Source organism: Rhinolophus sinicus, linkage group LG09 (assembly GCF_036562045.2).
Source record: "Rhinolophus sinicus isolate RSC01 linkage group LG09, ASM3656204v1, whole genome shotgun sequence".
Lineage (NCBI taxonomy): Eukaryota > Metazoa > Chordata > Mammalia > Chiroptera > Rhinolophidae > Rhinolophus > Rhinolophus sinicus.
In genome coordinates this window covers 16,016,070-16,088,158 of record NC_133758.1, presented here as the reverse complement: position 1 = coordinate 16,088,158, position 72,089 = coordinate 16,016,070, and the positions used below count along the sequence as shown (strand labels likewise).

Here is a 72,089-nt window from a genome sequence, read left to right as displayed (position 1 = left end):
AAGATTTCATGGACCAGATCAGCAATGTGTAAACAAAAGCAGCATTCATCAGTCCTGCAGGGATTTGCAAACCATTTCCTCAGACTTGAAGGGACGTTGTAGGAAATACTAAACCGGATGGGTTTAAGGAAAGGGAGGTATATTCCACTCCAAAGAATCTTCTTGGCTTTTTGGCTTCCTCCTGTCTCTCCTGCCGGATTGGGAAGGAATCCTACCTCTACAGCTTTGTCTGTGTACCCTTAACCAAGTTATTCTCTCTGAGCTTCTGTGGCCTCTTCTCTGAAATGAGAGAGCCTTAGTTTAGATCAGCTTCATTTGTCACATACTGTCAGAGAATTACATTTCTTCCTATTAGTGCTCAAGGCCCAGGGGTGATTATTTGCTCAGTGTCAATCTCCCTGTGAGCTCTATGAGAAGAGGGGCCACCTCTCTTTTTATTTTCACTGTGTTGCTGTAGTGGACACTCAATCATGTTTTGTTGAATGGAAGAATGAGGGGTTTTTGTGAAGATGACACGAGATAATTTACATGTAGGGTTCTTGGAACCTCTTTTTCTTTCTATCTCCCCAAGTCAAACTGACCCAGATAGTTAACATTTCAATTTTGCATCAATATTTATACAAAAATGTTTATTTAATATTAGATATTTTGTAAATATGTAGAGACACTGAAAATCCAAAGATGGTATATCTGCCTGTTCATCCAATTCACATATTTGGCCGAACTGCCAATTCCTATTCTATTTGGGGGTAATATACATACAAAGTTAGGTTCTGGCCAAGGAATTGTGACCATGGAGAACTGGTGGTTTATTTCGTTCTGATTAGCGGTTCCTACTCCTATGGTGAGGTTTGGTTATTACCAAACATTTAGATGGAGTCCACAGAGATTCAAAATATTTGTTTATGTCAATTTTGAGCCCAGTTATTACATCCTAGACAAGAATAGTGTCTGAGCAGGCAGTGAAAATCGAGGACTGACAGGAGGTTTATTTCATTTTATCCGGTCAGCTCAATATTTCAGCTGTATGTGATTTTCTGTCCAAATTATGTGGTTGATTGCTTCCCTTTTTTTTTTTTTTTTTTTTTTACTTCTTTCTGCTTGTCTAGACACATCATTAGAACTGACAAAGAAGATGAGAGAATTTAAGTGGTATGCCCATCTCCATAGCACAGGACCTTATGAGAAGGATAATCCTAGAAACTTACTCCTTTCTAAAACAATTCATATAAAACAAGCCAGATCAATAAGGTAATATGGGACAGATACGACATGAAGTTATATCCTGTTTTTATAGTGGACTTAAGGAAAATTCCAGTATCCTTCAAGGAGTCCTTTAATTTAGTGTGTGTTTTTTAAAGAGTTACCTAGACATAATACTTCAAATATTTTAATGGTTGTTCTATGACATGATGCCTCAAAATCCACATGATGGTGTACCCTCACTATTGCTCTCTGGAATAGTCTTGCTGTTGCCATTTTCTTGCCTAACCAAATATTCTGCTCTTCTGAATATATTACTCTTGGCTATATTTTCTTAATTGTTGGAAGTAAGGATGAAATTAAAAACATTCAAACCAAACAAATAAAAAACTTTGTGAATAACTTTATGCATAAACCTAATAAGAATGTGAACTATAGGTTGTTGTTGACACAAAATACTTGTGGTTTGCTACAAATGCCATTTTAGTTTTTAATGGTTAATGCTGTAAGGAAGGGAAGATCTCTTCTTAGAACCATCCATCTTCGGTTCTCCAGCTGGGCCATGTAAATTAGCCTGGCCAAAGGCAGATTAACAAAAGAGAAACAAACAGAAGTGTATTACCATGTGCACCATGCATGTGCCACATGGGACTACCAGAGATGAGTAACTCAAAGGTTTGGTTAGCCTTTTAGGAAAGGAACAATGCATTTTTAGAGAAATGACAAGACAAAGGAAAGGACCCTGAGTCTCTAAGGACAGCAAATTGTGGAAAGGTAACTATATAAGAAACTAATGGAAGGTAAGGGATAATTAGTAAAGTTTGTGTATAGATTCCCCTGGTGCCATCTCTAGGCTGATAAGGGTCTAAAGTCTCTGGTGATTAGCTGTTGTCCTTCCGGTAGAGAAGAGAGGAGGGACACATTTGTAAATGTATATCCTATTTTAGACAAATAGCAGGAGGACAGTGAGCTTTTCTTTGTTGCTTTCAGCTCAAACTACTCCTATGCCAAAGTGACATATTTTGGGATGATGTATTTTGCTACCCTACAATGCCATTGGCCTATTCTTATGCTGCGTGTGTGTGTGTGTGTGTGTGTGTTCTTTTATTTTTAAACTATAAAGTGAAACTGACAATTATGGGAATGTATGGTAGTAATCTCTACATACCCTGTTTCCCTGAATATAAGACCTAGCCGGACCATCAGCTCTAATACATCTTTTGGACCGAAAATTAATATAAGACCCGGTCTTATTTTACTATAATATAAGACCATGTCTAATATAATATAATATAATACAATACAATACAATACAATACAATACAATATAATATAATATAATATAATATAATATAATATAATATAATACCTGGTCTTATATTAATTTTTGCTCCAAAAGACACATTAGAGCTGATGATCTGGCTAGGTCTTATTTTTGGGGAAACACAGTAGCATTCATTGGCATATTTAGGGTTCAAATGAGATACATTTACTTTGTAGAGATCAATTATATGGCATGATGTGAAAACTAACTCGAAGTGACTTTTTAAAATAGAAAAGCACACTAAGATCACCTCTTTTACTCATTGTGTGAATTCATTCTCACAGTTTAGGACTAATTTAAAAATACTGTTTGGCAAATAAAATTTCTAGAATAAACAAAGATAAGAGAAATTAAGACCAAAATTAATGTCAAGCTATACCATTTTAATGGATAGGAAGATTCTTTACAATGTAAATTCACATAAGATAGAATCTCAATCAAAATCCCTTTAGGACATTTTCAGTTTAGTGGATACTGTACCTATTAGATGCCTATTAGAATGCATAAAATAAATATAAAATTGAAAACACCTTCCATACAAACTGTTGACAAAGTTGTGGAGTTATTGGAACTTTGACAGACTGCTGGTGGGAGTATAACTCTACAATGACTTTGGACAACAGTTTGGCAGTTTTTGATAGTTTAACACATTCTTACTATATGACTTAGTCATTCTCCTCATAGATATTAACTCAAGTTAAATGAAAGCATAGGTATATATCAAAAGACTTGTACACAAATATTTATAGCAACTTTATTAATAGTAGCCCAAAATTGGAAACAACCCACAATTTTCATCAACAGATGAGTGTATAAATTATTATAGTATATCTTTACAATTTAATCTACTCAGCAATAAAAAGGAATTAACTTTTGATACATGCAATGATATGAATCTTAAAATAATTATACTCAGTGAAAAAATATAGATAAACATGTAGAAACTGTGTGATTCAACGTATACAATATTCTAGAAAATGCAAACTAGTCTATAGTAATAGTAATCAGATCAGTGAGTGGTTGCTTAGGAGTAGCTCAGTGTGGGAAGGAACAGGAGGGATGGGTTAAAAAGCTTCCCAAGGAAATTTTTTGGGTGATGGATATGTTCGCTGTCTTGACATTGATGATGGTTTCACTGACATATACAGACTGTATACTTTAAATATTTGCAGTCGTTGTATGTCAATTACATGTCCATAAAGCTGTTACACATGATTGTTTTGACACATGGGTAAAAAGTCCCTCACATTTCAGAGAGGGCTGTTCTAGGTGCTATGGAATACAGGGGTGAATGAGGCAATCAGGTCACTCTGTGTTCTTGTTTTGTATGGAGGTATCTTTATGTAATACCAGTGGAAATGGAAGCAGATGTCCCCTCTTCACAAACAATGTTCTTCATTCTCTTATCTTCAAACTTAACTGATATAAAGGTGACCACCTGGCAGGTTTTCATTCTGTGTACATCCTTCTATTCCTACCCTACAAAATAGTAAGGTGATATTTTATGCTGGCTCATGTTTCAACATTTTTTTCCTTCCAATTTCTAAGTTTGAATGTTTACATTTTGTATCAAGGGAAGCCATGCAAACCAGCCTGCTACTCCTGTCAGTGTCACGCGGTGGGTGTAGTTTACGGGACTTGGGGAGCATTTTGGGTGTGAGTCACCTACAATTACTCGTAAGAGGATGTAGCCAAAAGACAAGGACAAAACCAAATCTGAAGAAGACATCCAGGATCAGAACTGCATATGCTAAACTGATCATCAGTGAGGGGCGTGATGGTGGTGGGGGCAAATGTGGGGATTATCCAGAGTTTCGTAGTTAAAAGTGGAAGCCTAAAGCGGAAATGAGATGAGAGAGGTCAAGACAGTGGTCATAAATAGGGATGGGTAGCCTGAAACTTTCATTAGGTGTTGACCACATGATGTATGTATGTGTCACTTGGGTCAGAAGGCACAGGGTTTAAGGGCTTGAATAATGGATTTAAAGCATGTGATCAGTGTTATACCTTCTGAGTAATTAAAGTTATTCATCTAAGCTAGAGAGGAAGTCATTGCCTTCTGTTTCTTGCTTTTGAAACTTTGCCAGACAGGACATGATTTCTTCTTCTTTTTTTTTTGAAAAAAGAGGGAAGGAATCCTCTCTTAAATATTTAATTCCATTTATTGTAATAGAAGGAACAGATTAGAAATGGGAAAGAGAACAAGGAGAAAGGGGGCATATAAATTACAAATATTTAAAATATGCGCATCAAGAAATGTATCATAGAAATGTAAAAAATATTTGAAGAACATCACCCAGATAACTAAAGTGATTAAAGCGTGTTACATTTATAGTGTTTCTAGGACCAACAGTAAAGGAATTATGTACTTACTTCTTTAATCAAGGGAAGAACTTGAAGAAATGCAGGGCCTTTCAACATCTGTAAAATTTTGAAATTTGAAAGTCGTAAAGATTTAAAAGAAAAAACAAGTTTCTTCCCAATTAGTTTTGACTTCAGTTCAACAGACATGAAAGGGATCCTTACAGTTTCACGTGACACATGATCCTGGATTTTGTTTTCTGCCTGGTGCAAAAGAATGAAGATGAAGTTGTAGAAAAACTTCAGCTCCTGAACCAGGCAGTCATATTGTTGATCCAGAGACTTGTCAACCTGAAAGAAGTCTACTGGTTATTTTTGAGCAATGTGTTAATACAGTCTTCCTCAGAATTGAGTAATACACGGAGACTCTTTAATGGAAAAAGAAATCTCACATCCTTTGAAATGTTGAAAAATATTTTTATTATAATGTTATTTGAAATGTGTAAATATAGCACTACTTATGTACTCTTTATACTCTTAGCTATGAAACAATGTGTAAGACCAAAATTAATTTACAAATTAAGTATAAACCATACTTTAAAACCAAAAAGATTCAAATGAACATGATTCATTTGATGTGATGAATGATGCTGTGCTACTGAAACTAAATTGCCTCTTGAAAGGAGAACTTTCAGCCCCCAGGTGCACAGATCTCAGCTGAGAATTGCCCTACAATGGTGCTATGACCCACTTTATGTCATCCTGAGGAGGGATGTGGTCTGGTAGATACCATCTGGGATTTAGGGGTGAGCAAACGTCAGTTTGAATACCTTCTCTAAATTTTTTGGGTAAGCAATGTGACCTTCTTATGCCTCATTTTTCTCATCTGCGAAATGGAAGGGGTGGGTGGATAATACCCATCTCCCAAGTGTTGTTTTGAGGATGTAGTGAGATCATTGAGGATGCCCGGCTCATAGAAGTTATTCTGTAACTATTAGTTTCTTTTCTTTCCTTAATTAATCTAGGTTGTTTCTTTTGAAAGTTCCTCACAAGTTTGGATTTCCAAAAAGACTTACAAGCTACCAGACTGTATTAAAAAACCAAAGAGCTAAGAATTAATTTTTGGAATCATGGAATAATCAAAAGTCACCCTCCCCGCCTCCTTTTTTCTGTGGTTGCTTCTGCTTTCTTCCTCCATTCCTAATGTCCTTCCAGACATTACCACATGTCCAAATCCCACTCAGACTTTAAGGTCCAGATCAAGTGTACTTTAGTCCAGACAGCTTTTCTAAATCCTGGGCTCGCGTGATCACTCCCTTCTTTTGTCCCCCCAAGCACTTTATCTGTACTGCTCATGTGTTACTCAAACTTGAGGAAAACAGCTGGATACAACTTACACAGTGGCAGAGCCTTTAGTATGGGCTTCGAGAACAGCTTTTCCCTAACAGTGCAGCCAGGCAAGGCTAGGAAACAACTGCAGGCAGACCCGCCCTCTGGGAGCAGCCACAGCTAGGCTCCTGAGCCCTGGGTGAGCAGGCAGCATCAGAGCCGTGAAAGGGGCTTTTGTTCTGAGGATTACTGGCCTCCCGTCAGCGTCTTTTAGCAAGTTATGCATGCTTCCACTAGAGCAGTCTAGTCAGCAGCCTCATTTTGCACAAGAAAGGAAGTGATGGGTCAGTGTGTGGTGAGATGGGGCACAGCCTCATTGGTCCTGGGTTGTAAGAAGCTGCGTTTCTGGATGCTTCTCTCCTGACAAAGTACTGTTCAGTGGTTGAACTGCTGCTGATTTGGACAGGAAGCTGAGTCAACTTGTGGGTCAGCCTCTGAGGTGGGGATTGTGAGGGAGATTCATACACTAGGGTCCAGTCAGAGATGGAAGAGACTAGAAAATGAGGCCACTGCATAAAGAGGACTCAACCACAGGGGAGGTGGGATCAGCTAAGGAAGGGGAGTTGTCAGGCCCAAGCTGTGGGTTTTGCTGCCAATGATGAGGACTAGGGTTTCTGGGCGGGAATTCCTGCCCGTTCTCGTGAATTTTTTTCACTTTCCCGTTCCCGAATGCTGAGAAAAGTTGGTCAGGAAACTGAAAAAATTGGCTCCTTGAACCCAGTAATACCCACAATGGGAAATAAATGTACTACTCACAATGTATCTCTTAGACATTTTTCCTATTTATCGCTAGGGTTTCTGGGCAGGAATTCCCGCCCGTTCTCAGGAATTTTCTTTGCTTTTCTGTTCCCGAATCCCGAGAAAAGTTGGTTGGGAAATCGGGAAAATCGGCTCCTTGAAACCAGGTGGTTGCCAGTATTGGCCATCACTTCGTGGAAATGATTCATCGTGGAGAACAGAAAACAGTTTATATCTCGGGATTCGGGAACAGAAAAGCGAAACTAATTCCTGAGAACGGGCGGGAATTCCCGCCTGGAAACCCCAGTGAGGACAACCCAACAGAGACAACAAATGTACATGTTTGAACAGTGTGGGTTCACTCACACGTGGATGTTTTCAGTAAATACACAGTCGGCCCTCTGTATCCCCAGATTCGCATCCACAGATTCACCACCTGCGGATGGAAAGCAGTATTGTGAGTCAGTCTGTGGTTGGGAATCTACAGATGTGGAGGGCCGCCTGCGTGCATCATTCTGCACTACTTTACATGGGGGACTTGAGCATCCAAGGATTTTGGTGTCCAAGGGGTTCCTGGAACCAACCCCACAGATTGCGGGATGACCAGGGAGTCAAAAGTCACACGAGGACTTCTGACTTGGGGTGGGTGAGACACCCCTAATCCCTGTGTGGTACCTACCGAAAAAGGCCCAAGTGTACCCCGTTGGGAGTGGAACAAGCCAGACCTCAGGCAAAAGCTCTGCCCTTGTCTTAGTTCATCTTGATATTTAAAAACCCAGTAGTGACTGAGAATCAATATTTCTCCATATTTTCATAAATATTTCTCTCAGTAAGGGACATATGTGATTGTGTTAGCATTTCTCAAAGTGATGCAATCATAAACATCCCCTGGTGAACTTTTAAAATTTCAATGCTCCATCTCAGACCTGCTGAATGAAAACCATCAGGGAAAAGGCTGGTCTGGAATTCAGAATATTTTTCCAAGCTCCCCAGGTGACTCTTATAACCAGGCCAGTTTGAGATGCCCTATTGTGGATAGAAGGGCTCAGAACTGGGAATCAGAAGGTCTGAATTTGAATTTGAGCTTTAATGCTCACTCACTGAGAGGTCTTGGACGGGCAAAATAACTTTTCAGAATCGCAGCTTCCTCAAACAAAAAAGGAGCATCTCTTTCCTCCCTACCTCACTGCTTGTGAAGCTCAAATGCCTTCATGTATGTGAAAGTACATGGTAAATTCAACCTGTTTTCCCCAGACTGTCAATAAATTACTTATATACCAACAAAACTTTCCATTGATTTGCAGCGTGTTTTGGAAGAAGTATTCGCTTAGGTAAAATCAGTTACAGGATGACAGAGGGGGCTTTGTCCTTTCCATCTTAGCTTGCTCATTTCCCCCCATTCAGCATGCACTGGGCATAGAAATTACGTTTCTTTGGGGGCTGCGTGGGTTATCATCGCTGTTTTCATTGCCCTTTGGGGGGCTGTGAGACACGACAGGTCAGCCTCAGGTCCCAAGAATAGTCGTCATCTGTCCCCTGCTGAGGGTGGGATGAGAGCAGACTATGGGATGCAGCATGAAGTGGGACCACATGGTGGTCAGCTGTGTTTCTTCCAGAACCAAAAAGGGAAGGTATTGGTCAGGAAATTCCAGTGTGTGTATGTGAACACTTATTCTGAATGTTTTTCTTACTATGGTCACTATTTTAACAAATCAGTGTACAAGAAAACACACAGAGGAAAACAGATGATATGTAATCCTATTACCCATAGTTAACAGTTGTTCATATTTGGTATGTTTATATATCTATATCTATCTATCTATCTATCTATCTATCTATCTATCTATACATATATACACACACAAACACATATACATAAACATACATATAAAATATACATAGAAATATACACATATATTAAAAGCATATATGTATATTTACATATATGCATATATAAAGTAAATTTCAAATTTTTTTAAATTTGTTTTTCAGATAATATAGCCTTGAGAGCTTTCCACATCAAATACAGTTTCATACCATTATTTTTAATGGCTGACTACTCACAATTTAATGGCTTTGTCTCAGTTTCCTTAATCCATATAGTGGGCACCTGGAATGTTTTCACTTGATCTTAGCCAAAAGGCCGAGAAGCGATTGGAATGTTTTCTAAATGTTTGTTAACATAATTGCTACCTTGTACATACATTTTTGTTTACTTGACCAGATGTTTCTTTAGGAAAAAATCCTGGAAATGGAATTGCTGGGTCAAAGATTACACACATTTTAAAAAACCAAAAAATTTTGATACGTTATTTCAAGTGGTTTTCCAGAAAACTTATACCAACTTATATTCACACTGATACCTTCTATGCGCCAGTCCCTACCCTCAAGGAAACCACAGTCTAACTCTTTATACCTTAGGATAGTAGTCTTTTGTCTACCTTATATATTTAGAAATATTTTCCAAGTGTTTTAACCTCTTGCTCTCTGATTCGATTGGATAAATGCTTGATGTTTACTTAAATTTCATGGTTTACCTCATGGTTTGAAAAGAGATTAAAAAACAAAACAAAAAACTTGTCCTCTCACTTTGATCAAACGTAAGTAGGAGTCTATGGCTATTGTTGGAACTTACAAATATGGTTACATAATTTCAGATACTCAAGTTCAATCTGGGTTGATTGGTTGGACCATTTATTCATTCACTTTATCAAACATTTATTGAGTGTCTTAAGGGTTTCTGGATGTTAGATATGTACCCTTAAGTCAAACATGACTCTTAACTCTGAGGAAACTGTTAATCTAGTAGAGAAGACAGACAAATAAATCCATAATTCTAGTGTAATATACAGTGTGATAAGTGTTATGATATCAGAATGTACAAAAAGCTCTGAGAACACAGAATAAGGAAATCTAAAGTGAGATAGGATACTCAAAGAAAGCACTTGGGCCATTTTGGACGTTTAGTAGATATTTAGTGGAGATAGGCATGGAACTGCATTTTGTTACAAAGGAACAGTATGAGTAAAGGTGCAGAGACATGATACACATTGGAACTTTTAGGAAATATGCAGTTTTTGTTTGCCTGGATCACAGAGTATTGAAGAATGGCATGAGGAAAGCTAGGGATGAAATTGGTGCCAGGATAAAGTGGGCTTTTTGTAGGCTAAGTTAAGAATATTGAATTTTATCTTGAAAGCTTTGGGGCGGAAAGAGGGAGAGGAATGGAACTGCAAAGGGAAAATTGGCAACTTGTAGTGTTTTGATTTTCTTTAGAGATAATTTTAGATTTAGAGTAGAGTTGCAAAATTGAGTTCCCACATGCCCTCTAACCAGCTCTTGTTTATGTTAACACCCTACCTATCCATAAAACATTTATCTAAACAAAGAAGTTAACCTTGGTACAATACTACTGATTAAAGAACAGAACTTGATACAATTTATCCAGTTTTTCTACTAATGTTCCTTGACTGCTCCAAAATCCGACCTGGGATCCCCCATTATCTTCAGTTGTATTACCTTAGTCTGTGATAATTCCTCAGTCTGTCCTCATCTCTCATGACCTTGACACTTTGGAAGAATACTTGTCAATTATTTTTAAAGTGTTCCTCAGCTTGAATTTGTGTGTTTTCTCAAGGTTAGATTTAGTGTACGCATGATTGGGAAGGCTAACTCAAAAATGATGTGCTTTCTTAGTGTATCATATCAGGGTGTACACTGATTTTTTTTACTAATATCTAATGAGTTAACTCTGATCACTTGACTAAGGTAGTGCCTGCTAGGATTGTCCACCATAAACTTAATATTTTTGCCCCTGTAATTACTAATTATTTTGGGAGTGTCAACTGAGAATCTGGAAGAATAGCTTTCTGGAGATTTGGACATACTGTAAGAAATGATATTATTATATTATTATTACTGTTGTTGTTGATGATGATATACACTGCTTTCTGAGCTTAAATTAAATCTCCAAGCATTCTTAACAAATGAATCAGTAATAATTAAGACATTATTGCTCAGTGAAGACTAACCTAACCTCACCTTGTGGTAGATATTGTGACATAGCCCACATACGCATTTTCTACTGAGACAAGTTGCTAAACTTTAACCCACCTCTCTCTCTCTCTCTCTCTCTCTCTCTCTCTCTCTCCTCTTTCCATTCAGTATATATATTTTCCCAAGTCTCTTTCACATTAACAAAAAAATTATAAACAAAAGCTTTCTTTGTCCCTATGACTGTCTCCCTAACCACCACCCTTTCCGTAATACTTCCTTCACAGTTGAGCTTCCAGAATTTGTAATTTGCATTCTATGTTCACTTTCTGTAATTAGCCCAGCCCATGGCATTCTGGCTTTGTTCCATCAAACAATTAACATTAGTCTTACTAGAGTCTTCACAATCTGCCTTTGACACTTTTCAGTAATTATGTTTACTTCCTGCAGTATTTGACATTGTTGACCATGCCCTCATCCCTGAAATCCTTTTGTCTTTCATGACTACATCGCCAGTTCTCTTTCTGGGTTTTCTTTCTTTCTCTCCGGTTGCTCCTCCTCCCCCCGCCTTTTATATGTAGCATATTTTCAATCTGCCTGCTTCTGAATAATGTAAGAGTCACACCTCCAAAGACTAGAGGGAAAAACGGTAATTTTCCAGTGAAGAACCTGCCCAATAGTACCTTCGCCTTAAGGATAATATCTCTAGTGATGTCATGGAATATCAGAGAACCCCGGTATGGAGATTGTGTCCAAATTTCCACGGGACTGTGATGAGAAGGATGCTTTCTCTCTGTGATATTCTTTCAAAAAAACCATAAGCCAAGTAAAGAGAAGTTGAACAAGATGGTGACATAGAAGGCTCCTGATCTTGCTTCCTCCCCCAGACACACCTATATACAGCTACATATGGAGCAGGTCCCTCTAAAAGAGATCCAGAATGACTCCTACACATCAGACAAATGGGAAAATATCCACATCAGACAGGTGGGAAAGGCTGAGACACACCATAAACCCCACCCCTCACACACATAGCACCATGCAATTGGGAGGGAACCCCCAACGCCTAGCTTTTCCTTGAGAAGCACACCTACCACACTAACATTTAAGAGTCTCACCAGAGGCACAGGCTCCCCAAACACCCAGCTCTGAAAAGTTCGGGCTTGTGTTCACAAGACCCAGAAGACTATAGTAAACCAGAAGTAATTCTTAACCAGTGAGTGCACTGTCGCCAAGTCTGTCCCCCAGGGCTCAGTGCAGAAGGAGCAAACAGAATTGCCCTGCTCCCAGTCTGCCCCTGAAAGAGGTTTCTCTGCAGACTTTAAAAGCTGCTGCCTAAAGGCCAGCCTTCTAATTCAATAGGCACGAGGGGTAGCAGCCATCCTCCCTAGAGACCGGGGAAGCTGTAGGACACCTTTCCCACCTGTTCCTTCCAACCAGCTCCGAGTCACCAGTTTCTGCATGGAAGGCGCTTGTGCACATGTTTCTGCCCCAGCTTTTATGGCTGTTGTGAAAAGGGCAGGCTGGATTACCTTCCTCTGATAGCAATTCACAGGTTGGAAATAAATGACGAGATGGAATCTTTTACAAGCCTGTATGACCTTGATAAGCCCCTGAACTCAAAGGGAATCACAAGGTTCTCCTTCATAACTGGGCTTACCTCAAGAGATTACTCAGGCCCAGCCAAGATAATATGTGTGAAAAACCAATATAAATATGAAGGATAATTATGGTTATTATTAGAAACAATTACAGCCATTAGGTTAAAATGAGGGTACTGGGAAAAGAGCAGTTTGGGGACCCACAAAATAATTTTTAGCTTATATAGATTCTAATAGAACTAGAAGAAGCAAATAAAGAAGCATGAAATGCAAAGCATAATACATGATATTAAAATCTAATGCTTCATAGGGTTATAAATAATGTTTTTAAACCGCCTTCACTTTAACCAATGGATGACAGAAAGCCTTTAGGAAGAAACTGCTTCACTTCACGGCTGCAGTTTTGATTAAAGGTATAACCTAAGGCTTTATTCTTTGTAGGAGTCAAAGTGAAAAAATGGAAAATCAACGCTCCTTGTTAACTCTGGTGGCCTTTTGATAAATTTTGGTCATTGCTCTTTATCCAGCCATATAAACGTAATAACGTCCTTGGCTAATACACTGGATTACAGAGGGGTAGATGTAAATGACTAGTCCAGGGAAATGGAAAGGGCATAGTCTCCTTGTAGATTTCCATAGTCAAATATGGTGGCCCCAACCTACATGTGGCTATAGACACATGATATGTGGCTGGTCTGAAATGTGATGTGTAATAAGTGAAAAATGCACACCAGACTTTGAAGATTTAGTATGAAAAAAATACAAAATACTTCATTAGTAATTTTTTATATTGTCTGCATGTCAAAATAACATTTTTGGTTGTATTGAGTTAAATAAGTACTATTAAAATTAATTACACTTTTATTTCTACTTTTTTGAATGTGGCTTCTGGAAAATTTTAAATTACATACTTGCCTCACATTTGTGGCTCACATCATATTCCTATTGGATAGCACTCCCCACACACCGTCCTAGTACATTTTAAAAGGTTGAGTCCTTGTGTGGATGGATTTTGGAATTTGTTTCCTGTCTTTATAGCCATTCTTCCAATTCCTTCTAGAAGGCACTAAAATGCTAAAGCAGGGATCTATGTCAATAATCTGCAAAATAAGAACCCAAACATATTTGCATCCTGTCCTTGTAGGGTTTCTTTACTTTTTCTTTTCCCCCACTGCTGGCTGGAGAGGAGACAAACTTTGGTGGGAAATGGCTTGGGCAGAGTTCCTGTAAAAATTCCTTTAGTTAACAAATACTTGGAAACCATAAGGTGATTTGTCTTTGCCAGTTAATGGCTTTCAGTTTAGTTTGAGGTGATCTGTCTCTGCTCATATGTGCAATATGCATAATTTATTAGTACTTTTCAGGGACTAATTGTCTCTTCCACTTACGTACCTTGTCTGACCACGAATGAGCCCCAAGAAGGCAGTCCCATGACAGAAACAGATGCAAACACCCTTTTCTTCTCCTCTGTGTTCTCCCTGCTGCTTTACTAGGAAGAAGCAATAAAAGTCAAAGAGGAGCAGAGATTTATGGGATCATGTTTAAAAAGCTACGGAAGGAAGAAAAATATTCAAGATTATTTAGAATTCCTGAAAGTGAAAATTTCAATTTACAGGGTTTTGTGCACAGAATGTGCCAAGAATGGTGGTAGCCACTGATAAAACAGACAAAAATTCCTTCCCTCATTGAGCTTTCTGTTCTAATATGAGGAGACAGGCAATACATAAAATGTTAAAGTATCACTTTCAAGAGGTACAGTTAATGACTGTCTTGCAACTATAAAATGGACACATGTCAAAGACCTTATTTAACTCATTAATTAGCAAGGGAACAAGTAAGATGTTAAAAAAAACCTTTAAAGATCTTTTGAGAAGTTAGGTATTTATAGCCAATGTTAGGACAAGGCTGCTGGATTATATACAAAACTGGTTAATGGCCAATGGGGACATAAACTATAAACTTTGGTTTTATCTGTTCCACTAGACTGGAAATTATTTGCATCTTTACTAGACAAAAATCTTCAAGTTACGCTCTGCTTCTACAAAATTTGAAAATAGCCTATACAATAGAGAAGTAAATTCTGGGACAGTATTAAAAGAATACCCGGAAATCTTTTGTCTATTTCCAAGTTTTGGATAAATTTTCTGATGCAAGTAGCTAAGTAAAATTGTATTTTGGATGATTGTAATTGCTTTAACAAAAATAAAACAGATAAGCAGATGAGGAGGCATGTTTGTATATGTGTTTGCGTGCTCAATTTTAACTCATGTCAGAGAAGACCTCTCTGAGACATTGACCTTTGAATAAAGATCTCATGGAAGTGAGAAAGTAATAACTACATCTGGTGGAAAGGGTACCTCAGTAGAGGGAAGGGTGAGTGTGGTGTCCCTGAGCTGGGAATGCGATTGGCATGATCTCAGAGTTATCAGGAAGATGGGTGTGGTTGGAGTGTCTGGGAAAGGTGTAAGAGCTGATGTCAGAGAATTTGTGGTAGGGACTGGGCCAGACTCCCCAGAGCCTTGTAAACCATTGTAATGACTGTGAGTTTCTCTTGGAGGCATGTGGGGAAACAGTGGGAGCCTTTGAGCAGAGGAATGCTATATTATGACTTCCATATTAACAAAATCACTCTGGCTGCTGTATTGAGAGAAGATGGAAGGGAAATAAGAGCGAAAGTAGGACAGCCAAAGAGAAATCATGGAGTCTCGAACCATGGTGGTGCTGTGGGACTGTGAGAAGTGAGATTGAATTTTAGATGTATTTTGAAGAGAAAGCCAACAAAGATGTGTTGGTCTATCACCTATGGGTTGTGATTGAAATTGAGGAGTCAATGATGATATCAAGGTTTTTGGCCTGAACACCTGGAGGGGGAGATAGGGTTGCCATTGATTGCCATTGGAAGCAATGTCCTTACCTGAGAGCTATATAAAGATTCTGAGAAAATAACTAACCAGTGATTTTTGTTTTTTTTTTGCTTCTTCTATCAAAGTAATGCAAAATATAGATGAACAAATTTTGCTAAACCTAACTCTTCAAGGGGGATTTTTGTTGTTGTTTGTTCTTCACTTTTTTTGTTTTGTTTAATCATCTTTTAACAGCCAAAATGAACAATGGAGAGGTAATATTCCCTCAGGCTAGGAGAAGAAGGGGATAGGAAAGAAGAGTCCAAATTCTAGGACCTGGGAGCCATCCCTTTGAAATGTCATCCTCAAGGAAATGTCATCCTCAAGGAAGACAGCACCCTTACAGCCCCTGTGGGAGGATAAGAGCCTAACTTCAATTACTGCCAATTAACAAACACAGATGGTCTAATTAATTACATTGACCAATCTCCCTCCACTCACTTTTGTAGGGATCAGTCTTATATCCCCCTGGGGGTTTTCACTCTGATCTCTCTGAAGCTATTAAAATCCCAGATGATGCCTTCACCCTTCCTGGAAGCTATGGCTTCAATGCTTGTTTTCTACTCTTGTCTAGAGTCTCCCCATCCACTGCCCCCATTCTATATATCATTTTGTGGTATTTTTTCTTGGGAGGGATATTCTGAGATATGTAGTCAACCATGTGAGTACAAGTGGATGCTGATTGTCTGTTGTATAGGCTGAATAGTTCTTCCAGTAATTTCCTTCTTTACATTTAATTTTGCAATTGAGCTGATGTATTTTAGCATATGGTGTGAGTTAAGGATTTCATTTGATTTGTTTTTTTAAGTGGTTATCTATTGAAATAGAGCCACTTATAATTCCCGGTTTGTCATATGTTAAATTATATATACTTAGGTCTATTCCCAGACTTCATTCTTCTCTATTAAATCTATCTCTGTATTTGGAAGCAAGTAACAAAAAATATTCTCTAAATTATGGCTTCATAATACTTTTATTACCTATTAAATATTTTTTCAGAACTTTAATACTCTTCTCATTGATTTATTCCTCCAGAGACATTTTAGATTTTGTTCTGAAATATACATTAAATTGTAAATTAATTTTGAAATATCAATACCTTTGTAATAGTTACTCTTAGGACTCTATTGAAGCACATAGAACATTTAAGTTAAGGGATTATTGTAGAAATACACTTTTTAGATAGCTTAACCCAAAATAATCAATATGGTGAAGAAATTTTTAAAGCTATATAATGAGTTTTCTACATCCGCTAGTAAAATGTTATTTTTGATTCAGTGTAAAGATTAGAGAGGAAAAGAGAAGACAAAGAGGGAGGGAGAGCAGGGAAGAAAGTAGTTTGGAAAGTCAAAAAATGGATAACTTGTAAATTCTACTTTGACTATCAATTTCAAGCTTTGTTTCCATCAAATTCTGATGAAAGCAGCTTATAAGTAATACGTTTGACAAGCATAATTGCAGTCTCATCTCTCTCTTTCTCTGTGGGGTAGGGGGACTTTGAGAGTATCAGAGCAATCATCAATCTTGTTAGCTGACCCTGGAATAATCATGAATTCACTGGATACTGCTAGGCTTTTAGTATGCAGTGCGATGAGCTGGTGATAGTTCTTTAGTAGCTCATCAACAACAGGGTCTTCATAAGGAGCACAGGTTTTTGGTATGTGATTCAATTATAAATTTGATACTGATAACCTATGGAGGCCTTCTAGTGGTTAATGTCACCTAAATTAGTTTTTTGGAAAAGGATTGTGTAGATGGTTCTGATTTTTAACTCATGAATGAGGCTTATAGGCCCCTCTGTTGCAGCTGATGACCTACCTTAGTTATCCAGGAGCTTTCAGAAGTACCAAGTACACATCCTCCTGTTGCTTTACTCTCAGACCATAACCACAAGGCACTCTAGCCCAGACGTTCAGCTGCTGGCTGCTAAACGCATCTGCTGTTACCCCGGAGGTTCTTTCATGGTCCTCTCTGTAATAGCCGTTAAGGGGAATATATATTGCTCTATTAATTGTATGATAAAAGAGAGATAAAAGATGTTCTAAACTACATTCCCCACTGGCCCTGCCCAGATAACTCTTACTTCTTTATATTAAGGTAGCAAGACCCTTAAAACAAAGATTTTTCCAGCAGAAAGGAAATGTTATCGTCTTACTGTACTAGAGAAAAGAGGAAAAATTGAAGTATCAACTTGGGTATCCTCTTTTGTCTTTTTGGATCCTGTTAGTGCTTTGAAACCCACGCCAAGTCCCTCCACCCCACCCTTCTGGTACTTTCCCCGGCTGCTCCACTCCCTGCGTGTCTTCTCTCCTCTGACGCTTACAGCACTCAGTTCTGTGGCTTCCCCAGGAGAAGGGGCTACAACAGAGCCTCATTAGTCTTGCGGTCCATATTTGCAAATTGACTCGCTCACTCACATTTATTTATGACCCCAAAATCAGCGCTTGCAGGACTTTTGCAGTCATTTGTAGACACAAGCAATGGGGAAAATTTTAAAAATTTGAGTTTCTTGACGTAAATGTTTAGAGCTGAGATGAAACAAGGAGACACTTCACGTTCTTGTTTCATCTGTGGTACTGTCAAGTGTACGTTCCACATTCTGTTTTGTGCCATGCTCTTTTTTGCATTTTTGTGCTTTTTGTGGGTGACGACAGTGTTTGAAATGGCCCCCAAGTTCAGGGCCGAAGTGCTATCCAGTGTTCTTAAGCTCAAGGAAACCATGATGTGCCTTATGGAGAACACATGTGTCAGGTATGCTTTGTTCGGGCATGAATTACAGTGATGTTGGCCTTGAGTTCAGGTTAATGAATCAACAATATATACTAAGTAAGATGTCTTTAAACAAAAACACACATAAAATAAGGTTATGTATTGATCAGTTGATGAAAATGTGACCACAGGCTTGCAGAAATCTAACCCTTTATTTCTCCTAGGAGCAATAGTTCAGTATTTGCTAATTGGGTGTTTGCAGTAACCTTACAGACTGTAACTACTGTGAATGACAAGAATTGACTGTATGCTGTTTTTCTCTCCAGGGCCTGAAGACTGTAAATCAAAATGTATGTGTATTTAGTGGAATAGTCTGTAGCTACTAAATAAAAGCAAATCAATGAAACTTAAGGATGTGAGACAAGGTGCAGAGCAGGGAAGAGCTCTGTTAGGCCACAGCTTGGAGATCTGTCTCTTGGACAGGGGAGTCACTGCATGTGGGGGAGGCTGGTACAACTAGCCAGGTCGGGCCTCCCCAGTGAGGCAAGGAGCCAGCTGTCAGCACAGCAAACGCCCTGGATAGTAAGGTGGAAATGACTCTAGAATGAAGGGGCTGGGATCCTAGCTGGGCTTTGCCACTATTTAAGTGTGTAACTTAGGGAAAATAATTTCTCCTTTCTGTATCTCAGTTTTCTTGCATGCTAAATGGGCTAGGTTACTGTTTTAAGGCGTAGTGAACTTAGAACATGAAAAGAGGGAATTGGCACTTCCTGGGGTGCAACAAAAGCTTAAACCTCACATCATTTTCTTCCCACGATGCCCGAAAGCAGAAATAGAAGTAACCACAGATGTTTCAGCGTATGAATTCTGCCTTCAGTGGAGTGCCATCTTGTTCAGACAATCTCACTGACAGTTCTGCAGAGCATGTGTTCTGATCGTACCTTTTGACACAAGAAAGGACCGCTTCAGCGGACCTCTTGGCAAGGTCTGCGTGGTGCTTTCAGCCACATTCTGCTTGAAGTTTGTAGTTCAGGTCAAATGAAATATTTTCAGAGCTCAGTATGTATTCCCAAAACAGCAATAAATCACTCAGAAAGTTATGTGCTCATTTGCACATGGCTTCAAATTACTGATTTAGCCAGCTGAGGGCACGCATTATGGTTTTTCAGCATATGATTTTTTTATTTCTGGTGTTCTGATCATCCAGTAATTAGTGGATACAGATGAAATTACAAGCTGCTGCCATTGCCTCAGATGGTCAGGTTTTCAGGATGCCAACTCCCAGCTCCTCTGGAGTTGACATAAATATTATGGAAGCAAAAAATTATAGTCATTTGCAGGGAAATCATGTGTTTAATTGCCAAGTGAAGCAGAGGAAAAATAGCAGAAGCACACATCATGTATCAGTTAATGTGAGCTCATTATTGCATGTTGCAAAGGGGTCTAAAAGGACTTTTCAATAGCAAAATGAAAACAAAACTATTCTAAAAAATGCCATCTGTGAAGCCTCCAGATATATCTGACTGGCTCATTTCCTTTCAAAAATAGTCCCTGCATTCCAAAAGCTGTTAATAATGAATGGAAATAACCACAGAATAAAAATGGGCCATGGCTGATGGAGAGCGACTTAATGTAAGGAGTTGCTATTGAAATAACATGGAGAGAAATATTCCACAGACACATCTTGTGCAGTTATTTCAATGTTTGCTGCAGATGGCACTTTAACACAACCTAAGACTCCCTAGATCCTACATATAGGCAGATTATTTTGGTAATTAATTTCAAACTGAGAATTTACTTCTAAAATTTATTTCTAAATAAATATATTTATAAAAAAACATTAATTTTTTTCCCTATTTCCCCCTTTTATTAGTTGGTAGACTTGTCATCATGGGAAAGATAATTGATAACCGTGTAAGGTTTTATAGGAGGCCTAAAATTAATCTAACCTGGAAAGACTGTTGTTATACACATATATGGGAACATGTCAATAAACATTGATTGTATAAAACAGTGACTATAACACACAGTAAGATTAAGACACACCCCAACAAGACAGGATTAAAATACCAGAAAACAATAGTGCATATGTCAGCAGACGGGAAAATGGCGTTAACTGGTTCAAATATTCTTGCCTTTTCTTGCAGAAGGATAAGGGTTTGGATAAGCCTAGACTTTGATACATTGTAAATTGTAGGACAAATATAAAAATTTCAAATTTGTGGAGAGAGAAAGTTGTATTAAAAGTTGTTTAGACTCGCCTACACATATATAAAACTACAAAAAAAAAAAAAAAGCAATAATTCCTATAAAAATTCAACTAATGGTTGCCTCTGCAAGTTTAGCAGTAGGAAGAGATTCCTCTGCCTGGGTCTTTGCTTGCTCCGACTTCGAACCCTAATTCTGTTGGGGCTGAGTAGCAATTCGGGAAGCAGTACTTGAGTACGGAGTGTGTGGCTTCCAGACAGAATATATAAAGACCAAAAGCCTCACCCAGTAAGACAGATTTCCTAATCCCACTGTTGGGAGCAAGACTGCTCCTTCCTTGTGCTATTATGTGTCTTAGTCTGTACGCTTTTTCCCCTTCAAGCCTGTACTTGATCATCATTTTCATCTACTTTCAACCGTGTAAATGTACTGGAAAACAGACAGCTCACTAAAGCAGAAACCCCAAAAGTGTATGAAGAGATGTTAGGTAGAAGTTAGAAAACGTAGGAGGAGGGGTGAGAGGGGGTCCATGGTGCCTACAGAAAAAGCTCATAACTACCGTAACTAGCTTTGATAACTGCCTCCAGCAACATATCTGTTTTTACAACAACGGATGACAAGAGGTGGTCTGGAGCAAGATAAGGATCTGAGTCAAGTCAGCAGACCCCCACCCACCTTAGGAGCTTACACCCTCCCATGGAAGAGCTTGCACCGCCTTTCTGCCAAATCAATGTGTAGCTCCCTCACCCCACCCAGCAAACTATAAGTCCTTGGGACAAAGGGCCTAGGGCTCTCTCTGTCTCTCTTCCAGCTCAGCTAGCCCCAAGAACTTATCATTAATAGCGGGAGCCTATACCTGTTTCTCCACCACCTTGGCTAGGTCGGTCTGCCTCTCTCCTCTCCGTCCCTGCCTCCCTTCCTCTCTCCTTGACCTCAGCTAGGCCTGTTCTCTTCCCTGAAGATGTATCGCTAATAAACTCTGCTTGCATATTAATCAGCTTACTGACCTTTGATTCTTCCCTGCTTCTGCGAGAAGAACTGAGACTCCTATAACAGAGATATTCACCATCATGAGTAATCAGAGAAAAAGGCAAATTAAAACAAGTTAACTCTTTATACCAGAGGTTCTCAGCCCTGGCTTTGCATTAGAATCACCTGGGAAGATTTTTAAAAACACAACACAGATGCCCTACCCCAAGAGATTCAGATACAAATGTTCTGGGTGAGGCTGGGGCATTGGTTTTATTTAAAGATCCCTAAGGTGTTTCTCTAGCTATTGCACAGCCAGAAATGAGGGCCTGATACATTGGCAAAAAGTACAAAGCTGTGTGAGTGCTGGCAGGGATGGCAGTTATTCTAGAGGGAATCTGGAACTACTTGATCAAATGAGGGACGTACAAATCTGTGCCCCAGCAATTCGGCTCCTACGTATACATACATCAAAGAAATTTCTCTTTGGCTCCATCAAGAGACTTGTACGAGGTGTTGATTGCAACATTATTTGTAGTGACCAGAAGCTGGAGATAACCTGGATATCCACCTGGGACAGTAGATGGTTCAGTGGTGGTGGCTGCACAGATAGCGGTAAATTAATGTACTAACTGTACCCTTAATGGGTCTTAAAAGCACAGTGAAAACAGCAAGAATCTAGAACAACCATACTTGTTTTGCAAAACCATCCATAAAAAAACACATGAAAATCTATAAGGTGGAAGAGAACAGGAGCAAGGTGTGGAGAGAAAGTGAATAAAATAAGAGAAGAGCCAGGCAAGGACCAATCATGATATTATGCTATGAACCCTCTGCACCTACGTTAAAAGAAAAGAAGCAACATACATATGTGGCGACAGCAATGAGTAGTAGGGAGAGCAACAGAGTGAGAAGGGAGCACACAAGATCTCACTGAGGACAGGCCAGTTTGAGGCTCAGTGCAAGGTGCACCCTGGCAAGGAGAGAAGCAGCAGGAGTGAGCACTTCAAGTCAGAGTTCATTTGTGCATAACTGAAAACTGTGACCCAGGCTGTAAGGGGGAATTCGGGTCAAAGAAAACTCAAAGAAGCTGTCTGTCAGGGAGACTCCACTGGCGAGCCTTCAATGGCGGGTCTGTTTTGAGCAGATGGAAAAGGAGGGCTACCCTAAGGAGTGCAAAGGAACAACCCGAGTAAGGGACTCATGCGGGACCGAGAAGAGGCTGGTCTCCATGCACCGAGGAGCTGGGCATGGCTTGGCTGAAGGTACGTGTTAGGAGAGGAGGGCCAGGAGAAATGCAGCTAAACATGAGAAGGGACCACTGGGCTTTAGAAGCCAGACAGGAGTTAGCACTCAGTCTGTCAGGAACTAGAAAACTGCTGAAGAAAGGTGGACCATGGAGAAGAGACTAGATGTGAGGAAGGGTGTTGGGTGGGGGAGGACTTTCAAAGGAAAATAACACAGGAAGACAAAGACTTTGACACAAGCTTTCATCAAGTTCATGAAAAAGAAGGTACTTGAAGGGTGATTAATGAGGGTGATGGTGGGGCAAGTGACGATTTTAGAGATAGATGGGGCTAGATTTTGCAGGGCCCTTTTTGCCTTTGTTAAAGATTTCTTCCTCCATGCACTGGGAATCTGTTAGAGTACTGAGTGGAGCACGGCATCGCGTGATTGGCATTGAAGGATCGCTGTAAATCCTTGGAGGAGAGGGACACTTTCTCTCTCATTTTAATTGTGTTAATGTTCACACATTGCTTAAGCTTGAATCATTATTATGGAAAATTGGAGAAAAAAAAATTCCTCCGTTACATTTCCTGGCCTTGTGGATGTCAGGTGTTTACACTTTTTCTTTAGTTCACTAATTTTCTTTTTTTTTTTAGCAGAGAGATAATGGTAATAAATATAAACAAATAAGTGTCCACCATTCCTTTCCTTGAGGAGCTCAAATTGTAGAAAGAGTGATGCAAATAGATAATCACAGATCACTGGTATGACAGCCATTTAGAGGCAAGGCTGAGGGTGATGGAGCAAGCGGAGAGGCAGGAGGCTCTGTCTGAGGCCAGGTGGAAAGTCTGCACTTGAGGGGTGGCAGACCCGCTGGGTTTTGAGAAGTGTAGGAGTTTTCCAGGAGGAAAACTGGGGCTCAGTTACTCACTGGTTGTGTGACCTTGAACAAGTTCCTCGCACTTCAGAATCTGTTTCCTTATGAGTGAAATGGAGTCACTAGTGTTGCCTAATTGTTAACGGAGTTGTGAAGGTGAAATGGTAAAACGCACTATGTTCTTTATCATAGTTATCGTAGTTGGGAGGCTAACGATGAGGCTACTGTATTTACCAGAGGGAGAAATTTATAAGAATCTTTAATACAGGGCCTGACAATCACTAGGGTGTCTCATGTCTGTTGTTCTTCTCCACAGCTAGGCTATTCTCTGGCATTTCCCTCACAACACACATTATTTTCCCCCACTCTGCTCCTCTCTCAAAGGTTCTCTTCACTTATGATGCCTTCTTTCACTTCCTTTTGCCATCTTCCAGTATCCTTATCTGGTTCAAGATTCACATGTCTTGGAAGCCTTCAGTGACTGGCTTGATTCTACATTAGTCACTGCCTTTGCTGTACGCATATTTTGAAAGATATCACTCTTTGCATATTTGTTTTCAGTTTCACCAATTCCTCATCATTGAGTCCACTCATGCTCCTCACTCAAGCACTTCTGCCCTGCCTAAATTCCAGAGTCACCATGACTGAGGCAGACTATATATTTAGAGCCCCAATTTTTGACATCAGGGTGCTGGAGTCTAACATCATCTACTATGCCCTGAAATTTAATGTCGCAGCCTTGACATGAGGTGTCATTTCCCACTGCTGACCACTTGGAGCCTTGCTTTAGTCTGTATAGGCTCGATTTTGCTGCAGTAACAAATCACATGGGTAGTACAATGGCTTATGACAATGGAAGTTTATTTTTTCGTCACACTACTTGCCTCGTATTGGCCGCCTATGGGCTCTGCTCCATTTATCATTGTCCTCATTATGGGACTCAGGCTAAAGGAACCTGACCTCTTTGTGGAACATTGCCATTGACCATGACTTATAAGTTGTCTTAGCATTAAATGCTCCAGCCTTAAAATGATACACCTCTCTTGTACCCACAACTCTGGCCAGAATAAACCTGCCTTCAAGGAGGCTGAGGAGTAGGGCAGGCAGTGCAATTCTATTATGTCTTGGAAAGGCTTGAGCTAGAACATTGTGGTCTGGGGGTGAGCGCTTCATGGGGCCCCAGGTCTGATAAACAAGTTATGACACTGAAGTTTACAAGTCCAAGTCCTTTCTCTTATGACTCGTTCTGTAGGCCTGAGATCCTCCTGGGTCTCTCCCCCAAGGTCTTGTTCTAATCATCAGCTTGTTTCCCCCAGTCCCTGAATAGCACTGGAAGCCTTGTCTTCTTTTTTGGCCCCATCCCTAAGGACTGGAGTCTCCTCTATCCAGATGTTAGAGCCCTGCTACCTGTAGGCAAATCATGGCATGGATGGCAAGGAATGCTCAGACTCCTGATCATTCTCCGTTTGAGTTGTTCCTGTTGGCAAGGCTTGATGTTTTTGTTTGGATTCTCTCATGCAAGATCATCTGCCTGAACCTCAGCCAGAGATTATCCACAAAGCTAGTACGTCTTGACTTCTGCCTAGGAGTTTCTAAGCTTGTGTTATAATTGGGTCTAAATTCCAGCGTCCTCTCCCTAGTAGTGCAGTCTCCTTTCTTGCTGCCAGTAAACAACCATGCTGCCTTGATATATATCCCAGGGCACGTCATCAGAGTCTTTAGGTGTTTTTAATTGTTTTTTTCTATCCATAAGAGATTAAATTTTTAAATATATTTCTCCTCTGCTATCCCCCATTTTTTCTCAGCATCTAATGACACAGTGAATATAGTATTTTTTGAAGTTAATATTACCATCCTTCACTTTTATTTAAGATACCATATTTTTTAAAGGAAAACTTTTAACAAAGTGGTTAATAAATACAGCAAAACAATATTTTTAAAAACTGAGTTTTGATTTTATTGCTCATGCTAGTTTCCTTAGGACCACTCAGTTATTTTCTTCGAGGCTTAAAACTAGGCCTATCCATGGTTTGCAACGGTCCTTGGAAGCATAGTTCCAGCTGCAGGAGCTAGGAGAAAGTCTGTTTTGACAAGCATTACACAGAAAACTAGGTAATAGATTGCAATCTGAATAGGCACCCAGTATCAGATATTCCAATTGGAAATAATAGGTGATCTGTCAGACAGTTGAAATATAACAACCGGAAATTCAGGAACAGAAAATATTTGAAAACCCAAGTAGGCAGTTGGTAATCTGCTGAAGATCTTTTAACTGGTTCTATGGTTAGATTCAGAATGTAGGCTTTGCCGTTCCATCCATCGGCCCCCAACAACAGCCTCTTCTTGGGGATCTTGTTGAACACCTGGACCCTATTTTTATCCCCAAGGAGAAGGATCTGAGGGAGACACTCCTCCCTGCCCTGCTCAGGAGCCACTACAACTTCAGCCTCCTGGTCTGATTGGGAATCTGAGGCCCTGACTGAGCTGGATTGGCTGCTGAAGCAGCACTTTGTGTGGGTATGCCCAGTAAGATCAAAGGACCACAGTCCTCCCGGGGCTTGCCAGGCCAGGAGTACCTCCTGAGCAAAAATATTGGAGGAAGTTGCAGTTGCACTATTACCAATGAGGAGTTGTGAAGCTGAAAAACTTTTCTAAACTGTGAATAATAAAAGTAATTTTCACAGCCATGAGAGAGGGAAGACAAAATTGTTTCTATTTTTTTCTACTGAAAATAAAATTGCTGTCACATGAAGAGGTGATCAATGAACAAAAAATGCCCTACAGAGGTGTATCACGCAGTTAATTAATAATATTAATTAATGTTTTTCCTGGATATTATGATGTTTGTGGTATTTATCATCAACTTTTAAAATTTTATGTTTTATTTATTTTCTCATTTTTGGTACCTAATTTTGTACCTAATTTACTTAAGAAAGCTCCCCAAATTATACAAACTTCAGGCCCTATACAATTTAGATTTGTTCCTGGTCACTAGGGAATCTAGACCATTTTTTGAATTATTTTCCCTAACAAAGAATCGGTTGTATTATTTGCCCTCCTGTGATATTAAATAACCACTTCTTGGGTGAATGAATGGGGAGCCACAAACTTGGGATACTCATAAAGTATCACTAAATGCTTTGGTATTTCATCAGGAAAATGGAGTAATGATACTTAATTCAGGAAATTATTAGGAGGATTAGATATGATCAGTGTGGTATGCACTGAAAGAGGCACCCTTCATAAGAAATGTCAATAATGTTAATAAGATGTGGCTGAGTCAGAAGCCATCCAGAGGTAGAGCAGCGCCCATTAGTCACATTCTTCAATGAGGGATGAAAGTTCTGTTTTCTTAACTTCTCACTTACATTTGAACTGCCCTCCTGTAGCCTTCTCTTGATGTGAAGGGCAGATAACCCCTTAATTTATTTAAGATTTTTTGGGAGGGGCAGGGTTTTTTGTTGAGAGGGATTTTTGAGCAAATATACAGGTAGTTTTTCACTTTCCCTCTTTGATTATTATTATCATTTTTCTCATAGTCATTGCATTGGTTTGATTTTGACTTAACAACTTCAATACTTCTTTAACAATCTGTGTGCATTATGACAGATTATCTTATCAAGTTTAAATTAATAGGAAATGGAAAAATCTAAATACTGTACTGAAGCCTTTGAAATCTGGTGTCTGTTTGGTTATTTTAATCACTCAACACAACATGATAAACTATAATAATGTTCTGGCCTACAAAAATTTCTAAAGATGAGAGAGTGGTAGCTGTCATATTGGTTGTCATCACATGGAAAGACCAAAGCAGAAATCTAATGATGTTTTGATTAGTATCAGATCTTGGTGAAATTTCAGTCACTGAAGTGTTTGAAGTGGATAATTTGATCAATAAATTAACTTTTTTTGTAATCTTTAGACTACAGTGAGATTCATTTTATAACAGGTGATATGTTAACAGGCTTTGCATTCTTTTGGCTAAAAAAATTACCAGTTGTTAAAGGACTGTCAACCACTTTCAATTAATAGGGAGTTCCAAATTCTTTTGGCTTAAAATTCTGCAGATATCAAAGAACTTTTCTAGGATATATTCAACATACCACTGAGAATTAACCTGTATTTCTTTGCACATTGTAATAATCCAGGTGTGCTCTACTGTAGCAGTTAGGCTGTGGTGGAATAAAAGCACAAAAAAATGTTCTTTGGAACAATAGAGAAAGTTAGAAATTCCTACTAAAAATTTTAATACACTGAAATATACTTGTTCATTTGTACTTTGGCTCTTGCAACAGTTAATCAGTTGATGATAGTGAGGGTGGGACTTTGATATTATTTTGTCAGTGACTTGACATACATCGTGGAATTTCACCTACTCAGTGGTTATGAAACGCCAGTGCAAAATTTAATAAATATGTGTCTTAGTACCATGGTGCCATAATAGATTTTTTAAAAAGCTCAAGTAAAATATGTATTCTATTCAATTGAAATACATGTTCACTAGAGATATTAAATTGTTTTTTAAATGCATTGCCTTATCCAGTGGTCATGGTTAGTACTAGTGAATCTTATAACTCAACATGGGTTCCTTATAGCTAAGTGACCACATGTCCTTGTTTGCATGGGATAGTATTGCTACTACTGCTTCCCTTTGCTCACAAAAGTGTTTTGGTTTGGAGTGATACATTTTATGATTGCTCTACTTACACAGTCCCAGCAGTCTCAGTTTCATTGGCTTAGTTTCAGCACGGAGAGGTAAAGCACTGTCTCTTATTCCTCCTTAGAACAAATCCCTTCCCTAGATTTTTCATGCCTTTATATTTTGTAGACCCTGGGGCTGTTTTACTTTCCTTTTAGCTAGTAATAGAATACCAGTGGAAACCTCTAGCTAAAGAATGAATTTGTAGGACAACTTCAGAAATGATCAAAAAATGTTTTCAATACAAAGGAATCTCTTTTATTCACCATTAAACAAGCAGCACCTTGCTCAATGCTTATATAGCAGAGATTCAATAGTTCTTGTTGAATAAATAAACAATTTAAAAACTTACCCATTTTTTAATTTAAGCAAATTGAGGTTTCTTCATACACGATTTTCTTCCTAAAGATAGGAAGACACCCCGTGACCACCCTGGGAATCATTGTTTGTTAAAATACTTCTCAAATGTTGTTTGAATGAGGATGAGTTGACATTTGGCCAAAAAGTCAGACTCTCAAATCCTGCTTCTGAAAGTCTGTGTCAGATGGCTCCCGGTATGTAACAGGTATCCCATGGGATCCTTTCCAACTCCTTTCTTTGAAATTTTTATTTCACTTTGTTTTCAAAAAGAGATTTGCTTGACTTCCTAATAGGCTGTTCATCTTTCTGCAAAGTCACCAGTTATGCAGAGGATATTGGACTGAAATGGACACCAGTTTGCACTACACACCTGGTCTTACCAGTTCCTCTGTCTGGACACAAATTTCCTCAACCTTAAAATGACCAGGCTGAACTACAAGATCTCTCAGACTTCTTGCAGCTCTATTATCAGGTGATTCTTATCTTTGAAACCTGAGAGATGTCTGGTCAGATTAAAAGTGCTACAGGAGATATTTTCAACAACAACAAAAAAGCGTAAAGTACTTTGTCTTTTTTGCTTCACTTCCCCCAAATTATCTTGGATTAATTACTACTGAAAAGATATGTTTAGACTTTTAGGTTATGTAAGCACCATTCTTCACAACTTTCTGCACCAATTTTATTTGGGATTCCCTGGATACATATGTTGGGAACTGATGGATAACTTTTCATTTAAGGTAAAAAGCTATTTCTTAAATCTTACCAATTGTCTTTTAGATCCTGCCAAACATATTTCTACAGATAACAGTCCTTTGCTTTTGAGTAAAATTTGCAGAAGTTAGAAGAGCCCCACCTGCCCAAGTGTTATAATACTAAACTGTAAGCAGAATCAGAAGTAATCTGGGTAACTATGCCAAATAGATCCCACAGAAAGGAAAGAGAAAGGGACCCTGGTGAATATATCATCAGATTAACTATCTGTATTGGATTAGGGTTTGAGGAAGTGTAAACCAGGTTAGATTAAAATTTTCCAGAAGGGGGAGGGAGGGAGGGAGGGAGAGAGAGAGAGAGAGAGAGAGAAGATTGGAAAAATTTTAGAGCTGGGAGGAATCCGAGAAGTTCAAGACTTGAACAGTAGGTCATGAGTACCTAAAGTTGCTCAGGAAAAATGTTCACGTTTAGTTGGTAAAGAAGCAACATTCACTTATTTCAGAATTCTATCTTGGGCAGTTGCTGAAGTCAGAAGGAAGGGCTCTGTGAAATGATGTGATAGAAGAGAGAGGGAAGAGTTGCATGCTTGCAGGTTTCTTTCTGTTAGGCAGGCAGCCTGGTGGAGTAGTACTGAGAGTGTATCACAGGAGTGGGATTGATTTCCTGCATCCTATATAATTACTTAACAAACACCCAACTTCTTCCTTTAAGGTGGATCCTAGATGAAGAATAATTATTTATTATTTAGTCTAATCCACACTGGCACCAATGTCTCATAATAGGTTTAATATTAATCAACACAATTAGTCCTCAAGGTTGCAGCTATAAAAGGCAATGGACAGACTGAAAAATATTTCTGGAGTTAAGCTTGTGATATCGGCAGCAGAAAAATGGACAGAAACCATGGGAAATATGTAGTGAATATTGAACACTCTGGAAACCAGCTGGTGAGTACTGGTGGCACTATTTTAGTATGTTATGATAGCTCAGAGTCTCGTTTGCAGTATTTATACAACTCTTAATTTTTTTTTATTACAACATGGTTCTTCCCCCAAAGGAATTTTTAATCAACGTTTTACATGGAAGCCAATTTTTAACTATTCTATTACTAATTATTAATTAGAAAATTTTTATTTTTTCTGCATCACTTATCTAAGATATCAGCAATTTCTTGGGTAACAATTTAATAGCCTGTTCAAATAATTCTCTACAGTTATCGTAATTCAAACATAAGCCAACAAATCTGCATTTGATTGCATCAACAAATTGTGTTTTTCAAATATGATATGTAGACTTTTCTGTTAACTGCCTACTTTTTCAATGTAGTGTGTAGATTTGCCAGAACTCAAAGATTTCTATGTATCTTTGAAAGTCAGAAAATAATCTTGTAAGTGAAGTCTAGGCCTTCACTTAGGAAGTACATTATCCAGCAAATCCTTTAGATTGATCTCTACTTAACTACTTATGAGTTTCTTTTTTAGTAAAGAATTATATTAAGGTGAACTATTAGATTTCAATTGTATACAATATTATTTGACTATTATTTACTCGTATGTTTTTGAAAGAAACAATTTATACTATGAGTTTTATGATTGCCATTTATGTAACTGTGCATGTCTGACTAGAGCCCTTGATATTGGAAATAGAAATGGAAATGTACTGAATGAAATCAGTATAAATTTGAATGGGCGATTAGATATTGTGAGGAAAAGTATTTTTGTCCCCATGCACTAACAAAGAAGTTACAGGGCAGAGAAATTATTCTCTTGATTCTAGATCAGCATCTCCATCCCCTGAAGATGTTCTTCATGCTCCCTCTGTCCTTGAAACACTGTCACTGTGTCTTTACAGTGTCAAGATACTCAGATAAAAAGGTCCCTTTAGTAATAAATGAGTCATCTTGAAGATTTTCTTAGACAATGCTGAAAGTTTTCAAACAAAGTTTCCAGATCTTGATCACTGACTGAATATTTCACTTTACACCTGACTATTTGGATATAATGTTAGGGAAATATTTTCGTCCAACTGAGGGCCATTTTCACCAATGGATTAAAGTACTGGTGGAAGGCCACATAGAAAAGGATAGTTTAGGAGTTTGTTTTTCCCTACTAGGAAACATGAAATGGTATTAATAAATTAATCTCTTTTCAGTTATGAGTGGAGATTTGAAAGTTATATTCCATGAACATAGCTAATACTTATTAGATATATATAATGAAGATTTTCATTTCTACCAAGAGCTAATTAGCTATAATTCATAGATTCCCCAACTGAGCAAAATTATAACTTTAAGAGACTCCACTTTTATTAAGAGAGAGGGGAAACTAAGACAGGATTATATTACCCCCTGAAGCTCCAGTATCATGGGTTCTCCCCTCTCAGTATAGACACCTACCTTCTTTCTTCTTTTAAATATATTCAATTCTGGCAAGTTGGTCTGGCCAGTAAATTTTTAATTACAAAAGTTCAAAAATGTCCAAGTTTATCAGCCACAAGCAAACTGAATAGCTGAATAGCAGCTGTAGTAATAATACACAGAAATACAAAGCTTTTATAAAATATAAATCTTTGTGATTTTTCTCAAAATTACCTATTTAAAAACAGATGGAAACTTGTTAAAGTGCCTGTGTATATCATATCTTCTTTTATTCACTGCATTGCTATTCTCTATTTGTTTGACATGATATTGTATGTTTAGAAAAATAGACATTGACTAATTATTTATGCCCAAGTGTATTCCTTCTTGCCAATATTTAGTTACAGTTATACTCCTTTATATTTTTAGTTATAGTCGCTCAGTGGCCAGGTTTTGTACACATGTTTAGTTTGTTTTATTAGAACTTAGAGATTGAGTTAGCAATGTCACTAGCTTTTTAAATAACCTTTTAAGATTGAGTATTTAATCAAGAGAGATTACATTTAAATACTACCCTTGCCATCCTATGAGGAAAATAATTCTAGAGAATTCCAGAATATTTTTCAGTAATGAAAAATTTGTATGTAACAATTGACTCTTCCATGAGTAAGTAACACAGATTACTCTCCTTTTTCTTAAAAACTAGATCTGGGTTATTTTTCTATTAACTTACTTCAGAAAAACACCTAATTCCCTAAACCTTTCTTATTTGAACCCACCCTTTTAATTCATTTACTTTTTAAAATTTCAAAATGTGTTTAAAAGATTTAAAGAATATTAGGCATCATGTACCAAATACCAAGTTTAAAAAATAAATCATTACAGATATAGTTGAAGTCTTCTGTTTGTATCTTCCCGATACTGTTCCATTTCTCCTTTGTACTACCCGCCCCATAGACTATGGTGAATACAGTTGTGCCTAAATATTTTCCAGGTTCCAATTCTTGTTATATTTCTCTGTACCTATTTTGTCAAATTCAAATAACTATGTTGTAATCGACAATTCAAACAGGAACTAGATAATGCATGTTGAGAGGTTGCTAGATTACTTGTCTCCCATGGACTGCCTAATTCTGTTGAAAAGGGGATGGCATTAATGATACAAAGGCCACAGGACCCGTGTGGTGAAAAATATTAACTATTTTGAATGTTAAACTAACTTGCATTTCTGGGTTAGACCTCACTTGGTCATGATTTTTTAACCTTTTTATATATTCTTTTGTTTAATTTGCTGTTCTTTTGTTTAGAATGTCTGTACCTACGTTTTTTGAGAGATTGCTCTTCGGAGGTTTCAAGGTCAACTCTTTAGCTTCCTATGCCAGGCAGCCTCAAAATCTGACAAATGTCTTTAGGGGGAAACCAGTCTTGTGTTTGTGGGAAGCCCCTTTCTTCTAGCAGGATTTTATCTCCTAATCACTATGATACTGCTGGAGACTATACTCTGACTTTCCATTCCAGGCCTCCAGCCTCCTGAGCTAGCCCAGAACATTACAGAGGGGTTGGGGCTCCTCTGTTTTCCAACCTGTCATGCCAGGAGTGCATGAACACCAAAAGTTTTGCACTTCAGGTAGTCAGAATGTGAGCTCATGCTCAAAACCAACAAATGCCCCCGGAAGAGGAAATGACCTATGATTTTCAGACCACTTTGATAAAACTCTATCCTCCTTTAATTTTTAAATAATCTAATTTTCATTTCTTTCAAAGATCTTCAATTATTTTTATTTATGTATTGACTGATTGATTGCAGTGGGAGAAGTGGCCTATTGCAATGTACTATTTCCAACTCTTTAGATCTTGGTTTTCTCATTTTGCATATGATCCAAAAAAGTTGTTCTTGATAAGCTTTAAGGTCTGTAGAATTTTCACTATGATGTTTTTTTCTTATACAATCTACCTATACCAGCTTGCCACATAATGACATTTAACAATGCATTGAATATGATGATAAAAGATAATGCTTATTCCTGGACTTTAACATCAATAATTATATAAAATAATGAACTCTTAACTTATGCTCTATTTAAATTTCCTTGTTTTGAGAACAAATGCAATGAATATATTCATTTATTCCTTCAGTCAGGTTTCAAATGAATTTATTTGATCAAATATGTCATAATCTGATTTATATTTGTCAGAATGATATTACTTTAGACATCAAATATAAAAACTTCTTATTTTCTCTCCATTCTTTTTTATATACTATGAGGCTCAAAGTTCAGCATGTGGGTCTCTACCATCAACTGATGTAATTAGTGATGCTGGTACCAACTTAACTGTCTGCACCAACACAGGGACCTTTGGACACTCAGAAGTTCCTGACAGAGAATTACAACATTGTCAGGTAATGTCTCTGGGCTATGATGTAATTCACATGGAAATGCTCTTGACCTAATATTTGGGAGGAAGAACATTCAATCAATTAATGTTAACATTGTTCTTTTGAAAATCTAAAGCATCCTTTGAACATGTCAGGCCACTGAGAGGGACAGCAAGATAGATAGATTTACGAGCTCTTCATTTAAGGAGTTAATGATTGTGATGGAAAGACAAAAACAAAATTTAGAGAACATATATAAGGGTGAAAGAAAATAAGTCTTTGGCCTCCTTTTTTTGGAGGACAGCAAATACATTGGCAGTGAATGACATTGTAACCCTTGCTCAGGTGGGAGATGAATTTCTGTGTTAGGGCCCCAGGGCCCTAGTCTGGGGGGGATCTGCCTCACTCTCCTTCCCTTCTTGCCTCTGAGCCAACGTGGGCCTCCCATTAGTCCTCCTTGTTCTGATCTCATGTGTTTTCAACCTTGAGTTAGGAACCCTTTAGTACCACCTTGGTTTGGTACCCAGAAGCAGACTTCCGGTATTCATGACCCTTTTTCTTGTTATCCTGCTTTCTTTGCCTTAAGGTCTGATCTCTGCATCTTCCCCGCCAGGTGAAAACTTAACTTTGACAGACTGATGTTGAGGCTTGGCAATTTGGTTCAATGTTTCTAGCTCTGTACTACACCTTTCCTCTAGTTAACCCTACTGTAGAGACATTTTGGAGAGACTGACAAAACAAGAGAGCATAAACTCTTTATGTCAAGAGATATTGTGGAAGAATGCTTTTGATAGCTAGGACTTACTTAGAGAGTATGTCTCTGATGACCTCAAACAAACCAAACCAATCAGAGAGCTGGAAGTTATTTTAGATGCCTTTCCTTAGCGACAGAGAGAAAACAGTGTGGTCTAGGAACTTTAAAATGTTTGTAAGAATTCACACAGCTAGGCAGTAATAGCACTGGAACACAGGTCTGAAGTCAGGTTAAGATGAGTATCTGTTACTCTTGCCCCTCTTTTTAAGATTCAAACCAAAAATGATGATAATTACCTCCCTTATCTGAGATATGAGTATGGTCCTTCCTCTCCTCACTCTCTGACTTCCCTTCTAAGGCCTGAATGGGGCAGGAGATGCCATCTGTCTTTGGGCGCTCTTCATTGGCGCCCCGAATTCCCTTGGCCTTGGTATCCAATGCCCTGGAACTGCTCCTGACTGCCTACTGAGTATTGCTCTGAACACCCAAACTGAGGTTTACTGTTTGAGACACTGTTCCATTTTGGGGGACATTCAGGAGCTGTTCTACACGTTCCAAAGACATCTGCTCTGTGTTTGTTTCACTTAGTGATGTGTTTTTAGTCATAAGAGAAGGGATAATAATGAGCTAAACTTGAGTGAAATCAAATTTTCTTTAAATACTTAGAAAATGTAAGGAAATATTACCCATATCATTTCTTTTTTACTATTTGCAGCCATCCTACACAATAGGTGATATTATCCTCATGAGAGAATCAAGGCTGTGCAAGATGATGCAAATTTCCAAATGTCATCATCCAACTACTGAAAGATGGAGTTAAAATTTAAACCTAAATCTATTAGACTTCCTGCCTGTGCTCTTAATTACTATAGTACGCTGCCTTCTGTAAGAATCTAATTATGGGTAATATTTCTTATTTTAAAAACAACACTTTGAGGTAGATATAATTATCCCCACTTTTGATATAAGGTAAATTGAGATTAGACAAGTTAAGAAACTTGCTCAGAATAGTAATGGTATGGGATTTAAATTCAGGATTCGCTGATCTCAAGACTTACATGTTTTACACTATGCAATGTTTCCTCTGCAATAACAAATTATATATGTGTTAATATATACATTATGTATAAAAATTTCATATATTTATATAAAATTTGTTATATATGATATGTGTGTATATATATATATATAGATATATATATGGTATATAAGGTTATATAAAGAGAGTTTAAAAAGTAATTTACTGACATTAATCCTTATTCTAATCTTATCACAAAGAGTTTTATGGATGAAAGAGTAGCATCAATGAGGTGAGCATCTTACACAGTGGAAATAGCTGGTGGGAGCAGAAGTGAGATTTCAGCAAACATTTTCAGACTCTGAATTTCATGCTGTGAAATGCTAATCTGTATGAGTTAGCTAGAAATTTTGATAAGCCATTAATTAATGCAGTTAAAATGGAAGGCTTCAAAACAGCCGTATTTCTGATAGTTTACAAGCCACAAGGGGAAGAAAATTTGATCAGGTGATCTTTTGGGTCACTCATAGTAGTGTGCAGCAGTCAGCCACACATGTATAGATACTTTTGATAGTGGGAGGGATAAAGAGTTTCTGAGAAGACGTTTATTATTACTTTTTTACTTTGAAATACAGATATATGAAAATACAGCATGAGAAGTCAGTGGAAATGTCTTTGTTCCTATATTAAAGACCATACAAGGACCAAGTTTTTTCCTAAATGAGGGCATTGAAAGAAAGTATAACCATAAAACACTCTCTTAATAGCATTTAATAATAAATACTGACTCAAATTTATATAAAAGGGGTTATCAGTGGTATTAATTTTTTGAAATATTTGGTTTCATTTTCAGTAATTTTATATACATCTTTTCAGGAGGCACACAGTTTCTTCAGTAACTGGTCTCTGTGGAAAGTTTTTCTGACTTGTCTCTTAGCCTCTGTGATAACAACAGCAATTGGAGTACTTGTAGTGTGTCTGGTATATAATTGGAAAAATAATAATACAACTGTTGTTATCCAACTTCCCCAAAACCATGGGACAACCTCATCTACAATTGAAACTAGTTCCAAACCTGCAGTTCCTACTACCATAATAGATTCTACTACACCATCCACTGTAAATACTATCACAACAACCACTGGTAGCACTTCAACAGAACCTACCAGTACAACCACCACTGCTTCGACTGAAACTACAATAGCAAAAAGCACCACTTTATCTGAAACAACTACAACAATGACTACAGAGACTACCACTGAGGCTACAAACACATCTGCCAACACCACTGCTTATACCAAACCTAAAAACACAGCAGAAAATACAACTTCAGCTGAACAGACTACCACACCTCCCAGCAATACCACGTAGGCAATAACACTAGCAGCCACCACTACCACCTCTGTTAAACCTACAACCACAGCAGCAGCCATGACTTCAACTGAATCTATAATTACTACCATGTTTCCCTGAAAATAAAACCTAACCAGAAAATAAGCCCTAGCATGATTTTTCAGGATGACATCCCCTGAACATAAGCCCTAATGCATCTTTTGGAGTGAACCTTAATATAAGACCCAGTCTTATTTTTGGGGAAACACAGTACAGCAGCCACAACAACTAAAATGACTACCACAACAACTGCTAGCACTACCACTGAGGCTACAACCACAATGGCCACCACTACTGCTTCTACCAATCCTACAACCAACACAACACCAGCCACCCCTTCACCTGTACCTATAATCACTAAAGCAGCCACCACTTCAACTGAACCAACTACCAAAACAACAATAAGTAATACCACTAAGGCTTCAACCACAATGGCACCGCTACTGCTTCTACAGAATCTACAACAATAACTGGCATCACTACCACTTCTACAGAACTTCCTACGAAGGCAGCAACCACCACTTCAACTGAACCCCAAACCACAGCAACTTCCAGCACTACCACTGAGGCCACAACCACAACATCCACCACTACATCTTGAACCTACAGCTACTACTTCACCCACCACTTCCACTGAAGCTACAGCTGCAACAGACATCACTGCTATTGCAACCACAATGGGCACCACTACTGGTTCTACCAGAACTTTAGCCACCACTTCAACAGAACCAACTACCACAACTGGTAGTACTACCATGGAGGCTACAACCACAGTGACCACTACTGCCTCTTCTACTGAACCGACAACCACAATAGCCACCACTTCAACTGCATGTACAACCACCACAGCAGGCAACACTTCAACAGAATCACCTACCACAACTGCTTACACTACCACTAATTAATTCTACAAGTACAATGACCACCACTATATCCTTTACTGAGCCTACAACCACCACAGCAGCCACCATTTCAACTGAACCAACTACTACGACAACTTCCAGCATTACCACTGAGGATGCAACCACAATGGGCACCACTACTGGTTCTACCAAAACTTTAGCCATCACTTCAACTGAATCAGCTACCACAACTTCCAGAACTACCACCGAAGCAACAACCACAAAGGTCACCACTACCACCACTTCTACCAAACCTGCAACCACAACACACAACTTTAACTGAATCCACGACCACCATAGCAGCCACCACTTCCACTGAACAACATACCACATCTGCCAGAATTAACTCTGAGTCTACAACAATGACCACCACTACCTCTTCTACCAAAGCTACAACCACAGCTATAGACACTACTACAATTGAACCCACAACCACTACAGCAGCCATAACTTCAACAGAACCAACTACCACAACAACTTCCAGCACTATCCCTGAGGTTACAAACACAACAGCCTCCACTACCACTTCTATCAAACCTACAACCACAGCTGGAACTATTACCACTTCTTCAGAACCTACTACCATGGCAGAACCCCCACTTCATCAGAATCAACCACCATATCTGGCACCACTATCACTGAGACTACAACCACAACCACCACTACATCTTCTACTGAACATATAACCACAACTACAGACAGCATTTCAACAGAACCACCTACCACAACTGCTCACACTACCACTAATTCTACAACCACAGTGACCAGCACAACATCCTTTACTGAGCCTACAACCACCACAGCAGCCACCAATTCAATTGAACCAACTACCACAACTTCCAGCCATATCACTGAGGTTCCAACCACAATGGCCACCACAACTGTTTCTACTGAACCTGCAACCACCGCAACAGCTACCACGTCAACTGAACCAACTACCATAATAATAGCCAGCACTACCACTGATGCTACAGCCTCAACCACCAATCCCTCTTCTGTCTTACAACCACCACAGTAGCCAACACTTCAATTGATCCAACTACCACACAACTACCAGCACTACTACGGAGGCTACCACCACAATGGCCATTACTACCACTTCTACCAAATCTACAACCACCACAGCAGCAGCTACTTATAACTGAATCGGCTACCACAGCAACTGCCAACCCTCCACTATGGCTGCAACCACAATGGCTACCACAACTGCTTCTACTGAATCTACAACAACTACAGCAGCTGCCACTTCCTGTGAACCCACCAGCACAACTGTGAGCACCACCTTTTAATCTTAACCTATGATTATAATTTCAAGCATTGTCCCTCCAATTGAATACATCACTACAACTGTAATTATCTTTTCTATTGCACCTGTGGCTATGAGTACCAGGTGCATATTAACTGAATGTATAACTACAGAAACTTTTACTGAAACTATTATTATGAGATTACAATACTAGTTCAATATTTACCATGGCAACTCCTCTCACTTCAGTTGATGCTCAACTATAAATCATCCAACAAACTCAACTCAAATCTGAAAAATTCCCATTTCAAATGAACACTACAATTAGCTTCAGTTTAACAGAACCTCCAGATTCTACTATTTGTTTTTCAACTGAATATCCGTCCTCCACAATAGGTACATCTATGTTAGTGACTGAATCTAGTCTGTTTCTGACTCAACTAAAACATCATCTTCTACCTCCACTACCACCACCTCAAGAAAAAATAAACTCAACACAGATGCTACAAATTCAACTGACTTTCCAATCACAACACCATAATGACTTCAGCAGAATTTATAATCTCCATAACCATTACCTATTAATAGAAAATTAACATAATCTTCTAAGTAATCTACTGTCATAATGCAATTAACATTTCCACTGCCCTTTCAAATGAGTCTATAGCCGCAACATTACATCCACAAAACATTGCTAGTGTCATAACTTCTACTAATACAAAGTAAATCCAAACTACTCATTTATGTGGGAAACCTGTTATTATTTAATAAAATGTTATCAAATATAAATACAGTCATTTATTATTCCAAAGTTTTAGTCTTTAATACACAAATTCTATATGTAATAGGGGAAGGACATTCTATATGGTAAGGGTATGTTAAATACATTTATGTATTACTGCATTTTCTTTTTAGATTGTGTAAAATTTTCATTTCATTGTCTCTTTAAATCATTTTGTGTTTTAAGTGATACCGGGAGTGCCAAAAAAATGTATACACAAGAGATGTCATCTATGTATTATTTTTCAAAATTGAATTGAATTATTAATAGTAATGTAAAGTATGATGTTTGCTCAAAAGATGGCGTTAATCAAGTGAATGCTAGCATCACCATGCGACAGGTAGGACAGTCAAAGAAAATGGTGGGAGCACGGTTGTCGTTCGAGGAGTGCATGACCATTTTGAAGTGGTATTTGAAATTCGATAACGTTGTGGAAGTACAACAATGGAGGCATGAGTATGCAACAGAACCTCCAACACGCCTAACAATTGCACGCATTCGTGATGTGATATGTTTGAGACGCATGGTACTGAACAAATTGTGAACAAATTAAATGATATGTGCAGCGATACAAGTGGCCACTTTGGTCAGCGTTGCTCAAGCAGTAGTTCGCCGTAATCAGAAGTGGCTGGACGCTGACGGTAACCACTTTGAGTATCTCTTGTAATTGCAGAAGCCAAACGTGACTTGTATTCATCTTTTGTTATCAGTATAGCCTATTACAATTTTAATAGTTTTTTTTTCCATTCTTAAAACACGCATACATTTTTTTGGCGCCCTCTGTATTTGTAAATGTGTTATCATTATTTTCATTTTAGTAAATTTGTTTTCTGCTATTTTTTTGCAGTAATCTTATAAAGGCACTCAATTAAATACTGAGTAAATATTTACTTGTACCTGCTATCTGCTGGAATACTGGAGAATATTCAGAAAAAGAAAATAGCAAAACAGATAGTAAGAAACTTACAAATTTGGGTTCTGTTACTTAAAATTCTTGGTAATTGATAGGTTTAAATTTGTGTTATGGTACTTGCATTCCACTGTAGTCCCACTGAATCAGAATCATCATGGATCGGCCATAAATCTATATTTTTTCAAAAAGTATTCAGAGAAGCTTGATAATCACTAGTTGAAGCATTAAACTCAGAAGGACATTGTGACTTGTTACAGCTTTTGGATGGTGTTAATAAGGTTGATAGAAATCAGGAAATATTTTTTTAAGCATTAACAAAAGTCAGTGTCATTTATTGGTGTTAATTTTACCTATAAACAAAAGATGGCCGTATAGTGTACAGACACATGAATGCATGGTTTGGAGTGGGCAGAAAATGCTTTTCTTATCCAAAAGGAAAAATGTATTTTCAAGCAGTTTAAAACATTTTAATAGTCCCTATGCTAATTAGAAATAATTTGTAATCTTTCAAGTCAGTTATACAGAGGTACTTTCCCCTATTTTGCTAGCCTGCTTTCTGCAATTATGTGCAACTAATGTAATAAAACTTTATTAAAACTCTTTAATTCTATTATTTCCTTCCTCTACTTTTTTTTTTCCAATTAGTTACACTTTGTATTATTTATCAAATGTATCACTGACCTGGACTCTTTTCTTTTTGTTAAAGAAGACACAACTTTTATTATTTTCCAGTTCCATATCTCTGCAGAGACGTGGCCACTATTTAACCAATATGTGTACTTGGCAACTAGTAGATAATAAATATTTTTGTTCAATAAATTAAAATAGCAACAATTATAAGAATTTATTCTTAAATGAAGTTTTTAGAATTAGAATTATATTGTTAAATCATTTTTTTAAAAATTTATTGGGGTGACAATTGTTAGTAAAATTACATAGATTTCAGGTGTACAATTCTGTATTACATCATCTATAAATCCCATTGTGTGTTCACCACCCAGAGTCAGTTCTCCTTCCATCACCATATATTTGATCAAATCATCTTTTAATATACATTTTAAGTTAACGTACTCTAATTAGTATTATTTTTCTAAAATTTTCTGAGTATAACATATGTACAGAAAATGCACAAATCATAAGTTATAGCTCAATGAATTATCACCAGGTGTACACACTCATATCCAAATCAAGTAATGGAATATTACCTGAACTTCAGAAGTCCCTGTGTCCACACACAATCACTAGCTCCTTTTTCTGTCCTGTAAAGTGAACACTGTCCTGATTTCTTTAGCTCAGCCTTTTATTTGTGAGATTCATGCATATTTTTGCTTATATTAATAGTTGCTTCACTATCATTGTGGTATACTAATCCATTGTATTACCATGCCATGATTTATTTATCTATTATTTTATTGATAGACATTCAGGCTATTTCTGGTTTTATGTATTACTAAAATTGTTGCTTTGTGCAACATTATTGTATGTATCTTTTTGTCAGTGTATTACACTTCAAGCTTTTACTGGAAAATATTAATAATAGCTGAGTCAAAGAGTACACTCTCACCAGCATTATATGAGTTCTGTTTACAACACATTCTCACCATGATTTTGGAGACTTTTTAACTTTAGTCATTGTAGTGGATGTGTAAGTAGTGTGTATTCAGGTGTTAACACCCACTGAGGAGACTGCAGTGACATTTTTTAACAACAGATGGTGCTATGGTGCTATTTTTTTTTTTTAACTTCACCCATTAAAAATACAGTGGCACCTCGATTTTTGAACGTCTCCGTTGACGAACATTTAGGTTTATGAACGCCATAAATTTTATGGATCTATGTTATCATTAGATAATAAAATTCATGCTAAATTTGCAGTTTTGGGGGTTGATTTTAAAGGTCTGGAATGGATTAATCCATTTTGCATTACTTTCTATGGGGAAAACGCGCCTCGATTTTCGAACATTTCAGAACTGGAAAGGTCTTCTGGACTAGATTACGTTAAAAAACCTAGGTACCGCTGTAATTGGACTTAGGTCCAATTACAATGACTAACTTTTGGTCCAAAAGTCAAATGACTAACTTTTGTCTTTTAAGGAGTGGCTTTTTACAAAATCTTAAATAATGAGGAACATGATTGTGGTGCCAAAACAATTAAGACTTACTATTTGGGAGAATTCAATTTATTTTGTGTATCTCTCTATAAAACAAAATCAGGGTAAACAGGTTGAAGTTACTGGGAGGAAGATGTTGACTCACCATGAAGAAGAATGATGTAGCAGAAAGGAATATTGAACCCTAGGAAATGGATGAACTCTTAGGCACTGCAAGTGGCACACAGAGATGGAGTAAGAAAAGTTTACTTTCATTTATTGGAGTTTGACCTAAATGTCTAGCGTCCTTTTAACTCAAATATAATTATATCCATTTATAAAAGCAGAGTATTATCCACAATAAAACACAGCCACTATTATTTAATTGAACTTTAAAATTTATAATCAAAAGTCAAATATTACATGTATTACAAACTGTAATAAGACTAAAATGTAACCTCCAATAAAGTGCTTGTCTGTTTTATATATTGCTGTATAAATCCCCATCGCCCAGAAAAATGTCTGGTGTATACTATGTTCTCCATAAACATTTGCTCACTGAATTAAAAAACAACAACAATATTCTATCAAAAACTCATCTAACATTTTTAAATGGACTCAGAATGCAATCTAGTGTAATGTGGAATTAGGGAAAAAATCACCAGTGTAGATCCAACAGTTGCTTTTTCTCATTTTGAGTGATTATTGTTGGTCCAAAATGTTATTTCAATAATCCTTCATTAATTCTAATAATTCTTCAATTTTAATAATCCTTAATATTAATTTGTTGAAATGACATCTTGTCATAGATACTGGGAATTGAATTGAGCAAAAAAAAGAACCACCCTTTTATGATAAACACATAAGAGAATGTGTAAACTTTTCCTTTTTTTAAAACTTGTACATTTAATGATTTTATGCAAAACTCTCAATGAATTAATACCAGTTCTGATAGGACTTTAAATTTTTTTGCACCTTCTGTGTATTTTTGTAATGATTTTTTTCATACATTTCCATTAATTGACTAATACTAGAGATCTAATTATCACTAACCGCACTATGTTTTAAAATCTCTTGTCTGGCTTGTTACTATGTCAATCAAACAATAAAAATGATGAACTAAAATAATCCCTTTGCTAAGAATTGCCAAAAACCAGAGAAGGGGAACTATTATACTGGTCTCAAACAATTAGTGAACTATGAGTGTTTTAATTGTCATCAGACTATAGTAAAATTTAAGGCAAGGAGTGTGTGTGTGTGTGTGTGTGTGTGTGTGTGTGTGTGTGTGTTGGGGGAGGAAATAAAGCAATTTGAGGCAGGTCTAAGATGGTGGTGTAGGTGGACACTGAGCTCACCGCCCCCCCAAGAACACATCAAATGTACGCTTATATTTAGAGCAGTTCCTCCTGAGAAACAATTCAGAGCCAACTGGACACCTGTACAACAAGCAAGAAAGAGAGACTGCAAACAAAAGGTTGGGAAACCACCGTAGCTCTCTGGAAGCTGAGGGAACAATCCAGAACTCCAGCAACCGACAAGCACCATTGTTTACATTTCTCCTGCATGTAGATAGCAGGAGGGAGATCCATTTAGGTTCTATGGCCAACCTGTAGGGCTGCTGTGGAGCAAGAACTAGCAGGAACAGGAGGGTACCATAGCAGAGTCCAAGAGGCCCCTACAGCCAGAGATTGATTTAGCAGGTATGGCAGGACGATGCTTTGCACAGCCACGGTTGCTCATGCACATGGGGCTCCCCAACCTGGAGCAAGTGTGGAGTCAGCAAAATTCTGTGACACCTGCCCATAGGACTGCCCCATCCAGAGAAAGTGCAGAGATGTGGAATCTAAAGAACAAAATAAATGAACAAACAAAACAGAAACAGACCCACAGATACAGAGAACAGACTGATTACTAACAATGAAATGGAAGCAGTAATCATTTAACTGTGAATACTTCAGTATGTATCTGAAAATGTTAAAAGGACATTTTTCTTATATAACTAAAATGCTATGATTATATCCCGCAAAATTAACAGCAATTATTATTTTCTTATTTTTTTAAAAATTGAAATATAACTTTTGTTCAATAAAATATACAGACCTTAAGTGTGGGCTCAATGAATTGTTTTTCCTGTTTATACATCCACATAAACGTCAACCAGATCAAGACCTAGAACATCAAACAATGAGACTAGACAGGTTGTCTTCTGCCTTCCCTAAGTGTATTCCACCAATAGCTTCAATTTGCTTACTTTTAAACTTCATGGAAATGGAATCATATGGTGTGTATTATTTTGTGTCTGACTTCTTTAATTCAGCATTGTGTCTGTGAGCTGTGTCCCAATCAGAGAACCCAGGCTTTTAGGTAATAGCATGTCCTATTATGCAAAAACCATTCTTCATTTGGGACAGCTGCAATCACTTCTCTTGAAAGGGTACATTCACTGCTTCACTTGCCGATCTTCAGTGACTTGGTGGATCACGTGACACCCACTCCTCCGGACAGCCTCGTGGGTTACTAACAGGAAACAGATTAAAAAATAGTATATGTTGCCTCCAAAATTTTAAAGTCTCACCAAGCAATATGCCACTGACATAGTGGACATAAGCGATAAAACAACTTGTCTTTCACTTCAAAATGTTCTCTTTTGTGCATTTCCCCAGCCTGCAGAAGACAACATCCACAGAGCTGCTCTCACTGATCATATTTTTCACTGCAGGATGAAGGGCTTTTCCTCTGGATCCTGTCATGGAATGGGTGAGAAACACAGGTGACAAATTCAATGCAACTATTCCTTAGCCTTTGGATTTTTCATTTATTTTTTATATTATATCAAAGAAATGTCATTTCAGCTCCATTAAACAGAATCCACCACTGTTCTGCTTTTACCAAATGGAGTGTTAGTGCTGCTCCAAGCCTCTCAGGCTGGCACGTTGAATCCAGAACCTTAAGTAGGTGTACCCGTATCATTACATTTGGCCCAATCCAGTGTTATTACCCTCTCTCTCTGGAGCATCACCCTCAGAATATATTTGCACACACATTTCCTATCCTTCTGTTAATATTATTTAGCTGTGTAATCCCACTCTCTGTGAATAGGTCACTGGAAAACAGCTTGACATATAAATAATAATACCTTCCGGTATTACAATTGAAGACACACAACAACCTAACAGGTTAGCTCAACTCATTCACAACCGACATGATGTCACACCTGACATTGACATTGCATGTGTTGTTTTTGAAAAGATTTTAAATTACTGGGGCAAATGCATACGCTAAAATGTTAAGTGAAAAAGAAAATCCTATATGTGCATATGTATGTAATAGGATCACAATTCAAAAGAATGTAGGGCAAGAAGACAGTAGCTTTCTAATTTCTGTAGCATGAAAACAGCCCCTTAGTTCTGAATCTCTCTACATTTATTTCTGAAATTCACACAAAGGAAAAAAACAGTAAACAAAACAAAAATTCCCACAAGAAACATCTATTGTGTAAATGCAGAAAACAAAGAAGCCTATAAACTCCAACTTACATGTAAGCAAGATGTAGAAATGATGGAACCAGCCGAATGTTTTTTGTACCATATAGGCTAGAAAAGTTTTTTAAAAATTGACTACTACTAAGTATTATGAAAAATGGGAATACTGTTATGGGAGTGAATAACCAAACAACCTTGGAAACAATTTTGAGCATATATGGCGAAGCTGAAAAAACACTTGATAATCCAGGAATTTCACTCTTAACTATACACCTAGAAACATATTAATAAATGTTCCCAAGAAGGCGTATACTAGGATGTTCATAACACCATTATTTATAATAGTGAAAATAATGGAACCAATCTCAATTTCTATCAACACGAGAATAGAGGAATAATTGCGATGTATTCAAACAATGAAACACTATAAAACAGGGACAATGAATTAGACGAGTTACAGCTGTCAGGGTAGTTGAAGTTTATAAATGTAATCTGAGCTTCCAGAAGCCTATACTGTGAGAAAAACCGTGTAAGAGAATAGGTTTCATATAAATTTTAAAACATGCAAACAATATTGTATATTTTTGGAATGTATTAAAACAAAAAAACTTGGGAAATATAAACATCAAATTAAGGCGAGTGATTACCTCTGGTAGGACGGTTGGGAGGGGTGGCTGTAATTATATATGCAACAAAAATTCATCTCTGTGATACCACAGAAAGATTTGTTTTGGTCTTCGTCTCCAGCTCCTCCGTCCCTAGTGGTTTCCTGAGTGATAGAGGTGACGAGACTGGCTTTTGCTTTAATAAGTAGACTGGTGGCAGGTCCCTACATAACTTCAGGATAGAGGCTGGTTATCAGAGAGACCAAACCGTGATTAGACACCTGGAACTTTCAGCCCCACTCCGCAAACTCAGGAGAGATGAGGGGAGCTGGAGGTTGAGTTAACCGATCACGCCTATGTGATGAAACCTCCATAAAACCCCCTCAACAATGGGGTTTAGAAAGCTGAGTTGGCAAACATGTCCTACATGCTGGGAAAGTGGCACACCCCAGCTCCGTGGGGACAGAAGCTCCCGCACTTGGGACACGTCTAGACTGCGCCCTGTGTACCTCATCACCTGGCTCTGCATCTGTGTCTTTTAGATCTCCTTTATAATAAATTGGTAAATGTAAGTTAGGTGTATTCCTGAGTGGTGTGAGCCATTCTAGCAAATCAGCAAACCTGAGGAGGGGAACGTGTGATTTATAGCCAGTTGGTCAGAAGTACAGGTGGCATGGGACTTGAGATTGGTGTCTGAAGGCAGGACAGTTTTGTGGAGCTGAGCCCCTTAACTGGTGGGCTCTGGTGCTAACTCTGGGTAGACGGTGTCAGAATTGATTGAATTGTAGGACACCCAGTGGTATCCGAAAAGCTGGAGAACTGGTTGATATGGAAAATGCCCACATATTTTGTTTCAGAAGTATTATGGTTAAAAGCAACCCTAAATCTCTTAAGCTGGGTAAGAATGGGACTTTGGCTATTCACCAGAGTATACTTTATACCTTTTGTATGTTCAAAATATTACTTCAAACATTTTTTTAAACAGTGTGGCTGGGGCATGGCATGTGATGTGTGAAATAATGCAGACTGAAGATTCAGAGGTGAGCAGAGGTCAGAAAGAGGAGAGACTTGTCGGCCCTGGAAAGGATTTGGGATTTCACCCTAAGAGGAATGGGGAGACGTTCGGGGCTTTTGAGCGGGACGGTGGTATAAGCAGATTGACATTTTGCACAGAGTATTCTGGCCGCCTTATGAAGAAGTGGAAGGGGGCCCACGCGGAAATTGGGAGACCGGTTCTGTGTGGTCTTTCTTGGGGGGGATGATGGGATCATTATTCATATTGCAGCATACAGCACAGAGTGGGGGACATAAAAAGCAGCCAACATTATGAATTACAGCGTTATAACTGGAATTAATTCAGGGATAGTCATAATCTCTCCTTTTTTACTGACACTAATGGCTACAAAACTAGTTATTCCAAGTATAGTTTTCATTTATTTTTTTTTACACAAACTACTACTGTTTTGTTCACTGTCAATTCACATTTTAAAGTTCACATCCTGACATTTCCCTTTCCTCTTTGTCTATTCCATCTAATATCTCTTTATTTCCATTATAGCCTCACCCAGATGTCATCATTTCCCCCCAATGTCTTACCTCTTTCTGCTTCTCTGTGTGTTTCAGCTGCCGTCTTTTGCAATTTCTCCTTCTCTCTATGCATCCAAGTGTGTGAGGACCTTTAAGATCTGAATCAGATGTTGTCTCTCGCAAACTGTGGCCCACTTCATCCCTCAAAGATTGCTGCTGTGGCTTTCCTGATATTTCAGCTATTACCCCCAATGGGTTTACTCTCAGCTTCGCCTCACTACCCTGCCTGGCTGCCTTCTCCCCACCGCCACGTGCCCCTCAAACCTGAATTCACTGCAGCCTCTTGCAGTTCTGCCTCAGTTGCCATCATTGTCCAAGATGCAAACCTGACTCAGGTGGAAACTCTATGAGCTGCTTCCGCCCCATATAGCGCTCATCTTGTACACCCCACCCTCCACCTCAAGTGAAGTTGATGAAATAAGCAAAGCCCCACCTTTGGTCTTTCAGGCTGCTGGGTCCTGCACTGTCCACTGTACCCTGAGCAGGACTATGATGTCCCACTGCTGAGCCCTTGAACCTTATTCTAATCCCAGGTTTAGGGTTGACCCCAGTGTCCATAGGGCCTCATTTCTGATAACCTGGTTATGGTTATGGACCTTACAAGCCTCGATTTCTGTCTTTGCCCTGCTTTGTAGACCTGAGGTTTTCTTCAATTTCCATTCTGAGTTCCCATTCTAATAACCAGTCTATTTGCTGCGATTGCTTAATGAGACCTGGAGCCCTTATCTTTTTGAGCCAATCCCTGCAGACTGGAGTCCCTTCAGTGAACCTCAGCACCCCATCTAGGTCCCTGCTCTCCTCACAGAGAGATATGGGGTCTGCGCGGCTGGTTGCCGCTCGCCGCTCTGTGACCTTCTTAGATGATGTGGGCTCACCATTTGGTACTTGAACAGAAGGTGCAGAGTCAGCATGGATAATGAGCCCTGTCTCCACCCTGGGTGTTGACAGGTCCTTGCTATTATATGGAGCCTGATTTTCAGTAGTCTCTGTCCTTGTGTGTAGGTCTAATTCCAGGTGACAGCACCACCCAGCCTTGCCGGAAGGATGAAAAGGAAGACTTATGTAAGCATTTCAGAGTTCCTTTCTGGCAGGGGCTGTTAAAGGGGCTTGTCACAATACCGCTCAGAGGCGGTATAGGTTTTCTTGTCTTTCTGTAATTAATACCTCATTTTCTTCTTTAAGGTGGATCCCACTTTAATTAGTAATTACTGATTATTTCGTTTAATCCACACCTGCACCTGTGCATCAGAGCTCATTTTCTACCAGCTCATTTTCTAAATTATTTTTCCGGGTTGCAGATATAAAATGCAACACGTGAACTGAAAAATCTTCTTGGAGTTAAACTTGTAGAATTGCAAGCTCAAAAATGGACACGAAGCTTGGAAAATATGTAGTGAATTTTGAACACTCTGAAAACAAGCCAGTGAGTATTGTTGCTCTAGTTTAATACTTTGCCTATATTGCAGTCTTATTTTCAGCATTTGTAAACAACCTAATCTCTTTACTACTATGTAGTTAATGACATAATTTTACATTCTTCTCTAAAAGGAAGAGTAGCCATGCATTATTGTTTTTACTTCAACTTTTCATGCTATATTCTACTTACTGTATTATACCTTATATAGTTATTGATATAAAACATTAGAAATATTTCTTTACCACATGAAGTACGAATAAATTCATTTCACTTTCTGTATTTACCATACTCATTCACAATATTTGGTTTAGTCTTCAAGTTATATTTTTACAATTTGTTTCTTAGATTATATATATAATTTCTAAACCTGTCAGAACTCAGATTTCTAAATGTACTGGAAATTCTGATATTAATCCTGGATATTGTCTTTAAGCCTAAGAAAGAAACCCTCTAAAAATTCCTACTTTGTATAAAAACATGATCTTTTGTCTACTTAAAAATATTTCCTGCCAAGAATCAGGCCATCACTCTATAGTTATAGTTATATAGCTATGTATCTGGTTTTATGTTTGAACAAGTAGTTTTTGATATTAGAACTAAGGATGGAAATGTGTTAAAAAGTAAAATGGTAAGTTAAAATCCACTGCCTGAAGAATAAATGAAATATTTTGCCTTTGCAATTTGGAGCTGTGACAATCAGCCTGTATTACCGTGTTTCCCTGAAAATAAGACCTAGCTGGACCATCAGCTCTAATGCATCTTTTGGAGCAAAAATTAATATAAGATCTGGGTCTTATATTAATTTTTGCTCCAAAAGATGCATTAGAGCTGATGGTCCAGCTAGATCTTATTTTGGGGGAAACACGGTAATTGCCTGCAAGATATGCCAAAGACGAATGTCCCATTGGTCAGTAAGTGTTAGTTAAATAAAAGAATCCCATTGATGATTCCTGGTTCACCAAAAGACAGTGGGGTTTGTCTGTTTGAGTCATTGAACAAAGGACCCTCCTCAAGATGTTCTCTTTGTCACTTCTGAGTTTGAGACACTAAAATTGGATCTTCAGGATGCCAGGACACGCAGATGGGAAAAAAATTCCCTCTAGCCAAGTATTCGCCATCTTTATAGTTTCTCTAGATAACAACAAGCTTGAAGACATTTGCAGATGTTATTCTAAGTTGTTTTTACACCATGCATCTGGATAACTGAATATTTCACTTTATTATGGACACTTAGGGCATAGTTATAAAAATATTTTTATCTTAAGACCAAATTCAACAGTGAAATTTTAGAATTATTTGAAGATCATAAACAAAAAGAAAATAAATTTTGGTGTTTTGTTTTTCTGTTGGGATATATGAGATCTTCAGTTAATCCTTATAAAGTTAGGGGAAAATCCTATAGAACTTTCTTTGGCAACTACAGCTAACGAACTTGCCTATGGCCATTATTAGCTAAGGCTGAATATCAGATTAAACATTTTTCACAACTCTCCAGCTATTCTAATTTTATGTAGAGACTCTGCCTGTAGTAAGAGTCAGAGACACCTAACAGTAAATGTTATTACTTGGGCTGCAATATTACTCAGAAGCTGAGCCTAGATCATACGTTCTCCACCCTTAGTGTACCACCCATCATCTTCCTTCTTTGAAAGGGTTGGGATTCCAAAAGGGCCTAAGAAATTCTGGAACACTGGCCTGGTGAGTGAGTTTGACTTTGTTTATAAAGTGCATTACAATATCATTAGCCGCAGGCAAACTGGGTAATAACTAAAGCAAGAGAATCAGCACCTAGTTAAATAAGCAAGGTTATTATTAAGGGTAAGTCCAACTTTGCTCAAATTTACCTCGTGAATAACATGGGCTTCATTTAACCTAATTCAATAAAACATAGAGCTGTGTTTTTTCATATCTCTTTTGAATACAACTTATAGAAAAAAAATCTAACTTTACAAACTCTTTACTGACAAGAGTATTCCATCTTATCTATATTTAATAACAATCAAATTTATTTTTTGTATTGCTAATGATAGTTCCTAATGGACCAATGACCACATATAATTCTAGTTTGAAACTTTTATGAAACTCAGTGGTTGATAGACTAGCAATTCCTATAGCTATTTAGTAATGGGTTATTAAATCAACATGATCAAAGACAACTTGTAGTCAGAGCAGCAGAAATAAAAACGTGAATACTAATACTAACAATAACACTAGTTAATGCTTATCTATTGCACGGTCTATGCCAGACATTGCTCTAATCCTTTTACAGCTATTTGCTCATAAATCTTCACAGCAAACCTATGAGTGGGTAGTTTCAGTGTCCTCCTTTTGGAGATGAGCTGACAAAGACGTCCTTAACTCACAGCCGAAAAGTAAAAATTATCATTCCATGAGTGAAACAGCCCCAGACAATTCTCCGTTAGTTTTGAGATGTAACAAAACTTTTGACCAAGATCCATAAATTTCTGGACCTATTCCTCTCTCATTTTTACTTTCTCTTGTTCTTTCCCTTCTTTTAACACACCTCATCCCCAAAATCCTTCCCAGCGAACTCACCCATGTTCGATCCTTATCAGCCTTTTTCTCAACAACATTTTGCAATTATTGTGTTGTTAATTATGCACAAATCTGTTTTGCCTCCCTGTTGACTTAGCATATAAACTTTCTAAGAGTATAGGCCTTTGCTGTTGTTGTTGAGAATCATTTTTACAATGCCCAAGGGAAACCCAGCAAAGATACATCACAAACTGGACAAACGATTTGTCTTCTGTGTTTCAGTCATGGGCTTGCAAGTGGCATTGCATAGAGCATGGTATGGATTATGCAGAGTCTCTTTGTATGAGAACCTTTTGTTGGTATAGTATAGTGTAGTATACACTATGTTAGTAGATTACCATAGCTTAGTACAGCAATATAGTATATAGAGTATAGTGGAAAGAAAAGTCCTCTGGCCTTAACTGTGGAAAGTCTGGCCTCCAGTTCTTGCTATTGTATCATTATGGTATGATAATAATAATAATAATAACTTCAACGGTTTTTGCTTCAATATTCTCATTTCCAAAATGACCTGAACAGGTTTTACCTGATAAGCTGCAAGGACATTTTCAGCTCTAACATTCTTTTCCTTATATGAATAGAAGCTTCCTAATATATGCTCCATCTACCGCAGCTTGCAACATGAAGGTATTTAACACGTGCATGTAATATGATGGAGAAAATGAGATGATACACATTCCTGATCTGCAACATCAGTAACATAAAAATTAGTTAAAATGTGATATAGAATAATCTGTCTAGATTTTTTTATCTTCAGAGGATAAGAAAATATTTATTCCTTTTAAAAGTTTTGTCTTGATTCCTTTTAAACGTCACACTCTTGTTTGTTTTTGACAGAGTTTAATTGTAGAAATTCAACACCATGGCTTCCTACTCACCTAGGCTTTATCTCTATAGACAGTCATGGGTTCAGATGACCAAGAGGCTCACAGCTCTGCATGCTGGCAGCCACCTTCAAAAGACATGACCAGTGATGTCTCTTCCCACTTAGTCGGGGTCTGTGTGAGCCCAGAAGTCCTTGCACACTCAGGATGCAGACACAGAGAATTATCCCATCCACAGGTAATGTTGGTATAGAAGCTTTGATGCAAGTTGGGATGTGTTCTATATGGGGATGTATTTGTTCTGTTCTTGCCCAGGAAATGTATTTAATCATTTAATTCACCTACATTCATGTTAAGTATTTGCTGTATTCTCAGTATAATTATAAGACACTGTGAGGCAATTCACAAGAAGAGGAATATTTGGTAGTCTCTGATTTCAGAGGGCTAATGTTCTAGTTGGGGGCTCAAATATTCACATAGATAGAGAACAGATATGAAAATAAAAGGAATAAATGTAAAATACAAATGCAAGGTTGGGAAGGGGCAGGGGAGCAAATATGTTGGCAATGCAGGGTTTAATTCACTAATTAGACTCCAATGGGAGACTGAGTCACGTTTAAAGCTTTAAGGGTCCTACTGTATTGGTGATCACTTTGTTTTCTTTTCTTGCACTGTTTCAAACCTCTGAACCTGTGTGTGGCACTTTCTTTAGCTCTCTTGGTTCTGACCTCTGGTACATATGACCTTGATACAGGAATTTGCTTCTCTTCTCCAGATTTTTCCACTAGTTTTGGAGACTAGACCCAGCTCTCCTTGGTTCCTGAACTTAACTGTTGGCTGGATTAACTTTACCTCTGGACTATATCTCTAAATTTTCAGCCCTGGAACAGGAACTTGACCTTGACTATAAATTATTTATTGTGCTTGGAAGTTTTATTGGGTTCCCCTGACTCTGGAATTCCTACTCTCCGTTGCTTAATCTTGCTGCTGAGGTTCAGAAGAAAGAGTCTGAGCCTTGTTTCTTGATTCTGGATTTTAAAATATAAACTGTTTACACTGTTGCTGTGGCAACGTGAAAGATTGAATTAGTTCCATAGGGTGGAGTTAGAAAATGTTTCTTCTTATTTGCAGAGATACAGTAATTCATTTCAATCAGAGAGGTGAAAGAGGTCTTAGATGACATCTAATCTGGTAGTTCTTACTCCAAGCTTCATTTTAGAATCACCTGGGGATTGTTTATGAAGCACAATGTCTGAGCCCCACCCCAGACCAAGAAAATCAGAAACTCTGGGGGTGAGCTCCATGCATCAATATTTTTTCAATGCCTCCGGTGACTCTAATGTGCAACCAGTGATGAGAATGACTGATCTAGTCCCATTTTGTCATTTAACAATCAGGGAATATGGCCTGGGAAATCTAAGAGATTTGCCAGAACTCGCATAGTTTTGTCTGAAGTGACTAAGACAGGAAAACTTAGGTGTCCTATTTTCTGGTTACGTGCACTTTATTTCACTAAGCTGCTCTTTTATAATTTCTTTTAAAAGCAGTATTATAGACTTTTCCCAGATGTGCATAAACCTTTTCCCACTTTCTTTTCTTCAGACAGCTTTGTAGTGCTTTCGGTCAGGGTAAAGAAGGTATTTTTTTATTTTTTTCTAGAGCTAACTTGAACTTAGTGGCCCTAATTTCTTGGCCTTGGTGACCTGTGCCTTCATTCTACTGCCTTTTTAGGGCTTCCACCCTTTGCACGAAATCCTGGCCTTCCAATGAATACTGTGGCCCATATTTTGTAATATTTAAGATCTAGTCTGTCTGTAAGACATGAGTGTTGTGTCCCATTCCTTGAGGGTCTTGCTTCCATCCAGGTGATAATAAAATAATTGAGCATGTTGGAGAATTGAAAATTGACATACCTGACACTATGCCAGGCACTTTACAAACATTAGCTTATTTTACCTTCTTGTCTTGTCATTGTCTTAACGAGGAATTGAAGCTTAGAAAGGTAAAGTTGCCAAATGCTACACAGCTAATAAGTAGCAGAGCTAAAATTCAACTCCAAATCTGTTGGACTCCAAAGCTCTTGATCTTAATGCCTATATGATTACTGCATCCAAAATAAAAACATTGTTGAGAACTAGTGACTTATGTATGTTATTTCTAGTCTTCCAACAATAATATAAGATAGATATTTTTAACCCTGTACCTCAAGATAAGGAGATTTGAGACTCAGAGAAGGTAAGAAATTGTGTGATTTCATAGCTCTGAAATTTTAACACATCTCTCCAATTAAAAAGACTCCACTCTTCTGCTTTGGTGTCTAAGAGTATTAGCAATGAATATTTGCAAAAACACTTTAGAATTAACAAAGCAATTCAGTTTTGTTAGTTCTTAAGGTAATGCTGTAAGTCACAAGCCATTTTGTCACCCATTCATAAAGGATGAAATAGGAACTCAGAGAAGTTAAGCAATTTGCTTAGGCAGAAAGCAGACATTCCAACACAGGGTTTCTAATCCCAAATTCTATGGGTTTCTTTTCTTTTTCTCTTTCTTTTATACCTTGCTAGTAAATAGACTAATCTAGGGTAAGGATTAGTGAGAATGTAAGCAGGGCTTTGTCTTAGCATGTTAAGTGCACATCACTGGAAAGCTTCTAGGGAGCTCTTTGCATTGTGTATTCCAAGGTAACACACCTGGGAAGGAGCCAGTGCACTCAGGTGGATTCTCTGGGTCCCTCTGTTCATACGAGGTCCTAGGCAGCAACCTACATGAGGAATGATAGGACTTTATAAAGGGTTATTTTTAGGAGTTGATTCATCACCAGTCTATCAATGTTACTTTAAAAACTGGGAATATTCTAAGAACAATTATGAAAACACTTCATAGTGTATGATTCCTCTCCTGATAAGACAATCACTAACCAATGCTCAGGTATTGGTGTGAAAATAGATGCCTGAGGAGACCATGCTGTATTGAAGGCGAATTGTGTGGCCTTCTGGGTGCTGGACTGATGGTGGCCAAGGCATTCCTGACGAACAGAACACTTTGTGCCAGCGCCCCACTGTAGATGTAAGCATGGTGCATTGAAGAAACTGAGTGGAGGCCAGTGTGGCCCAAGGCTATTGAACTAGTACAAGGCAGAGATAATGGAAGCGTGGGCTAGAAGGGTATCAACAGAGTCAGAGAAGTCAACATTAGGATATATTTAGCAGATAAAGTTAACAGGGCTTGGTAATGGATTGGGAGATTTCAAGGATGATTCCTTTATTCCAGCTTTTGGAACTGAATGGAAAGGATGTTGGTACTATTTAATAAAATGTGTGAGCTGTCCAGGGTTCACTGGGAAGATCATGACTTTGGGTTTGGATACAGTGAGTCTGAGGCATTTTTGAGATCCAAGATGTGGTACCACGAAAGCATTTTAAGGTTATATAGGAGATCTGGACTGCAGATAACTTGAAAGTCACTCTTGATGTGGATGGTAATAAAAATCATAGCTATAAATGAAAAAGACTAGGGAGAAAGCATGGTGATCAATTCTTGCCCACCACCGGTTTTGTAAGTAAAGTTTTATTGGAATACAGTCATGTTCTCTTGTTTACTTACTGTCTATGGCTTCTTTCACACAATAGTGGCAAACTGGAGTAGTTGTGACAGAAACCGTAGGGCTCACAAAGCTGAAAATATTTACTATTTGACCCTTTACAGAAAAATTTGCTGATCCTAGACCAAGAGTGAAAAGAAACAAGGTCCTGAGAATGTCAATACATTCTGAAAGTGGATAGTGAGCCTTCAAAAGAAATTGAGAAGAGTCTGGGGTTTAGGAAGAAATAGATGAGAATGGAATATCACAGAAGCAAAGAGAAGAGATTGTTCAAAAGAAAGAAAGAGGAATGGTCTCCAGGGGCTAATACTACTGAGGATTTAAATAAGATGAGGGCTAAAATATGTCACTTATATCTTAATGAGTGAATGTCCCTGATGACTTTATTAAGAGGTGTTTCATGGCATGACAGAAGCAGAAGCCAGATTGGGTTGGATTGAAGAGTGTATAAGCGGAGACATTGCATATAGACAACTCTCAGGAAATTTCATTTTCCAAAGAAAGATAAGTAGCTAGAGGGGGACGTAGAATCAAAGGAGACTTTTTTTGTTTAAGATAGCAATAGATTTGAGTGGGTTTAAATATTAAAAAGAAAAAGGCATTTAAGAGGAAAGTGGTTAAGTATTCAGTCTAAGAGAAAGGATAATCAAAAGAAAAATGTTGCTCAGAAAGGCAGAAGGGATGGCATGCAAAGGACAGATTGGCAGATCAGCTTCAGGCAGAAGACGGGCTAGCTCCTCTTGTGTCTGTCAGGGAAGGCAGAAAGGTGGAGTCCAGATATGTTTCCATTTGCAGGTTTGGTACCTAGTGGGGGGTCGAAAGAGTTTCCGTTTGGCGGTTTCAAGTTTCCTAAGGAAGTAGGAAGGAGATGAAGTCTTTGATGGGAATAAGGAAGGACAATTTGTGTGTGAGGGTTGGTGTGTGGGTGTTACAGGTTTGAGGAGAAAGAAGAAGATTGATAAATATAATCAGAGATACAGTGGGACAGTAGAGCAGAACAAAAAATCCATTCAAGGATGGTGCTCATACATTTATACTGACTTTCATCAGTCCAGGTGCCTAACTTTCCCTAACAGTGTGGCCGCTCAAGGGCAAGTCTAGAGAAAGCAGATCATCATTTATTTGCCAGTTGGAGGAAATGAGATGAGGGAACAAGAAACTTAAGGGAATTAGTAAGTGTTATTGAAGTAATGGACCATAGAACAAAGGGTGGATAGGAGGGATATGAGTAAAACAAGGGCTGCTGGGTTAAATATTTTAATAAAACTAAAGAAAGGTTGTTATGGGAATAATTGAACACACAAGATGGAAGGAGATGAGATAGTGGTTAGAGCACAGGATTCTTGGGAAAGAGACTTTTGAAGTGGATCAGTTGGGGTAATGACAACATCTGGTGGAGGACCAGGTATATGACAGAGAATTTACCATTGAAGTGCTTTTCTGCTCACATGAAGAGATGAAAAAACCTCTATCCATCATTGGAAAATAGAATAAGAGAAGATGAGATATTGGCAGATTTTGACTTCTTCGAAGGTTAGAGAAAGCATGCAATTACCTCCACCTGGATAAAAACGGACTTTAAGCCCAAGTTTCTTCAGAGACATATGGGGATTCAAATGATGTTAATGCACTAAGTTATAAATTACACAAAAGATGATAAGTCACAAGCATTTTTGTTTTTCATTACTGATATTTTTATTGACACTCTTAGGTGAAAGGAAATTGCTGCAGTACCTGGTCTCTGTGGAAAGTCTTTTTGGCTTGTCTCCTAGCCTGTGTGATAACAACAGCAATTGGAGTACTCATAATACACCTGCTGAATGATAGAGGAAATAACAACTCTTCCATTGTTATCACGCTTACCCCGAATAATGAAAAGCATGCAGTCAAAGATGGTGGAACAACCTCTACCACTTCTCAACTTACAGCGACCACCACATTAACTGAATCTACAACTATAGCCACTTTAACAGAATCTACAACTGTTGCAATATCCACTGAACCTCCCACCACAACATCCACAACCATCACTTCAAGTAAATCTATAGTCTCCACACCTTTAACTGAATTTACAACCACAACAGCCAGTATGCCTCCTTCAAATAAAACCACAGCTATTCCCACTTCCACAGGACCTGCAACTGCTACAACACCAACAACAGAACATCCTAATCCAACTTTATTTTAGCTGACAACCAAAACAATGACCACTTCCGCCATCTCTTTGAACGCACCGCTATATTCCCTTCAACTGAATCTACAACCATACCACTTCCATTCAACCTACAACTATTGTCACTTCTACACTTCTACTTAGCCTACAATAACAATGGTCATCAGTCTTCTTTAACGATCTGTAATCCACATCTACTCGTCTGAACCTGCAACTACACAAATGTCACCATTAGTGATTTCGCTGATAGAAATACCATCGGTCATCAAAATGGTCTCTTCTATGGCAAGTTAGTCTTTAGTTATTATCACTACAAATTAACCTACAGCTATCCTTCCCCACTAGTTCTTCCCCATAACTTTAGCTACCTCTCCTAGAATAGCTGAGTCTATATCTACTGCTATTACTATATTCTACCTACAGCAGCTACCACAATGCCACTTGAAGAACAATAATTTAGACAATGAATAATGGAATAATTACTTGAATTTTCATTAAATCAACACTGAGAACTTCTAAACGTTTTTAAAAAACTGAACGTTTAAGCTATAAAGAATCTGCTCTTGGTTCTATAGTTTCAAATAACAATTTTGTATAGAAAAAGTAACCCAATTTTTTCATTTAGGAAAATTTTAAGAAGTTTTATATAAAATCTTATAATAAAATTAGCCGTTTAGCCCTCCAGGTAAAGATGGCGGAGGGTGGTTATAGCTTTTCGCTGACGACATTCAGCCCGTCTGGTAGACTTGTCCAGATTGAATATGCTTTGGTTGCTGTAGCTGGAGGGGCCCCTTCAGTGGGAATCAAATCTTCAAATAGTGTGGTAGTAGCAACTGAGAGGAAACAGAGAATTATCATTCTGTATAATGAGCAAAATGTACACAAAGTGGAACAAATTACCAAACACACAGGCTTGGTGTGTAGTAGCATGAACTCAGATTACACAGAGCTCGTGCACAGAGCTGGGAAACTAGCTCAGCAGAACTGTCGTATTTACCAGGAACCCATTCCCACAGCTCAGCTGGTGCACAGAGTAGCTTCTGTCATGCAAGAATATACCCAGTCAGGTGGTATTTGTCCATTTGGAGTTTCTTTACTAATTGGTGGTTGGAAAGAGAAACAAGCATATTTATTCCAGTGAGCTCTATCTGGAGATTACTTTGCTTGGAAAGCCACAGCAAAGGGAACAAATTATGTGAATGGGAAAACTTTCCTTGAGAAAAGGCATAACACACATCTAGAACTTGAAGATGCCAGTCATACAGCCATGTTAACCCTACAGCAAAGCTTTGAAGGGCAAATGACAGAAGATAACATAGAAGTTGGAATCTGCAATGAAGCTGGATTTAGGAGGTTTACTCCTACTGAAGTGAAGGATTACTTGGCTGCCATCGTATAATAATGAAGTGACTGGAAAATCCAGAATTTCAGATAATCTCTATCCTTAAACATGTTTAAAGTATGTTTTTTGTTTTGCAGACTTTTTGCATACTTATTTCTACATGATTTAATGGATTGATGTTTTTAAAATGACAGTTCTAAATCATAGTAAACTGTTAAATCCATTTCTAGCTTTTTAGGAGTTAGTAAAATTTGTTTTAAAAATTAGCCGTTTAGATGTTAATATGTATTGGTTTCAGTTCAGAACACTGCATTCTTCTGTACACAAATTATACACATAATAAACAGAAATTTTATATGGATGAGATTTAAACAAATTTATGTAGAGAAAATTTTAGAATTAATAATTGTTTCCTTAAAAGTTAAGCTATGTTTCTTCAATTTCTCTTTAGATTGCAATTACCTTTTAAGCAATCATATTCTACCTGCATTAATATTACTGAAAGTGCATTTTAATCTCTATTTTGAAATTACATAATTAATTTCCTGCAGTCTTGTAAACCAATCAATTAAGTGACATGTCTTAAATCCCAACTATGTGCTAAAAGTATGGAAGACACAGATGAAGAAAATAGCAGTGCAAATTAAGCAGTAAATTCATTCATTCAGGCTGTTATTTTGAATTCTTAATAATTCTCGCAGATTTAAATGACCATTGACGATACCCCAGACTTACTAAATCAGGATCTTTGGATTTCAATTAATGATCTATAATTTTAAAATCTTCACAGATGTTTGTAATGTCCTGGAAGGTTTGAGAATCAGTGATTCAAAGGTCATAGCTTAAGAATAACAATAATTAGAGTGATATAAATTCTGATTTAAGCTATTAAAAATCAGAATCATGTTCTAGGTATGCAAGAAAAAAAATTATAGACCAGCTATGTACAAAAACTACTTAATTAACTGATTATATATGATCAAGAGGGAAATGCTTCATTTACCAAATAGTAAAAAAAAATATTTTCAAGAAAAGCTTTAAAATTAAAGGCTCTGGGCAAATTTTAAAGCACTTAAAATCTCTTAAAGTTGGACCTAAAAGGATACTCATTGTTAATTTTTACTAGTGGAGTTATTTTAATTAAATGTGCTTAGAAGTAATGACATTTTAGTAAATACATTAATTTAGATTTCTAATAATTCACATTGGCCTTCACTTTCCTCCTTGATATTTTGATTAAGATTTTAATGAAACTAAATACGAGAGATTTAAAAAATCACTGATTAGACCAATTTCTGATTTAGAGTTGCCTCTTTCTAATTCTTTCACAGCTCTGCTAATCATCAGAATGATAAATGATTGGAAGTTTACCTATACTTGTAAATAAATTCATGTACATTTTATTTTATAAAGAATGATAAAATGTTCTCAGCCTGTAACATAAATGGTTCTTATAAAATACATACTGAATAAATGAATAAATGATAGCTGACTTGTACTACGTATGTAAGATCTATGAGAATAGACCCTTGGTATTACCTGTTACTATAGCCATCTGACATATAGTAGACCCAAATAAGTATTATTTCAAATTTCAAATATTTGTCTTTGAAGGATAATTTTTAAGGCATGATTCAAATATTTAACTCTTAATGTTAGTATTAATAAAATACTTTAGCACATTTTTTTTTAGATTGAATTATTTTAATTCTTTTAAGACTTATTTTCCACCTTTTAATATGTACTTGATTATTTTATGGATGCTCACAGTTTCCATAAATTTGGAATTTCTAAGTTCTCATAGAACTGAGTGGAGGTACTGTTGATCATTGCAAGAGGAACTATGGTGATGGCAGGTAGGGGGACCACATTAATTTTTAATCAACTACTATATTCCCGGCAAAGATTACATAGGATTTTTATACATTTGATTCATATTTATGTTTCCCATAATGTTATTTTTACCATATGGTAAATTTATAATCCGCCATCTACCACAGTACCTCCCTTATTCAGAAAAATATCCACAACTACAGAATATTCTGTGTGCAGCACTTCCATTTGTTTTTCTTCTCAGCATTAATATGTTTAACAAACATGATTTGGAAATTTTCTCTCTACTTAACTATTTGGAAATGATCACCTTGGTTTATCATTTTATCATTCTTAAAGCTATCTAAAGAGGAGGGTGCAGCGGGGGATGCATGACAGGGCCTCCGTCTTACGCAAGCAGGGGCCACGTCATTTTTATTCAGTTATAAGCCCCCTCATCATTTAGAAGACTTAATCCCACTTAAGTCTTAATTAAGATGGCTTAAATTTACTGATTTAAGATGATTTCTCAGCCATTTGACTGAGAAGAAGCAGGATAATGCTCTCAAAACTTGACAATGTAGGATTCTGTTTCAATCAGCACTTCTGTTCCCTCTTTAGGGAAAAGGTGGGGCCTCTTTCAGTGAAGCTAATAATATAATACAATTTATTTATGGTTGTCATTACTTGAGTCATAGCGACTTCATCTATATCAGGACAAAAGGTTGCTCAGGAACTACTTTCTGTCTCAAAGCTAATATTGAAAGCTGACTTTCAGAAAGTTGATGTTGAAAATGGTTTCAAGTAAAAATAAGAACAATCACTTACTGGGCCATGGCCAAGGCTGGCTGAAATTCAGATGCTTTGATACAGACAGCTCAAGACAGCCAAGAGATTCTTTTCAACAGGCTCAGATTTCACCCCAGTAAAAACTATGACAACTCTTAAGACTTTGGGGGGATATATTTTCATCAGTTCACCATTGTGTTAGGATTAAGTGACTTTAAGAGGACCAGGGAAGTCCCTTGCGACTCTGATTTTCCTTTTGGGGAAACTAGATTTTTAAATAATTTACCTATTCCTGCAATAATAGCAGCATTGGGGCTTACCTCCGAGCTTCCATCACTTAAAGCCCTATCTATGCCTTTTAGAAAAATTTCCTCTTTGCTACCCTCATTTTCTTCAAGATTCATAAGACATTCTCCAAAGAGTTGTCTTTCTGGAGTTGTGATTCTTTGGAATTTGAGGGACAACCCATAATCTTTGGAGTAGGCTGAGGTACATTCTTTTCCCTGAGGAGAAACTAATTATAAAACTTAAAAAAAGAAACTTAAAGATAATTACACTCTCAGAAAATCACTGAGGTCTTTTTAATTACAGTACAAAGCATATTAAGAAATACTATGAAGAAGCTGAATGATAATTCAGTAATCAAAAGTCTTCAACATAAATAATTCAAAATAAAATAACAAATACCCTTTTTGCCCCTCTTAATGGCACTGGGAATAAAATGCACTCAGCTGTGCATTAAAATCAGTCTTTTCTCTCGACTTCCAGCCTGGGCTCCCTCTCTCTTCTTGCCCTTCAACTCATTCTCCCTACCTGAAGTAGAAGAAGTTTTCAAATATACAAATTCTATTTCGTCGCTCTCATACTTAAGTGAATCCTGTGATTTCAAATAGCTTTCCGAATAAAATCTAGTTTCCTATGGGAGATCTGCCTCCTTCTTTCCTTCCTAGCCTGTCCCCAATTAATTTCCCTTGGTTCTAGTCTCTTTCTAGGCTGCTGGCTTTTCCTGGAACTCTCACTCTTCTTTCTTTGCCTGGCTTACTTCTTACCCATCCCTTAATACTCAGCTTAGTTGCTGAACCCTACAGCATGACTTTCCTAATATCACCAACTGGGTTTTGTGGTTTGGCACCATCCTTTGAGTGCTCGAAGAGGTAAGTAAATACCTTTACTAAGTGTAAGCCATGTTATACTATAATCACCTGCTTGAGTATCAGTCTCCCTATCTGGCTAAACTCACTGTCTTTATCTCTGAACCCACAGCACTTAACTTAGGTCTCTACTTGGCATAAAATTGATGTCAATAGGTGTTGGTTGAATGAATGAATGAATGAATGAATGATTATTCTTTAGTAATGAACCAAGTTTTGTCAACTAAGTCACCTCTGGTGAAAGGTGTGTTAGAACAAAGTGTTAAGCAAGCTAAACGTATTATGCCAAGTTGTCAAGTTAAAACAGAGCTCTTCATAGTCCAACTATTATAAACATGAACTGGAAGGTGAAGTCATCAGGGAATGATGTCCTGATTACAGGTTCTTTATCAGCTCACCAGGCAAAGTGTAGTGGAGAACGCAGGTCTTGAGGAGGATATCCAATTCAAAGAACAACTCAGATTTTCCAGACAAAGAGGTAAACAGTAATGTAACTTGCCTTGCAGAGTTTATTTATACAGTATACATGGTAGAACTTTCCAAGCCAGCCTACTTCCAATTAGGAAGAGGAGCTTCTTGCTCCATCTTTCTCCTCATTTTACTAAGCTGGCTTCTCAGTTCACTCTGATCGTGTGTTTTTTCCAGCTTGTTAACTTATCTATGACTTCTCACAGAAACTGTAATTTCTGCCTTAGTGAACATTTAAAATAAAACTGAAAGGAGAGAAATCGTGAATGGTGAACTTGTTTGTCAGGCAACCTCTACTTTGCCACAACGCCAAAAGTCTGTTAAATGAGGAAATGGGCCTAGATCAGTTCTGTGGTCCCTTAAGTTTCGTGTTTCAGTTAAGAAAACACTTGAGTAATTACATAAATCAAGACAATAGGTTTTAAGTAGGAGATGACAGAAAAGATAAAAGTTTGCTTTCTTTTTTTTTTTCAGTAGGAGATAATTGACACCTTCACCCAAGCAATGTTTTGGAGTTAAAGTCTGGAACTTAAAGTGGTTTGGGAGGTTGCCAACAGAGTTTCCTAATAATTTATACAAAGGGGTTGGGACTTCTGTTAAAACAAATGGTCTATCTATTTCTTTTTGGATATTTTAATATGTTGATATTAATATACTGGTATGTTGAAAGAAATTTTGTACTGGATTTCAGAGTCTTGCTGGGAAGGCTCATAAAAACCAGTTATATATATATTTTCAGCCAAATGGTGACATGGTTACAATATTGTTTTACAGAATGTATATGTTTCAAATGTCCTATCCTCACAGGTGAAGACTTTAATATGAAATCATAATTATTGAACTGAATCCCCCCTGAGGTAGATGTATCATAGTTAAACTTAGTGTTAATTAAGTCCAGTATTTCCAGAAATCTTCAACTATAAAGGGCAAATATTTCTAGAGCTGGGATTGTGAAATTGGTTGCCATGGAATAGAAGAAAAACACAAGACACATTCTACAGATGTTGAACAACTTCAAATCCAGTGAGTAGCAGAAATTGTTATTTTGAACTCTTCCATTTAACTCATACTTGAGCTTTCTACCTGTCATGAATTATCCAGTTTTCTATTGGCAAATTAATATGTTTTGCAACAGTTTTTATTTCACATATGCCAAGATTAAAATAGGAACAATTTTATAGGAAAAGCCATCTTTATGTACAGACCTCTCATTGTATAACTAAGTGGTAATCATTTAGATAGTTGATTCAGTTGTTTTTCCATTTCAACCATTTGAGACAGCAATTTCTGCAGATACAGATTCAATGTCACTTTCCTACAATGTTAACAGCGCAAACACAGCCATATAGAAGATAGACTACATGATTTCAGAGAACAATTTCTAGACGGTTCTTTAGGATTTAGCTAAGTTTTTAGACCCCAGCCTCAAATTGAACATAGTTTTTGTAGCCTAAATAAAAAAACTTGTTAAACAATGGGTTTATTACCAGTTTATTACAAATAGTGCCACATGCAATATATACGCTAAAAGACCACTGCTTTTTCTAGGTTTTCCTCTGCAGAAGTAGCAGAATGGATTTGTACTTGCAATTCCCACATAAATCACTTCAGAAAAATCCTGTAGTGGAGGTTGAAGTAGTCTTATTCTCTAACAGCTGAAATAATGTGATATGAGAAAAGCAGTTCACTCAATGTTTTATCAGTGGATGCTCCATAACTTTTCTTTTCCTGGACCTTTGTCTACAGTCTGTTTATGAGAACTAGATTTCCAACAGGGCAGAGACAATCTGCAAAACAGGCAGGCTGAGACCGTCTGAGGGTTTTTCTTTTGTTTTTTTTTAAATGAGATACTTATAATTTGTTTTTCAGATATTACACCCCTGGGCAAATTGAATAACTTCTAAAGATTGGGAATAAAATGAAATGTAGGGAGGCCAGCAATTGTGTTCACTGAGCATGTTGGGACTACAAGCTGTTGCTCCTACGGTTCTAAAGCCCAGCTGTACAAATGTTTAATCCCCAGGGCTTAGTCTCGTGCCAAGCTCACAGTACATGGTTAAGAAATGTTTGCTGAAAGTGTTGAATGAGACTTGGCTTATTCTGTCAATGCCTCACAATTTGGAACCCTGACACATCAGGCGTTGGCTTGTGTTGTACCTAAACCGCTTTAACTAAAGTGCTCCTTGGAACAAAAAGATCTCCAAATTTTATCTGGCCTGTGACTCAAGTGGAAGTAAACCCTTCTCGTCACCAATCCTTGACCTGACTTTTACCCCCATCTTGCTCTCTACTTTCTCTCTCCTAGCTCACTCTTCATTTCTTTCCCTTCCTCCTAAACTGTCTTATGTCCTATGGAATCCCCATCACAAAGTAAACACACTCTCCTAACTTTTCAGTCTCTTTCAAGAGTGATCCTACCGTCTTTTTGCCTTAATGAATGCTGCCTTTTTCCGTAGGATTGATGCTTCCCTTTGTCTTCATTATTCGGTTTGTAGCAGGTTTGGGGAAGTTAAGTGTGGCCTTGGTGGGTGAGGAGAAGGTGAACATGCTAATTTTCCATCATTGCTGGCAAACCACTACTTAAAACATATTATCTGAGGCTCTTGCCATTTGGCTATTCTACCGCCTACCTTCCCCTGTGGCAGTCATTTGTCAGCTGTTGGTCACTCTCATTTGAAACCTGTTCAGGGGTGGCTGGTTAGCTCAGTTGGTTAGAGCGTGGTGCTTATAACACCAAGGTTGCCGGTTCAATCCCCACATGGGCCACTGTGAGCTGTGCCCTCCTTAAAAATATAAATAAATAAATAAATAAATAAATAAATAAATAAATAAATAAATAACTTAAAAAAGAAGAAAGAAAGAAAGAAAGAAAGAAAGAAAGAAAGAAAGAAAGAAAGAAAGAAAGAAAGAAAGAAAGAAAGAAAAACCCGTTCAGTCCTTTCCTGTGCTCAGTTCTGGCAGGTTCTAATTCTTTAACTGCTTTAATACCAGTCAGTGACCATAGCTTTATGTAGTTAGTGGTCATTCAGCCTCCACTAACCCATAGCCATGCCCTAAACCCTGTCATCTGCAAGGACAACTCCCCACTAAAAGTTTCAACTTCAATTTCATATTCTGACCACAAACCCCTCCTTTTCTGTATGTGCCATTTTCTGATTTCCATTATATCTGTGCTTGGACTTGCTTGGGACCACTAATGCCCAGGTTTTCCCCTATGACTCATCTTCCTCCAGGTACCATCACTTCCCTGTCTATCTATTTTAGACCAGCACCCTCACTTTAAGCATAACTGAATCCCTGCCTTCTCTTGCATTGTTCTAATAGAAAGCCACAGTTCAGGTTTGGTCAAATAATATGTCTTCTCTCCTCCCCCACGGTAAGTGTTCTTGGAGAAAAGCACATGACCATGCGTATCATGGTTATTAAGTTCATGAGACCCAGTGCAGTGCAGATCCACCCAGTGCATGTTGAAGTGTCTGGGATATACAGGAAAAGGCATCTAGTGGGGATCAGATGTGCAGACTTCAGAGAAAGGTCTGGGAAGGAGGTAATATTTTAGAGTTATATTCTTCACTATATTTATTCTTCCACTGCTTTCCTCTCCTTAGTGAACAGTACCACCTCTACTAGGTCTCCTGCCCATTGTGCATCTCCTGTCTCGTGTTCTAAAGAAATATAAATGGCCGATAAGTATCCCATCCTAACGTGTTCAGTTTCATTAATTACCAGAGAAGTCCAGATTAAAGTCACACTGAGATAGTTTATAGCCACTAGATTGGAAAATATTTTTTAAAAGCCTGAAAATCTCAAGCATTGAAAAGAATCTGGAAAAATGCTCACTCTCATACATGGTTTGGAGGAATGCAGACTAGTACAAATGCTCAGGAAAATTATTTGGCATTTTCCAGTAAATTTGAAATGTGCATGCCCTATAATACAGCAACTCCATTCTGTCTGTCTGTCTGTCTGTCTGTCTGTCTGTCTGTCTGTCTCTATCTATCTATCTATCTATCTATCTATCTATCTATCTATCTATCATCTATCATCTATCTATCTATCTATCTATCTATCTATCTATCTATCTATCTATCTGGTTGACCCTTGAACAACACAGATTAGAATTGCATGGGTCATTTATATGCGGATTTTTTTCCAATAAATATTGTAAATCTATTTTCTCTTCCTTATGATTTGCTTAATAACATTTTCTTAAGCTTACTTCATTGTAAAAATACAGTATGTAAGACATGTAACATACAAAATATGTGTTAATTGACTGTTATTGGTCTGCTTCTGGCCAACTGTGGGCTATTAGTAGTTAAGTTTTTGGGGAGTCAAAAGGTATACTCAAATTTTTGACTGCATGGGGGAGATTGACATCCCTAACTCCTGTGTTGTTCGAGGGTCAACTGTATATATACTAGAGAAATGCCAGGATACATGGATGAGATATTCATAGCAGCATTGTTTGAAGTAGAAATTTCAAGATATAAATAAATAAATACATACATACATACATACATAAATAAAAAAATGCAAGTCCAGGAGCATAGAGTTTAATACCTTTACCACTCATGTTTCTAAAGCTATGGAGACATAGAATCTAACTACAAAGAAAAACAAGGGCGTGATAGCCATGTAATTTAGGGTGTTGGCTCTTTCTGGAGACAGAGGATATTACCTGGGAAGTGTATACGGGGTTTCAATTATATTAGTGATGTCTATGTGTTATGACAGGCAGTAGATATATAGGTAAGTGTCTGTTTTGTCATTATATATATATATATATATATATATATATATATATATTTGGTGAATGTCTGCAAATATCTCATAATGTTAACAAATGTTAACAAATGCAATCACTCTTCTACTTCCCCCAGCTCCTGTCACTGTGTCAAAATGGGCTGCTTGTATCGCTCTGGAGGGAGTGGCTTTAGGAGGTAAGTCGTAACAATTGTTACAAAGGTTCTAAGTTTCATTTTCATGGGGATTTAGTCTCCATTTTCTTCTGATCAACACAAATCGGGGGATAAACTCAGGTATAGCCATCCAAGAGGGTACAGGATTGAAAGGTTCTATACGGTTGGTTGAAATGAGAACTTGGAAATCTTCATTATAATGAAACATTTTGTAGAGTAGATAGTCTTCTCAGTCAAGAAATGATACCCAACGCCTGTGTGCACTGATTAACTCACACCTTTAAAGTCTCTTGCACATCATGTATTCACAAGCAAGAGACTCTTTAGTGATTATTATAAACTACTTATTTGCAGAATTTTGTAGCATGAACCAGTGATTTATCAGCCACCCAACATTGATTAAGTTCTTGTAAATTGTGCTGTAGGTACTAACTCCTCAGGAAATTCATTTAAAAAACTAGGCCTGGTCCCTGCCCCCCAGAAACTAACATTATAATATATTTAATTACAATAGCTTGTGCTCAGTCCCATAGCAGAGCTCACCTGAGACTATAATATATGCAAAGAGAGAATTATAGTCACAGGATAAAAATGCAGAAATATGTAAGGTAAGTGAAGGAAGGAAATGTTTTCAGAAAAAGGCGGTGTCAAAAGAAAGGACACGCATCAAATGTAGTGTCCATATTAGTTGATGAGAATCAGGAGAATGATTGTGGAGAATAGATGACAGGATGTCATCTGAATGTCAGCTAAATGTATGACCAATTATTAATAAGCTTCATAAGATATAACATACATAGACCAATTTCCTAAAGCCCAAAAAAGCACAAAATTTGGACGTTCTTGTCATATTTTTCAAAATATTTATGCTCTGTATGTGGTAACCAAAATGCCCAACAAACAACCTTTAATTGTCCTTGGCTTTTGATTCAATAATTAAGTTTGTAATTAGGTTAAAGTGTTTATAAGAATTGAGCAAAGTGATCTACAATGGAAAAACTCATAAATTGGAATGGAAGGAAATATACAATAAATGTTCTGGGAAAAACTGGTTAAATATTTGGGGTAAAACAAATTGATTTCAAATCCACGAAAGATTTAGTTGTTGAAAATAAAAACATAAAAACCAGAGATAATTAGTTTAAACTGCTAAGTTTTAAAACTTCTGTAAGTCAAAACAATCTCTTAAAAAAAAAAAAAGACACAGGAAAAAACTGCTGAAAAACATTTGTAACATGTAGAGAAAAAAGTCATTGGTATCTTGAAACATAAAATGTTTGCTAGAAAAAAGAATACTGAACCACAATAATTAAACTGCCAAAAATATAAATATGATTATGAATAAATATGAGCATGAACATTGAAAAAACACATATATAAATACTTTATAAATATGAATATTGAATAACATGTAAATTGTTATTAAATTGTTTAAGTTCAGAGTTGTAAAAAAAAGGAAATTATTAAACACATGTGCAGGTGGGCGTGCGCACACACAGGCAGACATTTTTTCCTGGCCCAATTAGCAAAGGCTGAAAAAAAAAAAGGTCAAAATAAGGAGAATGCTGTGAGTAGGACAGTCTTGTTGCATTGTTAGTGACAGTGTAGGCTAGTACAATTTTCTTTGTCAATTTAGCAATTTTCGTTTTTTTATTTAATTAATTCCACTTTTATATTGCAACCTAAGGAAACAAACAGAAAGTCTGATAAAAAGTTTTTTTAAAAATGATTATCATATTGAATATTACGTCAGTAAAATAGGAACAATCTAAATAATTAAGCATGGAAGTGTGGTTAAGTAAACTATATTAATTTTATGTAAGGACAGTAGTAACCAATAAAATACTCTAAAATGAACAAAAAATAGTAAATATCCTTAGATATGCATTGAAAAATGTCTGGAATAAATCTGCAAAACTGCAATAATGTATAGGTAGTTATTTTCCTTAAATTTCTGAATTTTCATTAAAATAGGCTCTTACTATTCATACAATTACTTTTCTATTGGAAAAAAGTATATGAAGTCAAAAGTTTCATAACAATGAAAAAATAAGAGAAGCAAGACAGTAAATTGGGGGCATTGAGTAGTGGAAACTAAAGTTAATGGATTTAAAGTAGAATGATTAGTCTGGCCTCTTGCGTGGATGCTATGCTAGCTTTTCTTTTAATTTTCAAATTGAGGTCATAGAATATTGTTTTAAAGCTGAGGTACAAAATATATCCAAAACATCATAGGTAAATCCAATTCACATATGTTACCTCACATCTTATTTACATCATAGTATCTGGCTAAGTGATTTATCTATTAGATACCTCTCT

The 72,089-nt window shown here is 37.5% G+C and overlaps 2 protein-coding genes, 1 non-coding gene and 1 pseudogene across 3 annotated transcripts; all 4 read left to right on the top strand.

The window, feature by feature from the left end:
• Positions 1-22,485: 22,485 nt before the first annotated feature.
• Positions 22,486-45,071, top strand: LOC141573116 (uncharacterized). The gene is made up of 5 exons (XM_074339776.1): positions 22,486-22,603; positions 33,827-33,969; positions 36,594-37,084; positions 37,618-37,961; positions 38,210-45,071. Exons 1-5 carry the CDS (start codon positions 22,486-22,488, stop codon positions 38,695-38,697), a joined length of 1,584 nt encoding a protein of 527 aa, XP_074195877.1. The 3' UTR covers positions 38,698-45,071.
• LOC141573115 (dynactin-associated protein-like) lies at positions 39,205-62,188 on the top strand. Its single transcript, XM_074339775.1, has 3 exons — positions 39,205-39,282; positions 53,586-53,750; positions 58,825-62,188. The coding sequence occupies exons 1-3, from the start codon at positions 39,205-39,207 to the stop codon at positions 59,299-59,301; spliced, it is 720 nt and encodes a 239-aa protein (XP_074195876.1). The 3' UTR covers positions 59,302-62,188.
• LOC109440933 (proteasome subunit alpha type-2) lies at positions 59,978-60,427 on the top strand (annotated as a pseudogene).
• A 5,352-nt stretch (positions 62,189-67,540) lies between the features above and the next one.
• Positions 67,541-67,614, top strand: TRNAI-UAU (transfer RNA isoleucine (anticodon UAU)). The gene has a single exon. It is a non-coding gene; the product is annotated as a tRNA-Ile (tRNA).
• Positions 67,615-72,089: the final 4,475 nt, after the last annotated feature.

Excerpts from the sequence above, each read along its gene's own strand:
- LOC141573116 (XM_074339776.1), top strand. The coding sequence starts at position 22,486 with ATGGAAAAGGAGGGCTACCCTAAGGAGTGCAAAGGAACAACCCGAGTA. Across the intron at positions 22,604-33,826 it reads TGGGCATGGCTTGGCTGAAG|ACTATGAGGCTCAAAGTTCA; the intron begins GTACGTGTTAGG and ends TCTTTTTTATAT. Across the intron at positions 37,962-38,209 it reads ATGTACAACCACCACAGCAG|AACTACCACCGAAGCAACAA; the intron begins GCAACACTTCAA and ends CACAACTTCCAG.
- LOC141573115 (XM_074339775.1), top strand. The coding sequence starts at position 39,205 with ATGGCTACCACAACTGCTTCTACTGAATCTACAACAACTACAGCAGCT. Across the intron at positions 39,283-53,585 it reads GTGAACCCACCAGCACAACT|ACAGTCATGGGTTCAGATGA; the intron begins GTGAGCACCACC and ends TTATCTCTATAG. Across the intron at positions 53,751-58,824 it reads GAGAATTATCCCATCCACAG|GTGAAAGGAAATTGCTGCAG; the intron begins GTAATGTTGGTA and ends TGACACTCTTAG.